Below are 72,089 nucleotides of genomic sequence, written 5' to 3'. Positions count from 1 at the left end.
TGGTGATAGGTGGGATGGGCTGAGAGTGGCTGAGGGTTGGTCTATGGTGATAGGTGGGATGGGCTGAGAGTGGCTGAGGGTTGGTCTATGGTGATAGGTTGGATGGTCTGAGAGTGGCTGAGGGTTGGTCTATGGTGATAGGTGGGATGGTCTGAGAGTGGCTGAGGGTTGGTCTATGGTGATAGGTTGGATGGTCTGAGAGTGGCTGAGGGTTGGTCTATGGTGATAGGTGGGATGGGCTGAGAGTGGCTGAGGGTTGAGATTAAAGAGCTGGTGTTTGGTAATGTATTATTGTTATGAGACAGCTTTATATAAAAGTACCATATATGTCAAATGTATGTATATGTAGCAAAAAAGCTGTAAAAAATACTACGATATTTGTCCTCTGAAGAGTGTTAATAAACAGGTTAATAAAAAAGGCAACACACAGTGGGGCTTATCCACACTTGGCTTTATTTTCGTACAGAGCAGCGCCCTTGGAATGTGGCCGGTCACCTGCAGAAATCTTAATGGGTGGTCCTTCTGTAGCTCAGTTGGTAGAGCATGGCGCTTGTAACGCCAGGGTAGTGGGTTCGATCCCCGGGACCACCCATACGTAGAATGTATGCACACATGACTGTAAGTCGCTTTGGATAAAAGCGTCTGCTAAATGGCATATATTATTATTATTATATTATTATTAATGGGACGCAAGTTACATTCCAGGTTGCCCAGTTTCTGCCTGAATGACTGCTCATTAGCTGTGAAGGACAGGGCCCTACTGCTGAAGGCAAGACAAAAACTCTATGACAAAACTGCTAGAGTGTTGTCACCTTTAGCAGCTCAGGGTGTGGTTTGAATTCGTGGTCTGGATTCATGGGATAGAAAGGTGAGTATGGGAGGAGGGTCCGCCTCGGTCATATACATTCAGGACAGAAGATGGGGTTGTGTATCAATGCTATAGGCAAAACGTTTTGAGAACACAGGAGACATTTGAGGACGCTCAGGACAGAGGCATACCTCCACTGGACACACAGAAAAAAGAAACAAGAACAAGTTGTCATGTGGCAGAAGGTACTGGGAGTGGGACAGAGGCTTCGGACACAGTGCCTCAGACCCTGCGCAGGTCTGAGAGGGCCAGCAGGCCTCCAGAAAGATTGAATATTCAGTGGTGATGTTTAATGGACCAAGGACTCAATCAGCTTTTGACTATTTTGAAACAGGGATGAATTGGTATTTGTGAATTGACATTGCTTGTTGATGAAATGTGTATGTTTGTAAAATATATATATATATATATATATATATACAGTTGAAGTCGTAAGTTTACGTACACTTAGGGTGGAGTCATTAAAGCTCGTTTTTCAACCACTCCACGCATTTATTGTTAACAAACTATAGTTTTGGCAAGTCAGTTAGGACATCTACTTTGTGCATGACACAAGTAATTTTTCCAACAATTGTTTACAGACAGATTATTTCACTTATAATTCACCGTATCACAATTCCAGTGGGTAAGAAGTTTACTTACACTAAGTCGACTGTGCCTTTATACAGCTTGGAAAATTCCAGAAAATTATGTCATGGCTTTAGAAGCTTCTGATAGGCTAATTGACATAATTTTAGTCAATTGGAGGTGTACCTGTGGATGTATTTCAAGGCCCACCTTCAAACTCAGTGCCTCTTTGCTTGACATCATGGGAAAATCAAAAGAAATCAGCCAAGACCTCAGAAAATGTTTTGTGGACCTCCAAAAGTCTGGTTCATCCTTGGGAGCAATTTCCAAACGCCTGAACGTGGTACACGTTCATCTGTACAAACAATAGTACACAAGTTTAAACACCATGGGACCACGCAGCCGTCATACTGCTCAGGAAGGAGACGCGTTCTGTCTCCTAGAGATGAACGATGCAAAAAAGTGCAAATCAATCCCAGAACAACAGCAAATGACCTTGTGAAGATGCAGGAGGAAACAAGTACAAAAGTATCTATATTCCCAGTAAAAACGAGTCCTATATCGACATAATCTGAAAGGCCGCTCAGCAAGGAAGAAGCCACTGCTCCAAAACTGCCATAAAAATGCCAGACTATGGTTTGCAACTGCACATTGGGACAAAGATCGTACTTTTTTGAGAATTGTCCTCTGGTCTGTTGAAACAAAAATAGAACTGTTGGGCCATAATGACCATCATTATGTTTGGAGGAAAAAGGTGGAGGCTTGCAAGCCGAAGAACACCATCCCAACCGTGAAGCACGGGGGTGGCAGCATCATGTTGTGGGGGTGCTTTGCTGCAGGAGGGACTGGTGCACTTCACAAAATAGATGGCTTCATGAGGAATTAAAATTATGTGGATATATTGAAGCAACATTTTAAGACATCAGTCAGGAAGTTAAAGCTTGGTCACAAATGGGTCTTCCAAATGGACAATGACCCCACGCATACTTCCAAAGTTGTGGAAAAATGGCTTAAGGACAAGAAAGTCAAGATATTGGAGTGGCCATCACAAAGCCCTGACCTCAATCCTGTAGAAAATTTGTGGGCAGAACTAAAAAAGCGTGTGCGAGCAAGGAGGCCTACAAACCTGACTCCGTTACACCAGCTCTGTAATGGGCCAAAATTCACCCCACTTATTGTGGGAAGCTTGTGGAAGGCTACCCGAAACGTTTGACCCAAGTTAAACAATTTATAGGCAATGCTACCGAATACTAATTGAGTGTATGTAAACTTCTGACCCACTGGGAATGTGATAGAATGATTTATTTCAGCTTTCATTTATTTTATCTACTATTATTCTGACATTTCACATTCTTAAAATAAAGTGATGATCCTAACTGACCTGAAACAGGATTTTTTACTAGGATTAAATGTCAGGAATTGAGCTTAATGTCACGCCTTGGTCATTGTATTTTGTGTTTTCGTTATATATTTGGCCAGGCCAGGGTGTGACATGGGTTTATATGTTGTGGTTCGTATTGTTTTTTTTTGTAGTTATTGGGATTAGGGCTGAGTAGGGGTGTTGCATAGGCTTGGCTGCCTGAGGTGGTTCTCAATCAGAGTCAGGTGATTCTCGTTGTCTCTGATTGGGAACCGTATTTAGGTAGCCTGGGTTTCGCTTTGTATTTTTCGTAGGTGATTGTTCCTGTCTCTGTGTAGTGTTCACCAGATAGGCTGTAATAGGTTTCACGTTCCGTTTGTTGTTTTTGTATTTATTAGTTATTTCATGTATCGTTCCGTTTTCTTCATTAAAGACATGAGTAACCACCACGCTGCATTTCGGTCCGACTCTCTTTCTACAAACGAAGAACGGCAGCGTGTTAACAGGCAGCGACAGCATGAACAGCGAAGGGAGGACGTTATGGACAGCAGAAGCATGGAGTATACTACGTGGGAAGAAATAGACAGGTGGGCGGTCGACCCAGAGAGAGTGCCGGAGCCCGCCTGGGATTCGCTGGAGCAGTGCGAAGAGGGCTATAGGAGAATGGAGTCGAAGAGAAAGACAGGGCGGCGCAGAGCGAAACCCGAAAGTCACCCCCAAATATTTATTGGGGGAGGGCTCAGAGGGAGAGTGGCTGAGTCAGGAGTCAGACCTGAGCCAACTCTCCCTGTTAATCGTGAGGAGCAGCTGCAGTGGGAGAGGCTGCACCACTTGGAGAATTGGACATGGGAGGAAGAACTGGATAGAAAAGGACCCTGGGCTCAGCCTGGTGAATATCGCCGCCCCAAGGAGGAACTAGAGGCGGAAAAGCGGATAGGCGCTGGTATGAGGAGGCAGCACGGCGACGCGGATGGAAGCCCGAAAAGCAGCCCCAAAAAATGATTGGGGGGGGGCTTACAGGGGGTATGGCTACGCCAGGTAGGAGACCTGCGCAAACTCCCTGTGCTTACCGGGGGGCTAGAGAGACCGGGCAGGCACCGTGTTATGCTATGGAGCGCACAGTGTTTCCAGTGCGGGTGCATAGCCCGGTGCGGTTCATACCAGCCGTTCGTATTGGCCGGGCTAGAGTGGGCATCGAGCCAGGTAAGGTTGGGCAGGCTCGGTGCTCAAGAGCTCCAGTGCGCCTGTATGGTCCAGTCTATCCAGAGCCACATCCACACACCAGTCCTCCGGTAGCAGCTCCCCGCACCAGGCTTCCTGTGCGTGTCCTCAATCCTGTAGCACCAGTTCCAGCACCACGCACCAGGCCTTCAGTGCAACTCGCCTGTTCAGCACAGCCAGAGCCTTCCTTCCCTCCTGCGCTGTCGGAGTCTCCCGCCTGTTCAGCACTATCAGAGCCTTCCTCCTCTACAGCGCTGCCGGAGCCTCCTGCCTGTTCGAGGCAGTCAGAGCTGTCAGTCTGCATGAAGCAGCCAGAGCTGCCAGTCTGCAAGGAGCTGTCAGTCTGCAAGGAGCTGTCAGTCTGCAAGGAGCTGTCAGTCTGCAAGGAGCAGTCAGAGCTGTCAGTCTGCATAAAGCAGCCAGAGCTGTCAGTCTGTATGAAGCAGTCAGAGCTGTCAGCCTGCATGGAGCAGTCAGAGCTGTCAGTCTGTATGAAGCAGCCAGAGCTGTCAGTCTGCATGAAGCAGCCAGAGCTGTCAGTCTGTATGAAGCAGTCAGAGCTGTCAGTCTGTATGAAGCAGTCAGAGCTGTCAGCCTGCATGGAGCAGTCAGAGCTGTCAGTCTGTATGAAGCAGCCAGAGCTGTCAGTCTGCATAAAGCAGCCAGAGCTGTCAGTCTGTATGAAGCAGTCAGAGCTGTCAGCCTGCATGGAACAGTCAGAGCTGTCAGTCTGTATGAAGCAGCCAGAGCTGTCAGTCTGCATGAAGCAGCCAGAGCTGCCAGTCTGCAAGGTGCTGCCAGCCTGCATGGAGCAGTCAGAGCTGTCAGCCTGCATGGAGCAGTCAGAGCTGTCAGTCTGTATGAAGTAGCCAGAGATATCAGTCTGCATAGAGCAGCTAGATCCGCCAGTCAGCCATGATCTTCTAGATCTGCCAGTCAACCAGATTCTTCTAGATCTGCCAGTCAACCAGATTCTTTCAGATCCGCCAGTCAGCCATGATCTTCTAGATCTGCCAGTCAACCAGATTCTTCTAGATCTGCCAGACAACCAGATTCTTCTAGATCTGCCAGTCAACCAGTCTCTTCCAGATCTGCCAGTCAACCAGAATCTTCCAGATCTGCTAGTCAACCAGAATCTTCCAGATCCGCCAGCCAGCCAGGATCTACCGGAGCCGGCTACCTACCTGAGCTTCCTCTCAGTACTGGGCTTCCCCTCAGTTCCGGGCTGCCCCTCAGTCCCGAGCTGCCCCTCAGTCCCGAGCTGCCCCTCAAGTCACGAGCTACTCCTCAGTTCAGTGGGGTTCTGGGTGAGGACTATTAGGCCATGGTCGGCGGCGAGGGTGGATTATCCCAGGACGCGAAGGGGAGGAACTAGGACATTAATGGAGTGGGGTCCACGTCCCGAGCCGGAACCGCCACCATGGACAGACGCCCACCCGGACCCTCCCTATGGTTTTGAGGTGCGTCCGGGAGTCCGCACCTTAGGAGGGGGGGGGGGGGTTCTGTCACGCCTTGGTCATTGTATTTTGTATTTTCGTTATATATTTGGTCAGGCCAGGGTGTGACATGGGTTTATATGTTGTGGTTCGTATTGTTTTTTTTTTTGTAGTTATTGGGATTACGGCTGAGTAGAGGTGTTGCATAGGCTTCAATCAGAGTCAGGTGATTCTCGTTGTCTCTGATTGGGAACCGTATTTAGGTAGCCTGGGTTTCGCTTTGTATTTCGTGGGTGATTGTTCCTGTCTCTGTGTAGTGTTCACCAGATAGGCTGTAATAGGTTTCACGTTCCGTTTGTTGTTTTTGTATTTATTAGTTATTTCATGTATCGTTCCGTTTTTCTTCATTAAAGACATGAGTAACCACCACGCTGCATTTCGGTCCGACTCTCTTTCTACAAACGAAGAACGCCGTTACACTTAAATGTAGTTGGCTAAGGTGTATGTAAACTTCCAACTTCAACTGTATATTACAAACATACATATAACCTCTAGTCCGCTATATCTTAAAAGTAACGGAACAGCTGAAAAAGGTGCGAAAATCATGAAGAGGCAATTGTGGATTGACATTGCTTGTTAATGAAATGTGTGTTTGTAAAAAATAATATATATATATATATATCACACATTTCACCAACAATCAATGTCAATTCACAAATCCCAATTCATCCCTGTTTCAAAATAGTCAATCGTGAAAATATCAAAACAAACCCCAAAAGCTGAATGAGTCTTGGGTCCGTTAAACATCACCAGTGAATATTCAATCTTTCTGGAGGCCTGCTGGCCCTCTCAGACCTGCACAGGGTCTGAGGCACTGTGTCCGAAGTTTCTTTCCCATTCCCAATATACACTACTGTTCAAAAGTTTGGGCTCACTTAGAAATGTCCTTGTTTTTGAAAGAAAATAAGAAACAAATTGTCCATTTAAAATATTATCAATTGATCAGAAATGCAATACAGACATTTTTAATGTTGTAGATGACTATTATAGCTGGAAACGGCAGATGTTTTATGGAATATCTACATAGGCATATAGAGGCCCATTTTCAGCAACTATCACTCCTGTGTTCCAATGGCACGTTGTGTTTGGTAACTTTAAAAAGATGTGTTGTGATTTTGTCTGGTGGTGTGGTCCAGTTGTGATTGGTTGGGTGGTGTGGTCAAGCTGTATTGGGATTGGTCGGGTGGGGTGGTCCAGCTGTGTTTTGATTGATGGGGTAGTGTGGTAGTGTTGACAGTTAGGACAGGAAGTATTCTCCCCTGTGTTGTTCTACCACCCCGCCGGGCACCCTGATCCCCCTGCTCTGCGGGATTATGGGGGATTCAGCAAAGATCACACGCAGCGCCAGGGGCCAGGGAAAAAATACAAACACCCTGGATGCCTCCTCTCACACATGCGCACACACCCCGACACACACACACCTCTCCATTCTATTTTTTCACACCTTATCTCTCTCTCTGTTCTCCAGTCTGCTCCCAAACCCTCCCTGGCCACGGTGTCTATGGAGCCAGAGAGACACCCATCCAGAGACACCCAGCACCAGCAAGGTCGACTCTCTGCCCTGGAACAACTGCAGTACTAGCTCAACACACAAGTCTGACCTCTCACCTCTGACCCCTAATCGTTGACCTCTTACCCCTTGATGTCAACAAGACAGCAGTGAGAAAGTGACATTGTCATATCTCAGGTTAGGACTCATATTGTAGTGCAGTGCTCTGTATGCCCATCAGAGGGATCGTTTCTCTCCACGAACTGCAGTAAGCCACTTTTCTCTCCAGGAACTGCAGTAAGCCACGTTTCTCTCCACGAACTGCAGTAAGCCACGTTTCTCTCCAGGAACTGCAGTAAGCCACGTTTCTCTCCACGAACTGCATTAAGCCACTTTTCTCTCCAGGAACTGCAGTAAGCCACTTTTCTCTCCACGAACTGCAGTAAGCAACTTATCTCTCCACGAACTGCAGTAAGCCACTTTTCTCTCCAGGAACTGCAGTAAGCCATGTTTCTCTCCAGGAACTGCAGTAAGCCACGTTTCTCTCCAGGAACTGCAGTAAGCCACGTTTCTCTCCAGGAACTGCAGTATGCCCACAAAAAGCAGAGAAAGAGGGGCCCTAAATTGGTGAGGCCTCTCTTCTCAGACAGCGACAGCGGAGACAGAGACCGGGTCACCAACCCCTGGGGCCAGCTGCACAAGGACAAAGACAGATGAGGTAACAACAGTAATATCTGTCTACACAGTCTGATACCACCTGACTTGAGGACCAATGATGCAAAAGCTAGGCCTCTCAACTCACTTGATAAATATACAGAGTTGATGTCTGGGCTATAAAGGATTATTAATTTTAGCAATAGAGGAAATGTAACAGTATAATTTTAAACCGTCCCCTCGCCCATACCCGGGCGCGAACCAGGGACCTTCTGCACACATCAACAACAGTCACCCACGAAGCATCGTTACCCATCGCTCCACAAAAGCCGCGGCCCTTGCAGAGCAAGGGGAACTACTACTTCAAGGTCTCAGAGCAAGTGATGTAACCGATTGAAACGCTATTTAGCGCACACCGCTAACTAAGCTAGCCGTTTCACATCCGTTACAGAAACATGGCTCTGAAATCATACTCCGCTTCAACATGCTGGGCAAAATGTTTTCACAACACTTTATCGTCACTTCTTTCTCTCCTCTCTTCCTAAGCATCCTAGCACTAAGGAGAACACCCATCCTCCTCCTCTCAGCCAATCATAGAGTTCCCTGCGGCTGGACCTCGGGTCATGACCCCCTTTCAGCCCATCGGGTCCTCTGCTGCTGTTGTCAGTGGCTATGGAGAGGTTACTGAGGGAGATGTGGCAGATACTGGACCGAGGCCTCAGCCCCTCCATACTCACACCCCGGGAAAGCTGCTCTGAGAGAGGTGAGATCTCTCACTTTCTTTCTTTCTTTCTTTCTTTCTTTCTTTCTTTCATGGATTGACATTAAAGTCTGAAAAGAATTTGCCCATTGGGCAAGTCAGGAGTATTTTTTTGTTTCCCCAAAGATTATTATCACTTGCCCAAAAATCTTAATTAGCTATTTACAGGCAGAAGTGCCTGCACATAGGGGTGGAATCAGAAAGATCACTACTGGAATTCTTAGTATATTGGTTGTTATCAGTAAAATACATTCCCAGAGCAGGCTCAACTTGCCCGACAACCATGAATGCCATTAATTGTCTGTCTTTCACTTATACAATGGGGAGGAACCAGAAAGATCAGAACCAGAAAGATATGATTTAGGCTCCTGGAATTCTTGACTTTAGGGGCAATCTCACTTGGCCCAGGCAATAGAGTAACCCTTTATATCAATCCTTGCCCTCTCTCTCTTTCTTTCTTTCTTTCTTTCTTTCTTTCTTTCTTTCTTTCTTTCTTTCTTTCCATCTCTCTCTCTCTCCTTTTCTCTCTCTGGGTGTACTCTGTGAGTCACACCATTATAAAACAACTTGTGTGTCTGCATTCTATTGGGCATTTAGCACATAGCAGATTATCTGGCACAGGAAGTCTAGTATTACTCTGTCACAACACACACACACACACCCATACACACCAATGTTAGTGACATCTGCCATGTACATCAGTATGTGTTAACTAGATCACAGACCGTAAGGCTCTTTGTATGAGATAATAATAGTGTTTATAATTTCACATAGCTGAGGTTTCAGTAAAGACAGCGTGGCAGTCTGGCCACAGAGGAGGAGGCATGTTGCCCAACTGGTGGCCTTGTATCTGTCCAAAATGGCACCCTTTTCCCTACATAGTGCACTACTTTTGAGCAGAGTCATATGGACCCTGGACAAAATGAGTGCAATACATGAGGAATAGGGTGCCATTTGTAACAGAACTGTAGAAAAGGCCCATGGAGTTGGTGGAATAATCCTTTAATTCATTGCCATTTACTCAGCTGGGCCAGGGGCGCTTTAATTAGGTCAGGTGGAAATGTCCGACAGATCTCAACTCCATAAAAGGAGGAAATTGCCATCGCCTGATCTCGCTGCTTTCTCTTCCTTAACTCCATCTGATCCAGAAGTTCTGTGCGTCCATGAATCCACGTAAGTCCACCGACTCTGTTACCTTTCATCTGAACTATCTGTTGCGATCCGGAGATGGGCCATGAGTTATTGTTTATAGTTATTACTACGGAGCGCACGCTTCACACATATTGTGTAATGTGAATTCTCAATGATCACGGCCCTACGGATCCTCATAGGGCAATTATGCAATGGATATGGTTCATATGTATTGAAATTAATTATATGTACACATGAAGACAATTGAAAGAGTGAAATGAGAAACGTCATTGTTTGCTAACTGATCGACTTTGATAATGGGGATTATAGATTGAATAACCATTCACTGTTTGTATTCTTTCATAATTTATGATAAATAGTTACAAGCCTAAAAGACTCACGGATGATTACTATTGACTTCTTAATGAACTGGACTGTTGAATTCCCTAAATTATGTTAATAATGACTGATATGATTTGATCTTTGATTATGCATTTGATTGGATACATGTTATTTGTTTCCTTTGTGATGCAGCACAGACTACTCAGTAAATATACCACTTTATGGTTAAAGGAATTCCTGCCTCAGTCTCATCCATTCCTCTGTCACCTGACACATGACTACCTGTTCACCTTCACTGTCAGTCATCCTACCCGTCCAGCTACCCACACAGATTCCACTAATCTTTCAATAACCTTGTGTCTGGTGCCAGATCACAGAGGTGGCAGGGTGAAGGCTCTGACCAGGGACTGTTCTGCACTGGGAAAAGTTTCTCAATCAGTGGACAGTGGAGCCACTCATGGTTTAGGTCTGGCTCTGTTGACACTGGTGTTGTTTGCAGAGCCCAGGGCACTGGCCAGGCCTGGCTGGCACACACAGCCACTGCCTGCTGGAAGAAGTGCCGACTGATAGCCTGGCTCTAATGCCTCAGCAACAGACACTGCAACAGTTCACAGACAGTAGTGAAGGTCATCCAACACAGTGTGTCTATCTTTCAGATTAGATTCAGATCAGAGACATTGCTTCACAGTTAGCTCAGCAGTAGACTGCCAAGAGTTTCCACATTATGCTGAGTAAACGTTGAAAAGAAGATACTCTGGGGCTGGGGAGGATTGGGCTAGGAGGGGATGGGGCTAGGAGGGGATGGGGCTAGACAGAATTGGGGTTGGGGGAGGCATGCAACACACAAGTATACCATCAGAGACTTCAACTAATCTTTAGAAGCGTTGTTATAGATTCATCAAATCAAACTTTATTTGTCACATGCGCCGAATACAACAAGTGTAGACCTTACCGTGTAATGCTTACTTATAAGCCCTTAACCAACAGTTCAGTTCAAGAAGAGTTAAGAAAATATTTACCAAATAAACCAAAATAAAAAACTAACAAGAAGTAACACAATATCATAACAATAACGAGCTATATACAGGGGGTACAGAGTCAGTGTGCGGGGGTACAGGTTAGAGGTCATTTGTACATGTAGTTAGGGGTGAAGTGACTATGCATAGATAAAAAAAACAGCGAGTAGCAGCAGTGTACAAAACAAATGGGGGGGGGGGTCAATGTAATAGTCCGGTGGCCATTTGATAAATTGTTCAGCAGTCTTATGGCTTGGGGGTAGAAGCTGTTAAGGAGACTTTTGGTCCTAGACTTGGTGCTCCGGTACTGCTTGCCGTGCGGTAGCAGAGAAAACAGTCAATGACTTTGGTGACTGGAGTCTCTGACAATTTTATGGGCTTTCATTTGACACTGCCTATTATATAGGTCCTGGATTGCAGGAAGCTTGGCCCCAGTGATGTGCTGGGCCATACGCAGTACCATACCAGGTGGTGACGCAACCGGTCAAGATGCTCTCGATGGTGCAGCTGTAGAACTTTTTGAGGATCTTGGAACCCATGCCAAATCTTTTAAGTCTCCTGAGAGGGAAAATGTTTTGTTGTGCCCTCTTCACAACTCTCTTGGTGTGTTTGGACCATGATAGATCACTGGTGATGTGGACACCAATGAACTTGAAACTCTCGACTCGCTCCACTACAGTCCCGTTAATGGGGGCCTGTTCGGCCCGCCTTTTCCTGTAGTCCACGATCAGCTCCTTTTTCTTGCTCACATTGAGGGAGAGGTTGTTGTCCTGCCACCACACTGCCAATTCTCTGACCTCCTCCCTATAGGCTGTCTCATCGCTGTCAGTAATCAGGCCTACCATTGTTGTGTTATCAGCAAACTTAATGATGGCGTTGGAGTCGTGTTTGGCCACGCATTCATGGGTGAACAGGGAGTACAGGAGGGGACTAAGTACACACCCCTGAGGGGCCCCAGTGTTGAGGATCAGCATGGCAGGTGTGTTGTTGCCTACCTTTACCACCTGGGGGCATCCCAACAGGAAGTCCAGGATCCAGAGGGAGGTGTTTTGTCCCAGGGTTCTTAGCTTATTGATGAGCTTCATGGGCACTATGGCATTGAACGATGAGCTGTAGTCAATGAACAGCATTCTCACATAGGTGTTCCTTTTGTCCAGGTGGGAAAGGGCAGTGTGGATTGAGATTGCGTCATCTATGGATCTGTTGGGGCGGTATGCGAATTGGAGTGGGTCTAGGGTATTCGGGAGGATGCTGTTGATGTGAGCCATGACCAGCCTTTCCAAGCACTTCATGGCTACCGACGTGAGTGCTACGGGCGGTAATAATTTAGGCAGGTTACCTTCTCTTCCTTGTGCACAGTCAGGGAGAGGTTGAAAATGTCAGTGCAGACACTTGCCAGTTGGTCCACACATGCTTTGAGTACACATCTTGGTAATCCATCTGGCCTGTGACTTTGTGAATGTTGATCTGTTTAAAGGTTTTGCTCACATCGGCTACCGAGAGCGTTATCACACAGTCATCTAGAAAAGCTGGTGCTCTCGTGCATGCTTCAGTGTTGCTTGCCTCAAAGCGAGCATAAAAGGCATTTAGCTCTTCTGGTAGTCTCACAGCGAGTTTCCCAGAGTTTCCCAGCCACATCCAACGAACATCAGAGCCGGTGTAGTAGGATTCAATCTTAATCCTGTATTGACGCTTTGCTTGTTTGCTGGATCGTCAAAGTGTCAATATAGATAAGCAACGTTCATAAAGTTGAGAATTTAATGAGATTGTTACTAACACTTACTTACTAATGAATATGTGCCATTTAGCAGACGCTTGTATCCAAAGCAACTTACAGTCATGCGTGCATACATTTTACGTATGGGTGAACCTGGAAAGTATGTAGTACTCTGTCAGGAGGAGAGATTTCTAACAAAGGTGTTGTACAGTAGTATAAAGATAACGGAGACGGTGGTGTGATAAGCCTCTGCCTCTCTGTGCTGTCGAGAGACATTCAGACAGGCACAATGTCAGCGCTGTCTCTACCCAGCCATGTAGGCTCTCTGCACTGTGGTCATTGTCAGTGGCAGTCACTTAGGCCTCATCCCCACAGATGCTTTCAGTCCTGCCCGGTACAATATAAAAGACTGATGGATCCATTCTGGTAGGCTAACAGAATTCAACACAATCGGTAACTGTTGGTACCTGTTACCAAATTATGCCTAGTGGTGCTTGATTGAATGAATACCAAAGTACTTAGTTGGTAGAAATGACATGTAAATACCTAGTGATTTCTGTACTGTAAGCTAGAGTGCTAAAGCAATATCAGAGGCTGGTGCAGAAGGTAATGTCTTGGCAAGGCCACCAGGGGAGTGTTTCTGACAGCAGAACCAGTCTGTCACCCAGGTTAGGTACATACAGTTACTACCTGCTCACTGCTTAGACCAGGCGTCCACCTGGCCTACAACTCAGGAAGTAGAGGATTCATTGACGTTTATATTGTATTTCCTGTCCCAGATGCTCACATTGAAAAGTACTATTTTGTGTGCCTTTTTCATGTTTTTCTCCCATTATGACAAATCTAGTGTTTTGTGGTCTTGTTGTACAGGTCCTGAACAGGCATTGATATCATAGCAAATCATGCAATAGTTATTTTTTTTCTCCCAATAAAACAATACCGTTTTGACATTTTCTGAAATGTTTCCTTTATTGAGAAGGTGTGACACAACCAGAATTGATACAAATTTGACCTAAAAAGGTACCTTATGAAATATGAATATGTTAACGCATTAGGTGCGTTTTTCTACATGTTGTCTTCAGGTTATCTTGGTTAGTATTTAGGTCAATAAATAAGTTTTAAAAAGACTAAAGTTTTCCTCGACATCATGCCATCCTTCACATGCCATTTTCACCATTGAACTCTAGTAACCCCACCAGTCAGGCAGCGTTTCTGATTACATCACCATCCTTGCTGCCCAGGCAACAAGCTCCTCCCCTCATTGTCATCACATCACCCTATCTCTTAGCAATACCCTCACACCCACACACCCACATTGTGATTGGTTCATTTTCACATCTATAAAATATCACAACTAGCTATTTGTGCATTCGTAAATTTTACTCTGGAGTGCAAGAGGGATTTCGTAAATTCACAGCGTTCCGCTCTCGGAGAGTTCAGAGGGCACACTGGCCGCTCTGGCTGAGTAGTAGGGTTGATCCGAGCTTTCTGACCTCACAACAGCAGTCAAGCACACAAGCTAACTGGCTAACGTTGGCTAGCTTGTTAGCTACTTCCAGACACAAATGAAAGAACACCTCACTCTGACCATTACTCGCCCTAGCAGAGCTGATTAGTCTGTTTTAATGTTATCCAGCGCGTTGGTGCCTGTAACTGTGCTGCTGGCAACAATTAAATTACGCTTTTTATTGCCGACGTTTACTGACACCGGCCATATTCAACCGGTGTTGAGCGTTTCAGTTATTCTGCGATCTGGCACACCTAGACGAGAGTGTTTGGAAATCAGAGTACATAGCCAGAGTGAATTTACAAACATACCCTTATGATCACAGCTGTCAGGATTTGGGTGTGTACTAACTACCACGTTTGTCAGCGCTAACTGTACATTCACCACAATAACCCGTTTCAGGTGTGATGATGTGGTTGATCCACAAGTTCAACCTAAAGAATGTCAGTGGCCTACTGACTGGTTAAAACTTCCAGTAACACTATAAGAAAACGTACATGAATAAGCATTAATAAACTATTTTATAACCTATAAAATAAATACGTATTCAGTTATTCATTACAATTTTTACTCATATTATAAGCATTACAATTCATGAACATTTGAATTTGAATGTATAAAGCATTATAAGCAATTATAAACATTTTATAATGGATTATTCATGAACGCCATTATAAATAGTTAACAAACCTCTTGTTAAACAATACAAAAGCTTCTGGATACTTCGCTGCAATAAAAATAAATTATATCTCTATACACGAGAAACAATGGGAATACAATGTTTCAATGATTAAAAAGTTATATATATATATAACTCCCTAAATTCGACCAGGTGATCAAACACATGCGTTGATATATACTTTTTACAATGCCAACCACAGATGACTATACAATTCTTACTAATGATATTAAACATAGTATTGGCCTAATCTGCGCTAGTAGATTTCCAAATACATTACATATACTGTAAAAAAAATCCATTCGTTTATTCATTCATGATTAATAGTTTAGGGGAACAATATTTACCTGGTCTAGGCTAAATCCACCATTCTTTAATGGTATATCCATCTCCAATAAATTGCATTGCAAAAAAATCATACACATTCTGAATAAAAAGGGGGAAAAATCTAATTGATCAAGATAGTCAAATATGTGTTTCCCAAAGTCCATGGACTATTGCAACCGCATGTGTCCTCCTTTCTGCAAGATTTCGAAATGAGTTATTGTTCAATCAGAGTGAAATCTGAACACGGCTCAGGTAAGTGACGGTTCTACGCTTTGCATTTGAGTGATACACTTGAACTTGGCTTTGGGTTTGACCAATATAAAAGTGCGGGGGAAACTGAGATAGGTTACTGGTGTACTCGGATGATCCATCCAGTGCTACCCGAATGAACTACAGTAACCTTGCCATCCTGTTTCTTCCGTTTTTTTTTCTCCTCCCGAATCCGCAGCCGCGTTCAGCGAATCACCCCATCACTGGCTGAGACTGGGAGTCCTGCCTCTTTTCTCATTGGACTGAACAGCCCAGAGAAGCTGTCAGCCCATGTGGCGTGGCCGGGGAGAGCATGTCAGACATTTAAATGAAATAGAGAAAGGGATTCGTAGAAGCGAGAGAAATTAGAAGGGCTTGGCAGGGAACGGAAGCAGGGACACACACAGGCAAGCGCACTCTCACCGACGGAAGATAAGGGATTTTCGAGGAACATTTTGCTAACCGTTTCCTCACTAACATTTCGCAATCCCTTTGGTGTTTTCCACTGATATTAAAACACCTAACTACAGGTAAGTTGTTCTGATATTGCGAGAATATCAATGCTTTACCGATGTTAGCTTGCTCTAGCTTCTTCATCAAGTTAGCGGATGAGATGCCCATGATGACCGGCATAATATAAACATCAACGAACTAGAACTGGATTTCCTCGATTTCACTTAGCTGGCTATTATCAGCTACACACTTCCTCGTTACGATGTTTATACATTTTAGAGTTATAATAGCTAGCGGACTAATTCCCAGAAATAGCGACATTTTAGCGAGGGTAACTATCAAGTTAAAGCTAATATGACTCCAAGTGATGCGACAACCTCTGCTAAGGGCTAGGCTAGCAGTTGTCACTCTTGCTCAATAATAAAATATGTAGTCATCACTTCCTGGATGCCAAGTTAGCACGTTGTAATCAATTACTATTCATTGATGCCCTTGTTCTTCTGCTTGCTAGAGTTGTTTGCGTGTCTGGCCCTTGTCTAAATTAGGTAGCAGCATAAGATATACTAACAGGCTGCGTAGTTTACACTACAGATCTTGTCTGAGTAGTTGTGGAGGCCCAGTGATTATCTAGTCATACTGTACATAAAAGGGTAATTAATCATTCAAGAAAATGTATTTCGTTTTTTTCTCCAGCTGTGGTGCTGCCTGGGATGGTATTGAGTTGGATGCCTATTGCCTACCTTGTGAGAGCCTTTTTGCTGATGCTAGCCTTTCTGATCCAATATTTTTTTTTTTTGCATGTTTGACATCTTAATCTCGTGAGAGCTGAGCATGATAGTTTTCTCAACCTCTTACTGTAATCACACGATGAGTCATATTGTAAAACTCAGTGTGGCTATCCTTGTCTCTGAACACAATCACTTTCACTGTCAAGTTCCACCCCTGTCACCTGAAGTCCCCAAGGGTCTAGTATGAATCTGAGTTTTGTGCCTAAGCCATTGACAAGAGATGGCCTAATCTAACTGCAGACTAATACAGAGCAATACACAGACCAATATCATAAATGAATACCAATGTTTGGTGAGCCTACCTATCCCAGTACCCTAGCTCTCTATACACTCCCTGAGTGAAGGAGCTGGACTGGTGAGAGGCAAGAGAAGGCCCATTCTAAAGCCTAGGTGTGGAATTTACCATGTTGCAAGTGTGTGTCAAGCAACCTTTCCACATGTGACCTTGCTGGACAAATCACCAACAGAGCTCCTTCCTACCAGCCAATATGTTGGGTGTTTCTCAAGATGTTCATGTTCCATTACCTGGCATTTGCAGACTGATGACATGCAGTGCTCTTTAGCCCTCCCGTAGAGAGAGGTATTCTAGGCCCGGGATGAAATGTCCTGGCTTTGAGAGATGTAGTCTATAACTAGTGGAATTAGTCATGTTGCTCTGTATTACTCTCCAGGTGTTCTAATATATAACCTAAGTGACGAGTTTAAGTCGTGTACCTCTATTTTTATTTCACCTATTTAACTAGGGAAGTCAGTTAAGAACACATTCTTATTTACAATGATGGCCTACCAAAAGGCAAAAGGCCTCCTGCGGGGACGGGGTCTGGGATTTAAAAAAATGTAAATAACATATATAAATATAGGACAAAACATCCCGACAAGGGACAACATTACATAAAGAGAGACCTAAGACAACAACATAGCAAGGCAGCAACACAACATCACGACAAGGGACAACATTACATAAAGAGAGACCTAAGACAACAACATAGCAAGGCAGCAACACAACATCACGACAACAACATGGTAGCAACACAACATGTTAGCAGCACAAAACATGGAACAAACATTGGGCACAGACAACAGCACAAAGGGCAAGAAGGTAGAGACCACAATACATCATGCAAAGCAGCCTATTTGAGGCAGGTGAAACTATTACACAAGGTATATGGCCTAGATTGGAACGCATTGTATTTTTGATAGATTGTCATCCATACAGATTCATTGTCACCCGTACAAGAACACGGATATTATTTTCCTGTACAGATGTTGGTCTGTAGCATGTCACTCACTCATCAATTGAGTTATTAAATGAAACAACATGGCTGTGGAGGACGGAGTGCGACTGTGGCAGACAGAACGCGAGAGAGAGGGAAAAGAAGGGAGACCGAGACTGGGGGGAGAAAGAGACAGAAGCACCAAGGGACAGGGAGAGTGGGAAAAGAAGGGAGACCGAGACTGGGGGGAGAAAGAGACAGAAGCACCAAGGGGGACAGGAGACCGAGACTGGGGGAGAAAAGACAGAAGCACCAAGGGAAGGGACTGGGGGAGGGGGAGAAAGAGACGAGACTGGGGGGAGAAAGAGGCAGAAGCCAAGGGACAGGGAGAGAGGGAAAAGAAGGGAGACCGAGACTGGGGGGAGAGAGCCAGAAGCACCAAGGGACAGGGAGAGAGGGAAAAGAAGGGAGACTGAGACTGGGGGGAGAAAGAGACAGAAGCACCAAGGGACAGGGAGAGAGGGAAAAGAAGGGAGACCGAGACTGGGGGAGAAAGAGCCAGAAGCACCAAGGGACAGGGAGAGAGGGGGGGAGAAAGAGACAGAAGCACCAAGGGACAGGGAGTGAGAGAGAAACACCCACAAGGGAAAGCTGTGTGTGGTGTTCTCTATGGCATGGTGCCACTGTAGTTGTCATTGTGTTGCCTCATCTAGGCCTATATCCAACACATGTAATCAATCAAGGCCCTGCCTCAGTGATGTGATCCAGGTCAGGTAGATGATAATCCACCTTAATCCCTGTAAGATATTTACAAACCTGCTCCTACCCATCCCTCTGGTGGGAATGGTGATCAGGAGGAGGTGTTTATACTCTATTGTGACTGCTGTTTAGAGTGTAGCCTATTATTAGTGAGAAGGTTGGTTCTCTGAACTAAATGAGAAAGACATGTTCAACAGGCCTCTCTTCTTCAAGCTCAAGGCCTCTTCTTCAAGCAACCGTTCACCTACAGCTTCTTGTTTAGCCTTCTCTCGTCCAATGGATCTTGATTTACCTATTTGTCTGTATCGACAGGTAATCGGCTAATACAGCAGTGGTCTTTACTGAGCTGTTCGCATGGAGCTAAGGGACACACACACACACACACACACACACACACACACACACACACACACACACACACACACACACACACACACACACACACACACACACACACACACACACACACACACACACACACACACACACACACACACACACACACAGAGCCTATACATCAGGGATCATCAACTAGATTCACTTGCAGGCCAACTTCTTTCTTGAGGGAATGGTTGGGGGGGCTGGAACATAATTACAAATCATTTCGGCTTCTTACGGTCAATTTGCAGTTTACAAAAAGATAATGTTTGACTAAAACAATTATTTCAAACCTTGCTTACATTTAGTATACGATTTGTGTTTCTGTGTTAGTGTAACTGATGTGAAACGGCTAGCTAGTCAGCGGTGGTGTGCGCTAAATGGCGTTTCAATCAGTGACGTCACTCGCTCTGAGATCTTGAAGTAGTGGTTCCCCTTGCTCTGCAAGGGCTGCGGCTTTTGTGGAGCGATGGGTAACGATGCTTCGTGGGTGACTGTTGATGTGTGCAGTGGGTCCCTGGTTCATGCCTGGGTATGGGCGAGGGGACGGTCTAAAGTTATACTATTACATTATGCGTGGGAATAATTCCAAAATTAAAATCACCTGGAGCTGGCTTCCTGCTGTTTTTAGTCCTTTATGTCCAATAATAAAATAAACTTTTTTGGGGAACCCTGCTGTACATGGTAACAAAGGATTGGGAAAAACCATTCCATCTTTCACTCATCCTCTTCTAATTATCCCCTATTTTTCTCTTGCATGCTCGCCTCTCTGTCTCGTTCTCTCTGAGGTGTGCGAGTAAGGGGACCCAGTGCCTTGGCAAGAGTTGAATAGGTTCCCATGCAATGCAGTTCTCAGACCTGTGTGTTGGAATGTGTGTCCATATTGGCTGCTAACTATTTTCTAAAGAGACAAGCTTAGGCCTAGTTATTTTCATTTTAATCCTCCTAAACAAGTTATTTTTCAAATTTAATTTCACCTTTTTATTTTTTTACAGATAAATCAGTTAAGAACAAATTCTTATTTACATTGACGACCTGTCCAACAAATCATTAAACAACCATATCGATAAACAACAATTACACGATACACAGAGTCTACACACAACTTTCTATGGCAGACTGACCAGATGATCCCTTATTGATTTCACTTAAATCCACTTAGATGAGAGGTTGTTAACCCTTTTTTACCTTTATTTTACCAGGCAAGTCAGTTTAAGAAGAAATTCTTGTTTTCAATGACTGCCTTGGAACAGTGGGTTAACTGCCTTGTTCAGGGGCAGAACAACAGATTTTTACCTTGTCTGCTCGGGGATTTGATCTTGCAACCTTTCGGTTACTAGTCCAACGCTCTAACCACTAGGCTACCTGCTGCCCCAAATGATCTGTTTTTAAGCCTTGAGACAATTGAGACATGGATTCTGTATGTGTGTCATTCAGAGGGTGACTGGGCAAGACAAAATATTAAAGTGCCTTTGAACGGGGTATGGTAGTAGGTACCAGGAGCACCGTTATTTGCCAAGAACTGCAAGGCTGCTTGGTTTTTCTCATGCTCAACAGTTTCCTGTGCCCTAGGCTTCTAGCAGAATGTAGGCCACACACATTTGAATGACAGCACCGCTTTGTACCGTCGGCCGTTTCCACGCCAGTTGGAGTGGAAAATACTTTTAGTCATGTAGTGTATGTGGACACCTGCCCGTCAAACATCTCATTTCAAAATCAGTTGTGTCCCCCCCCCCAAATCCACTAATTTGAAAGGGTGTCCACATACTTTTGTGTGTTACATATATATATATATATATATATATATGTGTATATATATATATGATCTCAAACTCAGGAAAAAAAAGAAACGTCCTCTCACTGTCAACTGCATTTATTTTCAGCAAACTTAACGTGTAAATATTTGTATGAACATAACAAGGTTCAACAACTGAGACAAACTGAACAGGTTCCACAGACATGTATGTCCTGCAGGAAATCACGCACAGAACAAGCAGTATGGCTGGTGGCATTGTCATGCTGGAGGGTCATGTCAGGATGAGCCTGCAGGAAGGGTACCACATGAGGGAGGAGGATGTCTTCCCTGTAACGCACTGCATTGAGATTGCCTGCAATGACAACAAGCTCAGTCCGATGATGCTGTGACACACCGCCCCAGACCATGACGGAACCCCCACCTCCAAATTGATCCTGCTCCAGAGCACAGGTCTCGGTGTAACGCTCATTCCTTCAACGATAAACGCGAATCCGACCATCACCCCTGGTGAGACAACCGCGACTCGTCAGTGAAGAGCACTTTTTGCCAGTCCTGTCTGGTCCAGCGACGGTGGGTTTGTGCCCATAGGTGGCTTTGTTGTCGGTGATGTCTGGTGAGGACCTGCCTCACAACAGGCCTACAAGCCCTCAGTCCTGCCTCTCTCAGCCTATTGTGGACAGGCTGAGCACTGATGGAGGGATTGTGCGTTCCTGGTGTTACCCAGGCAGTTGTTGTTGCCTTCCTGTACCTGTCCCGCAGGTGTGATGTTCGGATGTTCCGATCCTGTCCTTTAGTTGTTACACGTGGTCGGCCACTGCGAGGATGATCAGCTGTCCGTCCCGTCTCCCTGTAACACTGTCTTAGGCGTCTCACAGTACGGACATTGCAATTTATTGCCCTGGCCACATCTGCAGTCCTCATGCCTCCTTGCAGCATGCCTAAGGCATGTTCACGCAAATGAGCAGGGACCCTGGGCATCTTTCTTTTGGTGTTTTTCAGAGTCGTAGAGTAGAACGGGTAGAAAGGTCTCTTTAGTGTCCGAAGTTTTCATAACTTTGACCTTAATTGCCTGCTGTCTGTAAGTGTCTTTTAACGACTGTTCCACAGGTGCATGTTCCTTAATTGTTTATGGTTAATAGAACAATCATGGGAAACAGTGTTTTAACCCTTTAAAATGAAGATCTGTGAAGTTATTTGGATTTGACTAATTATCTTTGAAAGACAGGGTCCTGAGAAAGATGTTGAGACTGGAGAGAGGAACTCTGCCTAAAAAGGCAGCATCCCGGAGTTGCCTCTTCACTGTTGATGTTGAGACTGTTTTTTTTTGCGGGTACTATCTAGTACTAGCTGCCAGTTGAGGACTTGAGGCATCTGTTTCTCAAACTAGACACTCTAATGTACTTGTCCTCTTGCTCGGTTGTGCACCGGGGCCTCCCAAATCCTCTTTCTATTTTGGTTAGGGCCAGTTTGCTCTGTTCTATGAAGGGAGTAGTACACGTCATTGTACAAGATCTTCAGTTTCTTGGCAATTTCTCGCATGGAATAGCCTTAATTTCTCAAAACAAGAATAGACTTACGAGTTTCAGAAAAAAGTTCTTTGCTTCTGGCCATTTTGAGCCTGTTATTGAACCCCTCAAATGCTGATGCTCAACTAGTCTAAAGGCCAGTTTTATTGCTTCTTTAAGCAGAACAACAGTTTTCTGCTGTGCTAACATAATTGCAGACGGGTTTTCTAATGATCAGTTAGCCTTTTTAAAATTAAAAACTTAGATTAGCTAACACCGTGCCATTGGAACACAGGAGTGATGGTTGCTGTTAATGGGCCTTTGTTCACCTATGTAGATAAAAATCTGCCATTTCCAGCTACAATAGACATTTAGAACATTAACAATGTCTACACAGTATTTCTGATAAATGTAATGTTATTTTAATTGACAAAATATGTATATAAAAAACGGCAAGCAATGCAGTTGTAGAAGCATGGTGGCTAGGAAAAACTCTTTAGATAGCCTGGATCCTCTCTAGGATTTAGCCTATGAGGGGTGGCCAGTCCTCTTCTGGCTGTGCCGGGTGGAGATTATAACAGAACATGGCCAAGATGTTCAAATGTTAATAAATGACCAGCATGGTCAAATAATAATCACAGCGAACAGGTCAGGGTTCCATAGCTGCAGGCAGAACAGTTGAAACTGGAGCAGCAGCACGGCCAGGTGGACTGGAGACAAACGAGTCATCATGCCAGGTAGTCCTGAGGCATGGTCCTAGGGCTCAGGTTCTCCGAGAGAGAGAAAGACAGAATTGGAGAGAGTATACTTAAATTCACACAGGACACCTGATAAGACAGGAGAAACAGACTGACCCTAGCCCCCCGACACATAAACTACTGCAGCATAAGTACTGGAGGCTGAGACAGGAGGGGTCATTATCATTATTGTCATTATACTCCCTACTGTGCTTTCAAATATGCAGTATCTGTAGATTCTTAAATAAAGTCACATTTATTTAATATTACTAATATTAATGTCTCAAAAGTACCCTTTTTAGATTTAGCTTATTTTTAGACAATGTTTAATGATATACTCTCTAAACACGTCAAATTTCCAGAGTGGCTCTGTGGTACTTTTAATGATATGACCCATTTTTATATATAGAAATGTACAGTATAGTTCATTAACCAATCACAGTCCTCCTTTAGGATTGTACATTCAGCAAATCCCCAGCAGAGAAAGTTTGCTTTGAATCAATTTTCCATTCAATGTGTTGGCGCTCGTAAAATGTATCATAAGTTCAGAATTAGCAGAGTGCCCACTTGTAGAGTATGTCTTTAATAGGAACAAAATCAAAAACTCTAGTTTAGAGATATTAATATCCCATTATTTTAGAGTGGGGAAAGAAGTACGTGAGGATGGGGGGCACCCTCTGGAAGTAGGAGAATTTAGCATTTTTTTAACACCTGAAACAGCTTTTTTTTCTACAATCTAGAGCCATAAACATGCCTAATTCTATGTAAATACCTCTTGAACTGTTCAATTGTCATTTTAATGAGGGTATCATCATCACGCATTTCAATATACTGCAGCAACATGCCTAGGATATTACATCAAAATTACAAAAATCATAACACGCATCATAACACGCATCTCGACAGGTACATATCAATGGAGCAGCAGGGTAGCCTAGTGGTTAGAGCGTTGGACCAGTAACCGCAAGGTTGCAAGTTCAAATCCCCGAGCTGACAAGGTACAAATCTGCCCCTGAACAGGCAGTTAACCCACTGTTCCTAGGCCATCATTGAAAATAAGAATTTGTTCTTAACTGACTTTCCTAGTTAAATAAAAAAGTATCATAATTAATACATATATCGTGATGTTATCATAAGGTGCCAGATAACTCAAACCAAGTATATTTCTTTGTCTTAAGCACCTTTTGATCTGTCTGTGTCCTCCTGACTGGTGGTTATTTTTCTCAACAAACTAAATCTGCTTCTCTGCATCTCTGTGTAAAATCTTGAAAGGCTGTGAGTGTTATTCAGTATTATTCAGTATGTTTAGTCACTTCGTTCGGAAGTGTAGCAACCTTGCCAGCAGGCAGGCCAGCTAATCTAACTTGATTGACAGCCTGAAATAGTTTGGTAGTTAGGTTCCCATCTCCCAACCTCAACTATCTAGCTGGCCAGCCAAAGCCAACTTCATAAAATTGCAATAGTGGCTAGTATTACAGACACATTTATTTATCAAAAAGGAATCAATAGGTTACATAGATCAAATTAGTCCTGTCCATCACCAGCAGCTCAAATCAAACTCTGTGTGTCACTTTACACTCTCTCTCTCTCCACTGATGATACTGTCTGCACACACTAGAGTATCTAGTGTCCTGCCAAGCATACCTTTGGTCCATGGAGCACCTTGGAAGGAACCACTTACTGGGGGGGGGCTCTGCCTGGTCCAGTCATTGTGCCTCTTCTGCAAAATACCGCTGACAGATCATTTTATAAATGATTATGATCAAATGTGGGCTTACAAAATGAAGTTTAGTAAAAAAAGAAAAATGAAACGGGATAAATCTGAGGAGCTTGTGCCCCCTATGAGCGTGACACCTCTGTTAATATCTTTTAATGTTGAATACATTCATGTTAAATTGTATTTCAGAATCGAGGCTTACTCCATATTTTAGAGCACACTATAATGAGTATAATGATACCAAGATGTTGTCTGTGCCATGTACGGCTCATAGGGTCTTACAGGACACATGTATAGGTCTAAAATGACCACTTTCGTCATGGATTTTGTCAAAGGGTTTGTGATACAAATGTAGAAAGCATGTTAAACATCCTTCCTCCCAAATGAAGATTGTTCTGGCAATTCTCACATACAAACACACAATCTGCGATACCAAAAGTATTTTCGGTTCCCGCTGGCGTGGATTCTGCCGTGAAATGGGACGCTGTGGAAGGAAGGGGACTCTCTGTTCCATTCTCATTTAATTCTGGAGAGTTATCAGGGGAAGGTAGATGTGCGTCAGTGGACTGACACAGACACACTGGCTAGCGAACTCACTGGGCTCTTTGTATTCAGATGTTACACACACACATAGCAGCCAATCATCTGGTGTTATGATAAGATGCTGCATTCACAGCAGCCAATTTCTATTTATTTAACCTTTATTTAACTAGGCAAGTCAGTTAAGAACAAATGGTTATTTTACAATGACGGCCTACCAGATGGCCTTACCAGAAGGTCTCCTGCTGGGACGGGGGCTGGGATTTAAAATAACTAAATAAATCAAATAGAAATATTGGACCAAACACACAACAAGAGACAACACAACATAGAGAACTAAGAAGACAACGACACAGCATGGTAGCAACACATCACAACAAGAGACAACACTACATAGAGAACTAAGAAGACAACGACACAGCATGGCAGCAACACATCACAAGAGACAACACAACATAGAGAACTAAGAAGACAATGACACAGCATGGCAGCAACGCATGACGACACAGCATGGCAGCAACGCATGACGACACAGCATGGCAGCAACGCATGACGACACAGCATGGCAGCAACGCATGACGACACAGCATGGCAGCAACGCATGACGACACAGCATGGCAGCAACGCATGACGACACAGCATGGCAGCAACGCATGACGACACAGCATGGCAGCAACGCATGACGACACAGCATGGCAGCAACGCATGACGACACAGCATGGCAGCAACGCATGACGACACAGCATGGCAGCAACGCATGACGACACAGCATGGCAGCAACGCATGACGACACAGCATGGCAGCAACGCATGACGACACAGCATGACGACACAGCATGGCAGCAACGCATGACGACACAGCATGACGACACAGCATGGCAGCAACGCATGACAACAGCATGACGACACAGCATGGCGACACAGCATGGCAGCAACGCATGACGACACAGCATGGCAGCAACGCATGACGACACAGCATGGCAGCAACGCATGTCGACACAGCATGGCAGCAACGCATGTCGACACAGCATGGCAGCAACGCATGACGACACAGCATGGCAGCAACGCATGACGACACAGCATGGCAGCAACGCATGACGACACAGCATGGCAGCAACGCATGACGACACAGCATGACGACACAGCATGGCAGCAACGCATGACGACACAGCATGGCAGCAACGCATGACGACACAGCATGGCAGCAACGCATGACGCCACAGCATGGCAGCAACGCATGACGCCACAGCATGGCAGCAACGCATGACGCCACAGCATGGCAGCAACGCATGACGACACAGCATGGCAGCAACACTCGACAACAACATGGTAGCAGCACAAAACCTGATACAAACATTATTGGGCACAGACAACAGCACAAAGGGCAAGAAGGTAGAGACAACAATACATCACACAAAGCAGCCACAACTGTCAGTAAGAGTGTCCCTGATTGGTGTTTGAATGAAGAGATTGAGATAAAACTGCCCAGTTTGTGTGTTTGTTGCAGCTCGTTCCAGTCACTAGCTGCAGTGAACTGAAAAGAGGAGCGACCCAGGGATGTGTGTGCTTTGGGGACCTTTAACCTCTTGCTCCTACCTGGCACGCAGGCGTCCCATCTAGAGCTCTGGAAATGCAAATGCGCTACGCTAAATGCTAATAGTATTAGTTAAAACTAAAACGTTCATTAAAATACACATGCAGGGTATTGAATTAAAGCTACACTCGTTGTGAATCCAGGCAACAAGTCAGATTTTTAAAATGCTTTTCGGCGAAAGCATGAGAAGCTATTATCTGATAGCATGTAACACCCCAAAAGACCCGCAGGGGACGTAAACAAAATAATTAGCAGAGTCGTCGCTACACAAACCGCACAAATAAAATATAAAACATTCATTACCTTTGACCATCTTCTTTGTTGGCACTCCTAGATGTCCCATAACCACTATTGGGTCTTTTTTCAATTAAATCGGTCCATATATAGCCTAGATATTGATCTATGAAGACTGTGTGATAAACGGAAAAAAATAGCGTTTCATAACGTAACGTCATTTAAAAAAATTCAAAACGTCGATGATAAACTTTCACAAAACACTTCGAAATACTTTTGTAATGCAACTTTAGGTATTAGTACACGTTAATAAGCGATAAAATTCATCAGGAGGCGATGTAAATTCTATAGCTGTCCCGTCTCGAAAAGATGTCTGAAGAGAGCTCGACCAAAACATCCGGTCGGAGACCGGAGGGAATCGGTTCCCTTGATTCAGTTTGACCAAGAATCAAAGCTGAATCAAATGACAAGACTCTAGACATCTTGTGGAAGCTGTAGGCACTGAAACCTAGGTCTCATGTAATTCGGTTCACTTTGAACAATTCCTGGAAGTGGCGCATTGATATTTATTTCCATTTTCAGTGATCAGATTTTCTTGCACTTTTCGATGAAACGCACGTTCTGTTATAGTCACAGCCGTGATTTAACCAGTTTTATAAACGTCTGAGTGTTTTCTATCCACACATACTAATCATATGCATATACTATATTCCTGGCCTGAGTAGCAGGGCGCTGAAATGTTGCGCGATTTTTAACAGAATGTTCGAAAAAGTAGAGGGTCGACTGAAGAGGTTAACAGAATGTGACTGGTAGAACGGGTGTTGTATGTGGAGGATGAGGGCTGCAGTATGTATCTCAGATGGGGGGGGCCTAACAGGGTTTTATAAATAAGCATTAACCAGTGGGTCTTGCGATGGGGAATACAGAGATGACCAGTTTATAGAGGAGTATAGAGTGCAGTGATGTGTCCTATAAGGAGCACTGTTATAAGAATGCTGCATTCACAGCAGCCAATCATCTGGTGTTATTAATAAAGAGAAACCGAACGTGCTGTCCTTGCCTCCGTGTCTCTGTATGGTATATCATCGCCACTCTTGATTGGTTAACCAGGTTAACTCTCACTGTCCGACGGGCTAACTAGGTTAACTGCGTAAAGCAGTGTTTTTCAATTCTGGTGCTGGGGACCCACAGGGTGTGCACTGTGCAGGCTTTTGTTCTAGCCCAGTAACTCACCTGTAGCCTACATGAAGACCTTGATAAGTTGAATGAGCTGGGTGGGCTGGAACAAAAGCCTGCACTTTCTATACCGTAGCTCTCTAGGATTAAAGAGCACTGCTGTAAAACTCTTTCTAAAAGAGTTCAGGGGTACTGTAGGGGCTGAGTTCTACTAGCTGTATGAGGGACTCCGGTTGAGTTCAGGGGTACTGTAGGGGCTGAGTTCTACTAGCTGTATGGGGGACTCCGGTTGAGTTCAGGGGTACTGTAGGGGCTGAGTTCTACTAGCTGTATGGGGGCTCCGGTTGAGTTCAGGGGTACTGTAGGGGCTGAGTTCTACTAGCTGTATGGGGGACTCCGGTTGAGTTCAGGGGTACTGTAGGGGCTGAGTTCTACTAGCTGTATGGGGGACTCCGGTTGAGTTCAGGGGTACTGTAGGGGCTGAGTTCTACTAGCTGTATGGGGGGCTCCGGTTGAGTTCAGGGGTACTGTAGGGGCTGAGTTCTACTAGCTGTATGGGGGGCTCCGGTTGAGTTCAGGGGTACTGTAGGGGCTGAGTTCTACTAGCTGTATGGGGGACTCCGGTTGAGTTCAGGGGTACTGTAGGGGCTGAGTTCTACTAGCTGTATGGGGGACTCCGGTTGAGTTCAGGGGTACTGTAGGGGCTGAGTTCTACTAGCTGTATGGGGGGCTCTGGTTGGTGCCCCTGCCTTGTGTGAGAGGGCCAACAGTAGTCTACTGTGTGTTGGACTAGGGAACAGCTAGCTACAGCTAGGAGCAGAGCGCTTCTCAGTCAACTGGGATTCACTGGTTGGCCCCTCCCCTGCTGTCTCATTGGTTGGCTGGCCTGCATGGAATTGCCTGTCCCAGAAACCAGGAACAAAACTTGAGCTGGATGATGAGTTGACTACCGTTCACTTGCTCTCGACTGCTCACACAGAGTAGCCTACCATCTCTACTTCTCTTCTTAAACAGATGCAGATATTGACCCCTCCCTCTGTCTGTGTTTCCCAGCCCGGTGCTGTGGTGAACGAGCTGGTTTATAATGCTGGGCTGAACATGACCTTGTGTTATAGAGGCTTTCATGGCTGGTTCCCACAAGGTAATGCAGACCCTCCTTGCTGCCTGGTCAAGCAGTTACAGAGAATCTATTGTCAGTCTAATAAGATGCCTTGCAGGGGGTGAGGGAGTTTATAGCCGCCAGCTACTGTCTGTCCGTGTGGCTGCAAGCACTGAAATGTTTGTGTGGGAATGGGAACGCCCCAATAGGGTTGTTTTTTTTTTTTGTTGTCTAGACTTTTATGTCTCCTCTCTTAATTTCTTTAAATTCTCTCGGTCTCCTCTTCCCTACTCCTCGTTGACCATTTTCTCATGCTGTAGTTTTCTGATTATCTGTGGTGCTGCTGCCATCTTGCACCAGTTCTTGTGTACTATAATAATAATAATAATAATAATATATGCCATTTAGCAGACGCTTTTATCCAAAGCGACTTACAGTCATGTGTGCATACATTCTACGTATGGGTGGTCCCGGGGATCGAACCCACTACCCTGGCGTTACAAGCGCCATGCTCTACCAACTGAGCTACAGAAGGACCACGATTGTGTGTCAATGAAACGACAGTAATGTGGAGAAATCCAGGTTAAATGAAATGACCCTCTAACTAGGATGGTGATGATACTAGTATACCTGATCTTTCATGGCAAACAAAGGAAAGCAGACAACTCTTTGGTCCTTTTGTCAAATAGACTGTCGTGTGTTGTAGCTTAAATACATGTTCTTCATTCATCCGCTTCATGTTTCTGTGATTTACATGTTGTTATTTAACTAGGCAAGTCAGTAAAGAACAAATTCTTGTTTACGATGATGTCCAAACCCGGACGATGCTGGGCCAATTGTATGCCGCTCCTTGGGACTCGAATCGGACCAGGGTCTGTAGTGACGCCTCTACGACTGAGATGCCTTAGACTGTAGCGCCACTCGGGAGCCCCACAATACAGACTGAAAAGCACTTTCCCATCGGGCAAGTCAGGGGCATTTCTTTGTTTTTGGTTGCCTTAGTGTTAATTAGCTATTCACCTGCAGAAGTAGCATGTATTTGCCTGTGTTTCACATAGACAAGGAATCAGAAAGATCACTATTGGAATTCTTTTATATTTTGGTTGTCATCAGTAAAATACATTCTCAGAGCAGGCTCAACTTGTGTGTCTCCGCTTTAAACGGGAGGAACCCGAAAGATCAGTTTTAGGCTACTGGAGGTAGGCTCAACTTGTTCGACAGCTCCATTCACTTGCCCCAGGAAATAAGGCAACTCTTAATGTCAATCCCTGCTTCTGAGTATCGTGATACTGGTACCTTGTCAACCCTACTTCTAACGCTCTCTCTCTCCCACAGTAACCCTTCCTTCCCAGGATGGAGGAGATTGTTGTAGCAGGGATATCGGGCCGGCTTCCTGAGTCGGACAACCTGGAGGAATTCTGGGAGAACCTCTTCAATGGGGTTGACATGGTAACAGAAGATGACCGACGGTGGAAGCCAGGTGAGCCCCTGTGACCTTTCCATGACACGGACTATTTTGACCCACAAACATCAGACTTGTTGCTGTTGTTTATTTCAAAATCATTTGAACTCTGAAAGGACTCTGAAAACCTCAGACTGACACACAGGCTACCTTGCATCCCAGCGTTCTGCTCTGTAAACTGATGAGTAGGTTGTTGTATCCTGATGTGCGTGTACTGCCTAGTCATGGATGTTGCATCAACCACATGACAGGAAATACTTCCCTTCCCGAGAAGAACATTCTGGTCACAGACCTGGTTAGCTGTACTTTGCATCACCATCAATGTCGGCAGTTCAATGAGTAGAATGCTGAATGCTTCCTCCACAGGCTTTACTGGCCCATTCAGTCAGTGCCCAGCACCCACTACCCACATGAAGTAGCCCACATGAACACAAATGAACCCTGGCTAGTGCTGGTGGCCATTCGCTGTAAGATGAGCCTTTGATGTGTGAGACTGTGAGAGAGTTGCTCTGTAGTCGCTGAAGGAGTTTTGTGTCTGTCTGCTCTGCTGCCGTTGCGGTTCACCACCTGGCTGGGGTGCTGGGCTGTTGGCACTGCTTCTCCTTCGTGGCTTGGCTTGCTTAGATTCTCTCTCCTCTATCTCTCTCTCTCTCTCTCGATTTCTCCTCTGCCTAATTCACTCCCTCTTTATTTCCTCTCTTGTTCTGCCTTTCTCTCCATCTTTTTCTTCTTAGCCCCGTCTCACCTCAGTAGCCGTCTCTCTCTCTCTCTCGCTCCCTCGCTTGCTTGATCTCTGTCTCTCTCCTCTCTTTCCTCTCTGTGAATAGCACCTCTCATCAGTCAGTGCCTGGCAACCAGCTAAAGCTCGCATTCATGTGCAAAAAGGCCCTGGGCTGATGGCACCTCAGCCCTAAGACCACACACCACAGGAGAGGAGGGAAAGAAGGGAGGAGAGGACCTTGTATGCTACATAGAAACACAGAGGAATGAACAGTCCTGCTTTAGATGTGTGTGTGAAACTATGACATTCATTCATTCACTATTACATTCATGTCCCATGAATCTGTTCAGATGATCCAGTCAGTGACTACAGGTAGAACATGCTGACTGGGACACCCGGTGACACGGTTATTTATCCCTTAATGCTCCATGTGCCATTCCCATTCATTCCTAGGTCTGTACGGTCTTCCCAAGAGGAACGGCAAGCTGAAGGATATCAGCCGGTTCGATGCTGCGTTCTTCGGGGTCCATCCCAAACAGGCCCACACCATGGACCCTCAGCTTCGCCTCATGCTGGAGATTGCCTACGAAGCCATTGTAGACGGAGGTGAGGAGTGGAGAGGGATGAGTAGATGTGTATAGATACATTTTATTTGGAAAGCTTTGTAAAAGAGACACAGTAAAATGTATTGGTTTATTTGGATCCCTGTTAGTCAACAGCTGCTCTTCCTGTCATCCATAGATGACATTATCCACATGTCAAAAAGGGAATGTTTCAACGCTCATAGACTTGTGTGTGAGATTAGTTTGTTTAATGTGTGTGTACAGGTCTGAACCCGACAGAGCTGCGTGGCAGCAGGACAGGTGTTTACATTGGGGTGAGCGGCTCGGAGGCGGGCGAGGCCTTCAGCAGAGACCCCGAGGAGTTGCTAGGATACAGCATGACGGGCTGCCAGCGTGCCATGTTTGCCAACCGTCTATCCTACTTCTTTGACTTCAATGGTATGACCTCATCTAGCACGGCTGTGGCTTCTCTTAAGCTCTTATGGTATCAGCTGTCATCAAAAAGATAATATATCCTTAACTGAACATTCTCCTGTGTTTGTCTCATCTCTCTCTGTCCCCCTCTCTCACCATCTCTCTCACCATCTCTGTCACTCTCTCATCATCTCTCTGTCTCTCTCGCTCTCTCTCTCGCTCTCTCACCATCTCTCTGTCTGTCTCTCTCTCTCACCATCTCTCTGTCCCTCTCTCTCTGTCCCTCTCTCTCTGTCCTCTCTCTCTGTCCTTCTCTCTCTGTCCCTCTCTCTCTCTGTCCCTCTCTCTCTCTGTCCCTCTCTCTCTCTGTCCCTCTCTCTCTCTGTCCCTCTCTCTCTCTGTCCCCCTCTCTCTCTCTGTCCCCCTCTCTCTCTCTCTCTCTGTCCCTCTCTCTCTCTCTCTCTGTCCCCCTCTCTCTCTCTCTCTGTCCCTCTCTTTCTGTCCCCCTCTCTCTCTCTGTCCCTCTCCCTCACCGTCCCTCTCTCTCTCTCACCATCTCTCTGTCCCTCCAGGGCCTAGCACAGCAATCGACACTGCCTGCTCCTCCAGCCTATTGGCTTTGGAGAACGCCTTCAATGCCATTCGCCACGGACACTGTGACTCCGCCCTGGTGGGAGGGGTCAACCTGCTGCTCAAGCCAAACACCTCGGTGCAGTTCATGAAGCTTGGCATGCTCAGTCCGGACGGAACCTGCAAGTCCTTCGACTCCTCAGGTAAGAGGGTGAGAGACCTGGGTTGTGTTCAGAATGAGGCAGTGTGCAGCATTAAATGTTGGAGATAAAATGCTTCTCATGCTGAAAGCACACCCGCATACAGCAGAACTATTATCTGGTTTGGCCCTGAAAGCACACTAACATTACTTTCTGGTGCGGTCCTCTATGTGTTCCCCCAGGAAACGGGTACTGTCGTTCAGAGGCTGCAGTGGCGGTGTTTTTGACCAGACGCTCCATGGCTAAGAGGGTATACGCCACGGTACTCAACGCTGGTAATAACACTGACGGATACAAGGAGCAGGGTGAGAGAACGCCTCATTATAACACACCACTGAGAGTACCTGGACCTAGTCACTATCCCCAAGGTACTGAGAGGAAGAACTCTCAAACCTAGCATGGTTTCTGTCTTATATACACCTCTAGCACCTCTCCTTAACTTCTTCCACATCTAAAAGGGTTTTAATATTGTAAGTAACATTGTCATATTTCTGCCTAACTCTCTGGTAGGTTGCATATAGTTTTCACAGCAATTTTCACCCCAATGTGTGGCCTGCCTTACGTATGTGCCCTGTACTGTAAATACCAAGCAGTAACCCAGTAGAGGGTCAGTGAGGCCTCACTGACCCACCCACTGTTTTCCTGATGCCCCAGTGTAACTCCCCTGTTATCTGTGGTGTACTCAGGAAGTGCCAGGTTCAACTCTTGAAGTACAGATGGACAGATGTGGGGAGTGTAATAGAGATTCCCAGTCATTCCATACCACACTTGCCCCCATGCCCCCCTCCCTCTGCTCTGCCAAGTCTGTCTGCCTGTCACACACAACAGTAAACACACTCCCAGACTGGTGATCCAGTCACAACGTACTGGCCTGCCGTATTTTGAAGATCAGGCCGGCCCCATGACGTGCCACAGTTCTTAGCTCCTCCGGGGTGATGTTTCCCCCAGGTACAGATCTAGGATCAGCTTCCCCTTACTCAAACCTTTACCATTAGTGCGGAAAATTCCAAACTGACCCGCGATCAGGGGCAACCTTACCCTACACCGCTCTTAGCCATGTGGGTGACATTTATTATACAACATTACATAACAGTTCCCTATGAATGGCTACAGAAAATACTAATTCATTGATTGACGTGTTTGTCCCAGGTGTGACGTTCCCTTCAGGTGAGATGCAGCAGAGGCTGGTACGTTCTCTCTACCAGGAGGTCAACATCACCCCTGACCAGGTGGAGTACATCGAGGCCCACGGCACCGGGACCAAGGTGAACACACACACTTGATTCATTGTTGTTTGATCATGTTCCAGAATGTTCTGTGGACAGTGTTCTGTCCCATTCCTCCCCCCTGATACATCTGGTTCCCCTGGTGACCTCAGCACATTCTCCTTCCAGGTCGGCGACCCACAGGAAGTGAATGGGATTGTCAGTGTGTTCTGTCAATCAAAGCGTGACCCGCTGCTCATTGGGTCCACCAAGTCCAACATGGGCCACCCAGAGCCCGCCTCTGGCCTGTCTGCACTGGCCAAGGTGAGAACTGGTCTGGGTTAACCTCTAGAACACCCGTTGTCATGTACAAAATCACAATATGTGCAGGCTTTTGGCCAAGCCCAGCACTAAGACTTGTCTCTCTCTCTCCCTCCAGGTCGTGTTGTCTCTGGAGCGAGGTGTGTGGGCTCCCAACATCCACTACAACAGCCCCAACACCGACATCCCTGCCCTTAGTGACGGCCGCCTCCGCGTCGTCAACGAGCCCATACCAGTCCGCGGCGGCATCGTTGGGATCAACTCCTTCGGATTTGGAGGCTCCAACGTTCATGTGATCCTCCGCCCCCCTGGTTTTGACACCCCAAAAAACAAAGCGCCCCCCAAGATCCCCTCTGAGTCCTCTCCAGTACCTAGGCTCCTCCAGGCCTGCGGGCGCACAGAGGAGGCTGTCTCCACCCTCCTCAGCAAGGGGAAGGAACACTCGGGCAATGACAACTTCCTGTGTCTGCTGAACGAGGTGTCTGGGATGCCCACAGCGGGGATGCCCTACAGGGGCTACGTTCTGATTGGCTCCAAGGATGATGTCACAGAGGTGCAGAAGACTGAGGCCACGCCCAGACCACTGTGGTACGTCTGCTCAGGTAAGAGAGAGGACTGGGTAGGAGAGGAAATGAGAACTTACCTCTAACCACTGCTACAGGGTCAGATGTAGCATTTATTCAATCCCTAGCCTAATGGTTGGTGTTAGTGTTAGGGTTGGGGGCCGGGGGCAGGATAATGTTTTCCTGGATCTGGTTTTCCTGGATCTGTGGTTAAGGGCAACTTCTATCTCGTGTGATGACAGCAAAGGGGTTTAAGAGAGAGGTGTGTGTGTTGTGTATATCTCAGGTATGGGCACCCAGTGGGGTGGGATGGGGCGCAGTCTGATGCAGCTGCCAGACTTTCGGGAGTCCATCTTGCGTTCGGACATAGCATTGAAGGACACAGGGATGTGTGTGTCCAGTCTGCTCATGGAGGCTGATGAGAGCACCTTCGAGGACACCGTCCAAGCCTTCGTAGGCCTCGCTGCCATACAGGTACGCTGGTGCAGTCGTCTTAACTAAGAGCAGACCACCATTTTTACAGAAGGAGGGGCACCATTTTAACTAAGAGGAAGGGGGAAATGGCATTGAAACCAAAAAGGCTATGGACTGTATTGTCCTCCAAAGGCCACACAATGCCTCTGACATATCAAGGTGTTGTACTAGGTTCCTAAAGATAACCCCTGTCTGCCCCCCCCCCAGATCGCCCAGATTGACCTGCTCCAGAAGCTGGGACTGCAGCCAGACGGCATTGTGGGCCACAGTGTGGGAGAGCTGGCCTGTGGCTATGCAGACGGATCCCTCAGTCACAGTGAGGCTATCCTGGCAGCATACTGGAGAGGGAGGTCCATTAACGAGGCTAACCTGCCCCCTGGTGGCATGGCTGCAGTCGGTAAGTGTGTGTGTGTGTGTGTGTGTGTGTGTGTGTGTGTGTGTGTGTGTGTGTGTGTGTGTGTGTGTGTGTGTGTGTGTGTGTGTGTGTGTGTGTGTGTGTGTGTGTGTGTGTGTGTGTGTGTGTGTGTGTGTGTGTGTGTGTGTGCATGTGTGTTTTGAATTGGGATTAGTTGGTTTGCCTCTAACTCGCTCTCTCTTCTTCAGGTCTGACCTGGGCAGAGTGTAAGGCACAATGTCCCCAGGGTGTGGTTCCAGCCTGTCACAACGCTGAAGACACCGTCACCATCTCTGGCCCTGCGGTAACACATTTTGGTCCAAATCCCTGCAGTTGTATCTATCATTAGCGTTATACATTGTCAAAGATCCTTTTATACTGTTGAGACCAATTGTGTCTGTAACCTACATTTTTTTGTCTATGAAAACCATCTTCCTGAAACTGGCACTGTGTACCTGTTTTCTGTCTGCAGGAGGCAGTGAGGAGGTTTGTATCAGAGCTGAAGGAGAGTGGTGTGTTTGCCAAGGAGGTTCGTAGTGCTGGTGTAGCCTTCCATTCTTACTACATGGCCTCCATCGCTCCCGCCCTGCTGGCTGCTCTCAAGAGGGTAAGACGACGTGTGTCAAACGGTTTGGGGTTTTAACTGTCATTTCAGGAGGAGAATCTAAACTACCTTCATGAACTGAAAATCGTTTCATTTCAAGTCATCTGCCAAATGTACTTAATTTTATCTCTCCCTCCTCCCCCTTTGTAGGTGATCAAGGAGCCAAAGCAGAGATCTGCCAGGTGGATCAGTACATCTATCCCCCAGAAGGACTGGGACAGCCCACTGGCTCTGTACTCCTCAGCAGAGTACCATTGTAATAACCTGGTCAGCCCTGTCCTCTTCCAGGAGGGCCTGAGCCTGGTGCCTGATAACGCTGTGGTTGTGGAGATAGCACCCCACGCTCTGCTGCAGGTTAGACTACACGCTATATAGACAGCACCCCACGCTCTGCTGCAGGTTAGACTACACGCTATATAGACAGCACTCCACGCTCTGCTGCAGGTTAGACTGCACGCTGTATAGACAGCACCCCACGCTCTGCTGCAGGTTAGACTACACGCTATATAGACAGCACCCCACGCTCTGCTGCAGGTTAGACTGCACGCTATATAGACAGCACCACACGCTCTGCTGCAGGTTAGACTACACACTATATAGACAGCACCACATGCTCTGCTGCAGGTTAGACTGCACGCTGTATAGACAGCACCACACGCTCTGCTGCAGGTTAGACTACACGCTATATAGACAGCACCCCACGCTCTGCTGCAGGTTAGACTACACGCTATATAGACAGCACCCCACGCTCTGCTGCAGGTTAGACTGCACGCTGTATAGACAGCACCCCACGCTCTGCTGCAGGTTAGACTGCACGCTGTATAGACAGCACCCCACGCTCTGCTGCAGGTTAGACTACACACTATATAGACAGCACCCCACGCTCTGCTGTAGGTTAGACTACACGCTATGTAGACAGCACCCCACGCTCTGCTGCAGGTTAGACTGCACGCTATATAGACAGCACCCCACGCTCTGCTGCAGGTTAGACTACACGCTATGTAGACAGCACCCCACGCTCTGCTGCAGGTTAGACTGCACGCTATATAGACAGCACCCCACGCTCTGCTGCAGGTTAGACTGCACGCTATGTAGACAGCACCCCACGCTCTGCTGCAGGTTAGACTGCACGCTATATAGACAGCACCCCACGCTCTGCTGCAGGTTAGACTGCACGCTATATAGACAGCACCCCACTCTTTGCTGCAGGTTAGACTGCACGCTATATAGACAGCACCACACGCTCTGCTGTAGGTTAGACTGCACGCTATATAGACAGCACCACACGCTCTGCTGTAGGTTAGACTGCACGCTATATAGACAGCACCACACGCTCTGCTGTAGGTTAGACTGCACGCTATATAGACAGCACCACACGCTCTGCTGTAGGTTAGACTGCACGCTATATAGACAGCACCACACGCTCTGCTGTAGGTTAGACTGCACGCTATATAGACAGCACCCCACGCTCTGCTGTAGGTTAGACTACACGCTATATAGACAGCACCACACGCTCTGCTGTAGGTTAGACTGCACGCTATATAGACAGCACCACACGCTCTGCTGTAGGTTAGACTGCACGCTATATAGACAGCACCACACGCTCTGCTGTAGGTTAGACTGCACGCTATATAGACAGCACCACACGCTCTGCTGTAGGTTAGACTGCACGCTATATAGACAGCACCACACGCTCTGCTGTAGGTTAGACTGCACGCTATATAGACACACACAGGAGGTGGCTCCACTCATTCACTACTGCTGTGAATACACAGTGTCACAATGTGACTGTTTTGTCCTCTCAGAAACACACACACCTGACATGTATACACATACTTACAGTTGAAGTGGGAAGTTTACATACACTTAGGTTGGAGTCATTAAAACTCATTATTCAACCACTTCACAAGTTTCTTGTTAACAAACTATAGTTTTGGCAAGTCGGTTAGGAGATCTACTTTGTGCATTGCACAAGTACTTTTCCCAACAATTGTTTACAGAAGGATTATTTCACTTATAATTCACTGAATCACAATTCCAGTGGGTCAGAAGTTTACATACGCTAAGTTGACTGTGCCTTTAAACAGCTTGGAAAATTCCAGAAAATGTCATGGCTTTAGAAGCTTCTGATAGGCTAATTGACATCATTTGAGTCAATTGGAGGTGTACCTGTGGATGTATTTCAAGGCCTACCTTCAAACTCTATGCTTGACATCAAACTCTTTGCCTCTTTGCTTGACATCATGGGAAAATCAAAAGAAATCAGCCAAGACCTCAGAAAGAAAATTGTAGACCTCCACAAGTCATCCTTGGTAGCAATTTTCAAACACCTGAAGGTACCACGTTCATCATTACAAACAATAGTATGCAAGTATAAACACCATGGGACCACGCATCCGTCATACTGCTCAGGAAGGAGACGCGTTCAGTCTCCTAGGACGTACTTTGCTGTTGTTCTGAGGTTGATTTGCACTTTTCACACCAAAGGACGTTGTGAAGATACTGGAGGAAACCGGTACAAAAGTATCTACATCCACAGTGAAACGAGTCCTATATCGACATAACCTGAAAGGCCACTCAGCAAGGAAGAAACCACTGCTCCAAAACTGCCATAAAAAAGCCAGACTACGGTTTGCAACTGCACATGGGGGACAAAGATCGTACTTTTTGGAGAAATGTCTTCTGGTCTGATGAAACAAAAATAGAACTGTTTGGCCATAATGACCATCGTTATGTTTGGAGGGAAAAGGGGGAGGATGCTTCCAAGCTGAAGAACACCATCCCAACCGTGAAGCACAGGGTTGGCAGCATCATATTGTGGGAGTGCTTTGCTGCAGGAGGGACTGGTTGCTTCAATATACACTGCTCAAAAAAATAAAGAGAACACTAAAATACATCCGAGATCTGAATGAATGAAATATTCTTATTAAATCTTTTTTCTTTATAGTTGAATGTTCTGGCAACAAAATCACACAAATTATCAATGGAAATCAAATGTATCAACCCATGGAGGTCTGGATTTGGAGTCACACTCTAAATTAAAGTGGAAAACCACACTACGGGCTGATCCAACTTTGATGTACTTGTGTAGGTTGTAGACTCCGTCTCATGCTACTACTATAGTGAAAGCACCGCCAGCATTCAAAAGTGACCAAAACATCAGCCAGGAAGCATAGGAACTGAAAAGTGGTCTGTGGTCACCACCTGCAGAACCACTCCTTTATTGGGGGTGTCTTGCTAATTGCCTATAATTTCCACCTGTTGTCTATTCCATTTGCACAACAGCATGTGAAATGTATTGTCAATCAATGTTGCTTCCTAAGTGGACAGTTTGATTTCACAGAAGTGTGATTGACTTGGAGTTACATTGTGTTGTTTAAGTGTTCCCTTTATTTTTTTGAGCAGTGTATCTACCATCTATTTTGAAGTGCACATCTCAAGACATCAGTCAGGAAGTTAAAGCTTGGTCACAAATGGGTCTTCCAAATGGACAATGACCCCAAGCATACTTCCGAAGTTATGGCTTAAGGACAACAAGGTCCAGGTATTGGAGTAGCCATCACAAAGCCCTGACTTCAAACCTATAGAAAATTTGTGGGCAGAACTGAAAAAGCGTGTGCGAGCAAGGAGGCCTACAGACTTGACTCAGTTACACCAGCTCTGTCAGGAGGAATGTATTGTGGGAAGCTTGTGGAAGGCTACCTGAAACGTTTGACCCAAGTTCAACAATTTAAAGGCAATGCTACCAAATACTAATTGAGTATGCAAACTTCTGACCCACTGGGCATGTGATGAAATAAATAAAAGCTGAAATCAATCATTATCTCTACTATTTTTCTGATATTTCACATTCTTAAAATAAGGTGGTGATCCTAACTGACCTAAGACATTTTTACTCGGATTAAATGTCAGGAATTGTGAAAAACTGAGTTTAAATGTATTTGGCTAAGGTGGTATGTACACTTCCAACTTCAACTGTAGCTGTTGTGGTCATTACTCTGTGTGAAACTGCTCCCCCTGCAGGCGATCCTGAAGCGCAGCCTGAAGCCCACGTGTTCCATCCTGCCCTTGATGAGGAGAGGCCATGCCAACAACCTGGAGTTCTTCCTCTCTCACATCGGCAAGGTCTACATGAACGGGTCTGTCTGCTGACTTGCCATGCCTCTGTCATCATTATGCAACTGATGCTGTTCTATTCTGAACCTAATTCAGCTTTATCTGGTGTCGTTTTAATAAAGACACCAGCTATGTTCCAATACTGCAAGATGGCATTCTGACCTTGCTTTGACATAATGTTCATCTCATAAACTCTGATGGTCCATAGTACAAGCCAAAACATGCATGTAAAATGTTTAGTTTTGAGTCCTAGAAAAGCTATACTTGCGTCAGATGCCTCAATACCAAGCATCTCTCCTTTGTGTCCAGGATCAACGTGGCCAGTAAGCAGCTGTACCCGCCCGTGGAGTACCCGGTGCCCACGGGCACCCCTCTGATCTCCCCCCTGGTGCAGTGGGACCACGCCCAGACCTGGGATGTACCCAAGGCTGAGGACTTCCCTGCTGGTTCTGGAGGGTCCACCTCAGCTACCATCTATAACATTGGTGAGAGACATGCATACACCGACACAGAACACACACATACAAAATTGTACGTCCACACACACTCTATCGGACAATAACTGAGTTGATCTCCTCTCCCCCTAGACATGAACCCAGAGTCTCCAGACTACTATATGATTGGCCACTGCATCGATGGGCGTGTCTTGTACCCGGCCACGGGTTACCTGGTGCTAGCCTGGAGGACACTGGTGAGGAGCCTGGGAGTTGTCATGGAAACCACCCCTGTCAACTTCGAGGATGTCACCATCCACAGGGCCACCATCTTACCCAAGACTGGTGAGAGAGGGATGGAGAAGGGATGGATGAAGGCAGGGGAGGTATTCGATCATGGGTTGTCTGTTTGGGTTGTCAGTATTTTGCTGTGGTTCATTGCTGACCTTCAATGTGCACTCACCCGTTCCCTCTCTCCCTCTCCCCCACACCCCCCCCCTCTCTCTCTCTCCCACACCCCTCTCTCTCTCTCCCACACCCCCTCTCTCTCTCTCCCCCCACACCCCCTCTCTCTCTCTCCCCACACACCCCCTCTCTCTCTCTCTCTCCCCCACACACCCCCTCTCTCTCTCTCTCCCCCACACCCCTCTCTCTCTCTCTCTCCCCCCACACCCCCTCTCTCTCTCTCTCCCCCCACACCCCCCTCTCTCTCTCTCTCCCCACACCCCCTCTCTCTCTCTCTCCCCCACACCCCCCTCTCTCTCTCTCTCTCCCCACACCCCCCTCTCTCTCTCTCTCTCCCCCCACACCCCCCTCTCTCTCTCTCTCCCCCACACCCCCCCTCTCTCTCTCTCTCTCTCCCCCCACACCCCCTCTCTCTCTCTCTCTCTCTCCCCCACCCCCCCCTCTCTCTCTCTCTCTCTCCCCACACCCCCCCCCTCTCTCTCTCTCTCTCCCCCACCCCCCCTCTCTCTCTCTCTCTCTCCCCCCCCCCCCCCCTCTCTCTCTCTCCCCACCCCCCCCCTCTCTCTCTCTCCCCCACACCTCTCTCTCTCTCCCCACACACCTCTCTCTCTCTCCCCACACACCTCTCTCTCTCCCCACACACCCTCTCTCTCTCCCCCCACCCCTCTCTCTCTCTCCCCCACACACCTCTCTCTCTCTCCCCCACACACCTCTCTCTCTCTCCCCCACACACCCCCCTCTCTCTCTCTCTCTCCCCCACACACCCCCCTCTCTCTCTCTCTCCCCCACACCCCCCTCTCTCTCTCTCTCTCTCTCCCACACACCCCCCTCTCTCTCTCTCTCTCTCCCCACACCCCCTCTCTCTCTCTCTCTCTCTCCCCACACACCCCCTCTCTCTCTCTCTCTCTCTCTCCCCCACACCCCCTCTCTCTCTCTCTCCCCCCACCCCCCCTCTCTCTCTCTCTCTCTCTCCCCCACACACCCCCTCTCTCTCTCTCTCTCTCTCCCCACACACCCCCCTCTCTCTCTCTCTCTCTCTCTCCCCCACACCCCCCTCTCTCTCTCTCTCTCTCTCTCCCCCACACCCCCCTCTCTCTCTCTCTCTCTCTCTCCCCCCACACCCCCTCTCTCTCTCTCTCTCTCTCTCCCCCACACACCCCCTTTCTCTCTCTCTCTCTCTCCCCCACACCCCCTCTCTCTCTCCCTTCTCGTCGCTCTTACTCCGTCTTCTCTCTGTCAGGTTCAGTCCAGTTGGAGGTGCGTGTCATGCCCGCCACCAGTCGGTTTGAGGTGTCTGAGAACGGCAACCTGGCTGTCAGTGGTATGTATACTCTACTCTCCTATAAGCATCCAAGATAAATGTTTGATTTGTCAGGATGGTTTCTACATGCTCTGTTACATGGTAATAAGTACTGTATACACAGTCACTATGAACTCTACATGCATGCCTTCTCCTTGGTCCTCCACACGGTCTCTCACCTTATCCCACGCTCCTCGCTGTCTGTGCAGGCAAGGTGAGCATTCTGGAGGACTCTGCTCTGGACTCATTTTGCTCTCAGATCGGTAAGCCTGTCGCCGGGGACGATGGTGACTCCGAACTGCGCCTGACGGCCCATGACATCTACAAGGAGCTCCGTCTCCGCGGTTACGACTATGGCAAGACCTTCCAGGGCATCCTGGAGTCCAACAATGCAGGTGTGTGTCTGTCAGAGAGAAAGACTCTGTGAACCTCTTTATGAAGGCTTATTTCCTATTGGGTGGTTACTAAGATGGGTCGTTTGTTGTAGTAAGTACTAGAAGTTGTTTTCCTCAGTCATTGGTTAATTCCCTCTGATCTTGCTCTATCCCTGTCTGTGATTGGATGTAGGTGACAGTGGGAAGCTGCAGTGGACCGGTAACTGGGTGACCTTCCTGGACACCATGCTGCAGATGATCGTGGTTGGCCTATCAGGACGCAGCCTTCGCCTACCCACGCGGATCCGCTCTGTGTGTGTGGACCCCAACATCCACCAGGAGAGGGTCACTGACTACGCAGAGGGGAAGAAAGGTGTGTAACAGCACACACTCCACTCAATATTAAGTATGTTTATTATTTCCTCTGACTGTTCCCTCTCTCATCCCAATATTAAGTATGTTTATTATTTCCTCTGACTGTTCCCTCTCTCATCTCAATATTAAGTATGTTTATTATTTCCTCTGACTGTTCCCTCTCTCATCTCAATATTAAGTATGTTTATTATTTCCTCTGACTGTTCCCTCTCTCATCTCAATATTAAGTATGTTTATTATTTCCTCTGACTGTTCCCTCTCTCATCTCAATATTAAGTATGTTTATTATTTCCTCTGACTGTTCCCTCTCTCATCTCAATATTAAGTATGTTTATTATTTCCTCTGACTGTTCCCTCTCTCATCCCAATATTAAGTATGTTTATTATTTCCTCTGACTGTTCCCTCTCTCATCCCAATATTAAGTATGTTTATTATTTCCTCTGACTGTTCTCTCCATCATCCCAATATTAAGTATGTTTATTATTTCCTCTGACTGTTCCCTCTCTCATCCCAATATTAAGTATGTTTATTATTTCCTCTGACTGTTCCCTCTCTCATCCCAATATTAAGTATGTTTATTATTTCCTCTGACTGTTCTCTCCATCATCCCAATATTAAGTATGTTTATTATTTCCTCTGACTGTTCCCTCCATCATCCCAATATTAAGTATGTTTATTATTTCCTCTGACTGTTCCCTCTCCATCATCCCAATATTAAGTATGTTTATTATTTCCTCTGACTGTTCTCTCCATCATCTCAATATTAAGTATGTTTATTATTTCCTCTGACTGTTCCCTCTCTCATCCCAATATTAAGTATGTTTATTATTTCCTCTGACTGTTCCCTCTCCATCATCCCAATATTAAGTATGTTTATTATTTCCTCTGACTGTTCCCTCTCTCATCCCAATATTAAGTATGTTTATTATTTCCTCTGACTGTTCCCTCTCCATCATCCCAATATTAAGTATGTTTATTATTTCCTCTGACTGTTCCCTCTCTCATCCCAATATTAAGTATATTTATTATTTCCTCTGACTGTTCCCTCTCTCATCCCAATATTAAGTATGTTTATTATTTCCTCTGACTGTTCCCTCTCCATCATCCCAATATTAAGTATGTTTATTATTTCCTCTGACTGTTCCCTCTCTCATCCCAATATTAAGTATGTTTATTATTTCCTCTGACTGTTCCCTCTCTCATCCCAATATTAAGTATGTTTATTATTTCCTCTGACTGTTCCCTCTCTCATCCCAATATTAAGTATGTTTATTATTTCCTCTGACTGTTCTCTCCATCATCCCAATATTAAGTATGTTTATTATTTCCTCTGACTGTTCCCTCTCTCATCCCAATATTAAGTATGTTTATTATTTCCTCTGACTGTTCCCTCTCTCATCCCAATATTAAGTATGTTTATTATTTCCTCTGACTGTTCTCTCCATCATCCCAATATTAAGTATGTTTATTATTTCCTCTGACTGTTCCCTCCATCATCCCAATATTAAGTATGTTTATTATTTCCTCTGACTGTTCCCTCTCCATCATCCCAATATTAAGTATGTTTATTATTTCCTCTGACTGTTCTCTCCATCATCTCAATATTAAGTATGTTTATTATTTCCTCTGACTGTTCCCTCTCTCATCCCAATATTAAGTATGTTTATTATTTCCTCTGACTGTTCCCTCTCCATCATCCCAATATTAAGTATGTTTATTATTTCCTCTGACTGTTCCCTCTCTCATCCCAATATTAAGTATGTTTATTATTTCCTCTGACTGTTCCCTCTCCATCATCCCAATATTAAGTATGTTTATTATTTCCTCTGACTGTTCCCTCTCTCATCCCAATATTAAGTATATTTATTATTTCCTCTGACTGTTCCCTCTCTCATCCCAATATTAAGTATGTTTATTATTTCCTCTGACTGTTCCCTCTCCATCATCCCAATATTAAGTATGTTTATTATTTCCTCTGACTGTTCCCTCTCTCATCCCAATATTAAGTATGTTTATTATTTCCTCTGACTGTTCCCTCTCTCATCCCAATATTAAGTATGTTTATTATTTCCTCTGACTGTTCCCTCTCTCATCCCAATATTAAGTATGTTTATTATTTCCTCTGACTGTTCCCTCTCTCATCCCAATATTAAGTATGTTTATTATTTCCTCTGACTGTTCCCTCTCTCATCCCAATATTAAGTATGTTTATTATTTCCTCTGACTGTTCCCTCTCCATCATCCCAATATTAAGTATGTTTATTATTTCCTCTGACTGTTCCCTCTCTCATCCCAATATTAAGTATGTTTATTATTTCCTCTGACTGTTCTCTCTCTCATCCCAATATTAAGTATGTTTATTATTTCCTCTGACTGTTCCCTCTCTCATCCCAATATTAAGTATGTTTATTATTTCCTCTGACTGTTCTCTCTCCATCATCCCAATATTAAGTATGTTTATTATTTCCTCTGACTGTTCCCTCTCTCATCCCAATATTAAGTATGTTTATTATTTCCTCTGACTGTTCCCTCTCCATCATCCCAATATTAAGTATGTTTATTATTTCCTCTGACTGTTCCCTCTCCATCATCCCAATATTAAGTATGTTTATTATTTCCTCTGACTGTTCCCTCTCCATCATCCCAATATTAAGTATGTTTATTATTTCCTCTGACTGTTCCCTCTCTCATCCCAATATTAAGTATGTTTATTATTTCCTCTGACTGTTCCCTCTCCATCATCCCAATATTAAGTATGTTTATTATTTCCTCTGACTGTTCTCTCTCTCATCCCAATATTAAGTATGTTTATTATTTCCTCTGACTGTTCCCTCTCTCATCCCAATATTAAGTATGTTTATTATTTCCTCTGACTGTTCCCTCTCTCATCCCAATATTAAGTATGTTTATTATTTCCTCTGACTGTTCCCTCTCTCATCCCAATATTAAGTATGTTTATTATTTCCTCTGACTGTTCTCTCCATCATCCCAATATTAAGTATGTTTATTATTTCCTCTGACTGTTCCCTCTCCATCATCCCAATATTAAGTATGTTTATTATTTCCTCTGACTGTTCCCTCTCCATCATCCCAATATTAAGTATGTTTATTATTTCCTCTGACTGTTCCCTCTCCATCATCCCAATATTAAGTATGTTTATTATTTCCTCTGACTGTTCCCTCTCTCATCCCAATATTAAGTATGTTTATTATTTCCTCTGACTGTTCCCTCTCTCATCCCAGCGGTGGACGTCCACGTCAGCCGTTGCCTTGACAACATTGTGGCGGGCGGAGTCCAGATCTGCGGCCTGCACGCCACGGTAGCGCCGCGTCGTCAGCAGCAACAGAGCCCGCCCACCCTGGAGGAATTTGTGTTCGTTCCCTACCTGGAGACAGAATGCCTGTCAGCCAATGACAAACTAGGAGACCAACTAAAGAACTGTAAAGGTTAGATGTCTACTTCCTGTTGCCTTTATCATCCCAACAGTGAGAAAATAATTTGACTTTCAGCTTCACTGTTTTAAAATATGTATTGCAACCCTTACCTATACAGCCCCTACCTATATAGCCCTTAGCTATACAGCCCTTAGCTATACAGGTCCTGTCTATACAGGTCCTGTCTATACAGCCCCTGTCTATACAGCCCCTGTCTATATAGCCCGTAGCTATATAGCCCGTAGCTATACAGCCCGTAGCTATACAGCCCTTAGCTATACAGGTCCTGTCTATACAGCCCCTACCTATACAGGTCCTGTCTATACAGCCCTTAGCTATACAGCCCTTACCTATACAGGTCCTGTCTATACAGCCCTTACCTATACAGGTCCTGTCTATACAGCCCTTACCTATACAGGTCCTGTCTATACAGCCCCTACCTATACAGGTCCTGTCTATACAGCCCTTAGCTATACAGCCCTTACCTTTACAGGTCCTGTCTATACAGCCCCTACCTATACAGGTCCTGTCTATACAGCCCCTACCTATACAGGTCCTGTCTATACAGCCCTTACCTATACAGGTCCTGTCTATACAGGTCCTGTCTATACAGGTCCTGTCTATACAGGTTCTTAGCTATACAGGTCCTGTCTATACAGGTCCTTAGCTATACAGGTCCTGTCTATACGGCCCCTACCTATACAGGTCCTGTCTATACGGCCCCTACCTATACAGGTCCTGTCTATACGGCCCCTACCTATACAGGTCCTGTCTATACGGCCCCTACCTATACAGGTCCTGTCTATACGGCCCTTACCTATACAGGTCCTGTCTATACGGCCCTTACCTATACAGGTCCTGTCTATACGGCCCCTACCTATACAGGTCCTGTCTATACGGCCCCTACCTATACAGGTCCTGTCTATACAGGTCCTGTCTATACAGGTCCTTAGCTATACAGGTCCTGTCTATACAGGTCCTTAGCTATACAGGTTCTGTCTATACAGCCCCTACCAATACAAATAATACTAAAAATAATCACAAAGGGTTAAATACTGTCAATCTAAGTGGATTCCTTTTTAAAATACATGTTCTGTGTTTCATGCATCTCTCCAGGTCTGATCCACAAGCTGCAGCAGAAGCTGGCTCCTCAGGGCGTCAAGCTCTCCATCCCTGGTCTAGAGGGGGTGTCTGGCCCTGCTGTACCCAGCCCAGAGCCCTCTGAGCCTGGCTTGCTGCGGCTGCTGTCTCTGCTGTGCGGTCTGGAGCTGAACGGTAACTTGCGGGCAGAGCTGGAGCAGACTGTTGAGAAGGAGAGGGCTTGTCTCCTCCAGGACACCCTGCTACATGGCCTGCTGGACGGCCCAGCCCTCAGACACTGCCTGGACACAGCCCTGGAGAACTCTACCCCCGGGAAGATCAAAGTCCTGGAGGTGAGCTAGACTCGTGATACTCCAAAGCCTTTGTCTGGGGACGCGATAAAGAGATTTAACAAAAAGAAAGTGACAAAGAAAACATATTTGAATGAATCTTTAGTTCTTCTCCTAGACCATCAGGCTCTCCTCTCTAACCCGGCTCTGTCTCTCCCCGTCAGGCTCTCCTCTCTAACCCGGCTCTGTCTCTCCCCGTCAGGCTCTCCTCTCTAACCCGGCTCTGTCTCTCCCCGTCAGGCTCTCCTCTCTAACCCGGCTCTGTCTCTCCCCGTCAGGCTCTCCTCTCTAACCCGGCTCTGTCTCTCCCCGTCAGGCTCTCCTCTCTAACCCGGCTCTGTCTCTCCCCGTCAGGCTCTCCTCTCTAACCCGGCTCTGTCTCTCCCCGTCAGGCTCTCCTCTCTAACCCGGCTCTGTCTCTCCCCGTCAGGCTCTCCTCTCTAACCCGGCTCTGTCTCTCCCCGTCAGGCTCTCTCCAGCGACGGTCGTCTCTTCTCCCGCGCCGTGCCCCTCCTCAACATCCAGCCAATGCTCCGCCTTGACTATGTTGCCACGGCAATGACCCTCGACCTACTGACCCCCATCAGACCACCCTGGACTCCCTGGGAGTCACAGCGGCACAGTGGGACCCCCACCAGGGCCCCGTGCCCGGGGGAGAAGTCGGAGGGGCTGACCTGGTGGTGTGTAATCACGCCTGGGGGCCCCTGGGTGTCAGGGCAGAGGTGGTGGTAGAGAACCTGGCCTCTGGGGCCAAAGAAGGGGGGTTTGTGATGCTCCACACCCTATTGAAGGGAGAAACTCTGGCGGAGACGGTGGCCTTTCTCACCTCCAAGGACAGCAAGACCAAACGTCAGAGACTGTTCTCGCAGGTCAGTCACACTGCAATGGACAACCGAAGTTCAGAATTATTCTTAGCCCTTAGCTACTCTTCAATTATTATAGCAGGGCTCTATCAGCTTCAGGCAGTATTTAGTGAGGATCCATAAACTGACCTGTGACTGTTCTCTCAGTGATGACCTGTTGTGATGTCTAATCCTGCAGCTGTTTTTCTCCTCCTATTCTCTAGGCTGAGTGGGAGAAGTTCTTCTCTGATGCGTCTCTCAAATTGGTGGCTGTTAGGAAATCCTTCTATGGCTCTGCCCTATTCCTGTGTCGCCGTGGGTTACCCAGCAAACAGCCCATCTTCCTGCCTGTGGACAGCATGGACTACCAGTGGGTGGACACACTCAAGGTGAGGGAGTGTGTGTCTGTGTTAACTCCTTTTTAAGTGCTTATAAGCCTTTATAACCGTCTCTCCTCCCCAGGCGACGCTGGCTGAGCCCTCGGACTCTCCGGTCTGGCTGACTGCTACCCAGACCCACTCTGGGGTGGTGGGCATGGTCAACTGTCTACGCCAGGAGCCTGGTGGCAACCGCATACGGTGAGATAAAGCCTGGTTTGAAACAAGCCCTCACCCCTTCCCCTAGACCGTTGATCTGAAAGGATCGAATTGGTATTAGCAGCACCGTTGTGTGTGTGTGTGTGTGTGTGTGTGTGTGTGTGTGTGTGTGTGTGTGTGTGTGTATTGGAAAGGTCGTAGCTTGGCTGTGAATCACAGACTAAAGCTGTACCTCTCCTCTCTCTCCCCCCACAGGTGTGCATTTGTGTCCAACCTGCGTGAGTCCACTGTGGCGCCCACCCTGCAGCCTACCCATAGTTCCATGAGGTCTGTGCTGGAGGGAGACCTGTGTATGAACGTGTTCAGGGATGGACACTGGGGAATGTTCAGACACCAGCTCATCTCTCAGGGTACGACAACAACGCCTCCATCTCTCTTCTCTCTTGCTCTAGCAAGATCTCAAAAGTTGCACCCGTTGAGATATCTTCAGAGAATTCACACATTCAGTCATTACATAGGAGCTTGATGACATAATTATTCCCTAATGATAAATAGTAGAAGAGTTTATGTCAGACTAGCCCTAGGCTCAAGAATAGCAATCTTAACATCTCTCCTCTCAGATCTGAGTGAGGAGTTGACAGAGCAGGCGTACGTAAACGTGTTGACCCGCGGTGACCTCTCCTCCCTGCGTTGGATCGCCTCGCCCCTCCGTCATTTTGTGGCGAGCAGCCCCCACGTGCAGCTGTGTCGGGTCTACTACAGCTCCCTCAACTTCAGAGACATCATGCTGGCCACCGGGAAACTGCCACCGGACGCCATCCCAGGTACACACATCACTTTGGAGACAAACGCACAGGGACACTCCCGCACAGCCAGATTTACTCACACACAGACACCCACAACAACCTGACTACCCTCTCCCTCTGTAGGTGACCTGGCCCTGCAGCAGTGCATGTTGGGTATGGAGTTCTCAGGTCGTGACCCCAGCGGTAGGCGTGTGATGGGACTGTTGCCTGCTAAAGGCCTGGCCACTTGCGTCGACGCTGACACACGCTTCCTCTGGGATGTCCCAGACAGCTGGTGAGGCACTGGGATGATCCCAAAGGACACCCTATTCCCTATGCAATGCACTTGAGTGGCAGGTAGCCTAGTGGTTAGAGCGTTGGCCTAGTAAACAAAAGTTGGCAAGATCGAATCCATGAGCTGACAAGGTAAAAATCTGTTGTTCTGCCCCTGAAAAGCCAGTTAACCCACTCTTCCTAGGCAGTCATTGAAAATAAGATTTTTTTCTTAACTTAACTGACTTGCCTAGTTAAATAAAGGTTAAAAAAGGAGCATTTTAAATCCTAATAAATAAGAGTGAACCTAATCCTAGGTCAGCACTCTTATAATTTGGGAATACAGAGCCATAGAAAATCTGTGGTGTTCTGGGAACGGACTACCTATTTACTTGTGATATCTAGCCTTATGACTAAGTTATCGTTAGTAACTTAAGGTTTCTCTCTAGGACCCTGGAGCAGGCTGCATCTGTGCCAGTGGTCTATTCTACAGCCTACTACTCGCTGGTGGTGCGTGGCAGGCTCCGCCCAGGCGAGAGTGTTCTCATCCACTCAGGGTCAGGGGGCGTTGGCCAGGCTGCCATCGCCATCGCACTCAGTCAGCACTGTAGGGTTTTCACTACTGTTGGTGAGTACCGGAGACCACACACACTCAGCCTGTTAGTGTCTGGATTGTCAGTGCATTCAGCCATAGATGTGTGTCTGTAACCTGTGCTTGTGTTCTGTCTCAGGTTCAGCAGAGAAGCGTGCCTACCTACAGGAGCGTTTCCCCCAGCTCACCACGGAGTCCTTCGCCAACTCTAGAGACGCCACCTTCGAACAGCACGTCCTGCTACACACACAGGGAAAAGGTCAGACACACGTTAGATATCAGCTCCTTTCCAAACTTGCCTCACACAAAACACATCAACGATACACACCCAACATGTCACTGAACTATCAAAATGTGCAGTCATACCTTGCACACTATGTTAAGCCATCAAATCCAGCCTCCCTTCCTCACAATCACTCATGCCCCATTTAGCAGACACTTTTATCCAAAGTGACTTGGGTATGCGTGCATACATTTTACATATTGGTGGCCCTAGTGGGAATTGAACCCACGACCCTTGGCATTGCATGCTCCATGTTCTACCGACTGAGCCACAAAGGACCAATTAAATGTGGGCTTATTTATCCTGAATGTCTCTGTGTTTAGAGAACATGGTGTTGTGTATCCTGGATGTCTCTGTGTTTAGTAGTGAACATGGTATTGTGTATCCTGGATGTCTCTGTGTTTAGTAGTGAACATGGTGTTGTGTATCCTGGATGTCTCTGTGTTTAGTAGTGAACATGGTATTGTGTATCCCGGATGTCTCTGTGTTTAGTAGTGAAAATGGTATTGTGTATCCTGGATGTCTCTGTGTTTAGTAGTGAACATGGTGTTGTGTATCCTGGATGTCTCTGTGTTTAGTAGTGAACATGGTATTGTGTATCCTGGATGTCTCTGTGTTTAGTAGTGAACATGGTATTGTGTATCCTGGATGTCTCTGTGTTTAGTAGTGAACATGGTATTGTGTATCCTGGATGTCTCTGTGTTTAGTAGTGAACATGGTATTGTGTATCCTGGATGTCTCTGTGTTTAGTAGTGAACATGGTGTTGTGTATCCTGGATGTCTCTGTGTTTAGTAGTGAACATGGTATTGTGTATCCGGATGTCTCTGTGTTTAGTAGTGAACATGGTATTGTGTATCCTGGATGTCTCTGTGTTTAGTAGTGAACATGGTATTGTGTATCCTGGATGTCTCTGTGTTTAGTAGTGAACATGGTATTGTGTATCCTGGATGTCTCTGTGTTTAGTAGTGAACATGGTATTGTGTATCCTGGATGTCTCTGTGTTTAGTAGTGAACATGGTATTGTGTATCCTGGATGTCTCTGTGTTTAGTAGTGAACATGGTGTTGTGTATCCTGGATGTCTCTGTGTTTAGTAGTGAACATGGTGTTGTGTATCCTGGATGTCTCTGTGTTTAGTAGTGAACATGGTATTGTGTATCCTGGATGTCTCTGTGTTTAGTAGTGAACATGGTATTGTGTATCCTGGATGTCTCTGTGTTTAGTAGTGAACATGGTGTTGTGTATCCTGGATGTCTCTGTGTTTAGTAGTGAACATGGTATTGTGTATCCTGGATGTCTCTGTGTTTAGTAGTGAACATGGTATTGTGTATCCTGGATGTCTCTGTGTTTAGGAGTGAACATGGTGTTAAACTCCCTGGCTGAGGAGAAACTGCAGGCCAGTCTTCGCTGTCTGGCCCGACATGGACGCTTCCTGGAGATCGGCAAATACGACCTGTCCAACAACTCCCCTCTGGGTCAGTACACTGCAACTGCTCTCTACATGGCAGCTGTTTTGTCCCCGACTCACTGTGCCACTGCAGCTGATCTATCTGACATGCGTTCCTGTTTCCCTCAGGAATGGCTCTCTTCCTGAAGAACGTGGCGTTCCATGGAATCCTACTGGACGCCCTGTTTGAGGAAGGGAACCGGGAGTGGGAGGAGGTGTCCCAGCTGCTGAAGGAGGGCATTGTGGGAGGTGTAGTCAAGCCCCTGAGGACTACAGTGTTTGAGAGAGACCAGGTGGAGGAGGCCTTCAGATACATGGCCCAGGGAAAACACATCGGCAAAGTACAGCTGCAGGTCAGTGACTGAACTCGTTCCTTAGCTGCCTTTTCTTCCTCACAAAAAAGCTTTTTCCATTTCCTCACTTTGCTTTTTAAACCTTTCTATCGCTTGTTTTTAAAAATCTTTTTCCTCTCCACACTACTTTGCTTACAACACTACTTTACAGACATATTACACGTTTATGATGCTGTTGTAACACAGTTATTTCTACTAATCACACTTATCACTGTTTTTAATTCTAGTCTGATATATATATTTGTGTTGTATCTGATTTCTTTCTCTAGGTGCGTTCTGAGGAGATGGGTAATGGTACCCAGGCGGTGGGCTCACCCCTCCCCGCCATCTGCCGTACCTTCTGCCCCGCCTCCCACTCTTACATCATCACTGGGGGACTGGGTGGCTTCGGGCTGGAGCTCGCCCATTGGCTGACGGAGAGGGGCGCCCGCAAACTGGTGCTCACCTCCAGATCGGGCATCCGCAACGGTGAGAGAGACAATAACGTTTACGGCTAACTAGGTTGTGTGTTGTTCTGTAAAGCCAAGCCATTGTGCTAGGCAAGCCCGTTAAGAACAAATTCTTATTTTACAATGACTGCCTACCAGAGAACAGTGGGGTAACTGCCTTGTTCAGGGGCAGAACAACAGATTTTTACCTTGTCAGCTCAGGGATTCGATCCAGTAACCTTTTGGTTACTGGCCCAACGCTCTAACTACTAGGCTACCTAGTCGGCACCCTCCACTTGTCTAGGTGGAGGGTGCCGTTAGCTACACGCTGCTGATTTGTTAGTGACAGTTCAGTCACCCCTGTCATTGTCGGTTCATGTTGCTAGGTTACCAGGCCAAGCGTGTGCGTGAGTGGCAGGGGATGGGCGTGCAGGTGCTGGTGTCCACCAGTGACGTCAGCACCCAGGAGGGGGCAGAGCAACTCATTAACGAGGCCTGCAGGTTGGGGCCTGTGGGAGGAGTCTTTCACCTCGCCATGGTAACGACCCCCTCCTACCTGTACACTGTTCTCACCGGTCTTAACCTGTCTCCTTCACCTGTCCCTGTTTCACCTGTCTCATCTCTCTCTCTAACCTGTCTGTGTGTACCAGGTGTTGAAGGATGGTATGTTAGAGAATCTGACTCCTCAGCTGTTCCTGGATGTCAACAAACCCAAATACAACGGCACCCTCCACCTAGACAAGTGAGATGACATTCTCCAGCCTAATATAGTGCTATCCTCAACCTTGGCTCTGCCTCGCTTCCCTCAGAAGAGAGTCAAATTAGTTTGGTTTGAATTTAAGGTGAAATCCAAAACAATGGTTGAAAAACAAAAATAATATATATTTTAGAGCAAGAAATATTTGAGACTCAAGAACCCACGTTATCAAATTGTGGAGACAAAAATGAATATCTCATATTCTTATTTTTTCTCCTCAGTGTGACCAGAAAGATGTGTCCAGACCTCAGTTACTTCGTAGCCTTCTCCTCTGTGAGCTGCGGCCGCGGCAACGCCGGCCAGAGTAACTACGGTTATGCTAACTCCGCCATGGAGCGCGTGTGTGAGCAGCGGCTCCACGACGGCCTGCCTGGATTGGCTGTCCAGTGGGGCGCTATTGGTGACGTGGGCGTTGTGCTGGAGACCATGGGCGGTAATGACGTGGTAGTGGGTGGAACTCTCCCGCAGCGCATCACTTCCTGTTTGGAGGTGCTGGACCGCTTCCTGTGCGAGCGTCGTCCGGTGATGTCGAGCTTCGTGCTGGCAGAGAGGAGCGTGGTGAAGAGCGAAGGAACCGGACAGAGAGACCTGGTGGAGGCTGTTGCTCATATACTGGGTAAGAGAGGTTCCATTCTGGTTCCATTCTGGTATTCCAGAAGTCATGCTGGCGCCCCATTGGTGGCCTGTATTTTGCATCCCTAATTTGGTATGTATTCGTGATGTGTGTTTGATGTGTAACTTCTCACCCTCCCTCCCTCTCTCAGGTGTACGTGATGTCAGCAGCCTGAACGCTGACGCCTCATTGGCTGATCTGGGTCTGGACTCTCTTATGGGCGTGGAAGTGCGTCAGACACTGGAGCGTGACTACGACATTGTCATGGCAATGAGGGAGATCCGACAGCTCACCATCAACAAGCTCAGAGAGCTGTCTAGCCAACCGGCAGGAACAGCAGGTGTGTGTGTGTGTTGTGTGTTTGTGTGTGTTTCTTGAGCTCATGTCTCTCGCTCTCTTTCTCACTCTAGAGTCCCGTCAGTCTCCAGTGAAGAAGGGAGGAGTGCGTTCTCTGTTGGAGTCAGACCTTAGTTTGATGCTGGTCAACCCAGACAGCCCCACGGTCTCACGTCTCAACGAGGTGCAGAGTGTTGAGCGCCCACTGTTCCTGGTCCACCCTATAGAGGGCTCCATCGCTGCCTTCCGAACGCTCACCGCCAAGCTCAGTGTTCCCTGCTACGGCCTGCAGTGCACTAAAGGTACACATGAAGACATATACAGACGCGCGCACAAGTGCCTTGCAAAAGTATTCATTCCCTTGGTGTGTTTCCTGTTGTCTTGCATTACAACCTGTAACTTAAATGGATTTTTATTTGGATTTCATGTAATGGACATACACAAAATAGTCCAAATTGGTGAAGTGAAATGAAAAAATAACTTGTTTCAAAAAATTAAAAAGGGTGCGTGTGCGTATTTATTCACCCCTTTGCTGTGAAGCTCCTAAATAAGATCTGGTGCAGCCAATTACCTTCAGAAGTCACATAATTAGTTGGATTGCACACAGGTGGACTTTATTTAAGTGTCATATGATCTCAGTATATACAGTGGGGTAAAAAAGTATTTAGTCAGCCACCAATTGTGCAAGTTCTCCCACTTAAAAATATGAGAGGCCTGTAATTTTCATCATAGGTTCACTTCAACTATGACAGACAAAATGAGAAAAAAAAATCCAGAAAATCACATTGTAGGATTTTTAATGAATTTATTTGCAAATTATGGTGGAAAATAAGTAAAAAATCTTAACTCTATTTCTTGAACTGTTTTGTTGGTTAAGGGCTTGTAATGAAGCATTTCACGGTAATGTCTAGACCTGTTGTTTTCGACGCATGGGACAAATGAACTTTGATTTAACCTCGATCTAAATGACTCAACCCATCCATCTCTCTAGCTGCTCCGTTGGACAGTATCCAGTCTCTGGCTGCATACTATGTGGAGTGTATATGTCAGGTACGTAATATACTAACCACAACTGTGTTTGTAATGTACATTTAGGTCAATGATAGATAATTAGTGATTTATAAATAACTGTCTCTGTTTTTTTGTGTAAAGGTGCAATCAGAGGGTCCGTACCGGATCGCCGGATACTCCTTTGGAGCCTGCGTGGCGTTTGAGATGTGTTCTCAGCTGCAGGCACAGGGTAGGACCGTAGACTACCTCTTCCTCTTCGACGGATCACACTCCTACGTCGCCGCTTACACACAGGTGAGCACTTAAGGACACATGGATACACAGACGGACACAGATAGACACGTGGATACACAGACGGACACAGATAGACACGTGGATACACAGACGGACACAGATAGACACGTGGATACACAGACGGACACAGATAGACACGTGGATACACAGACGGACACAGATAGACACGTGGATACACAGACGGACACAGATAGACACGTGGATACACAGACGGACACAGATGGACACGTGGATACACAGACGGACACAGATGGACACGTGGATACACAGACGGACACAGATAGACACGTGGATACACAGACGGACACAGATAGACACGTGGATACACAGACGGACATGGATACACGCACATGCAGACGCACACATCGGTGACACATGTGTCTACATACTGACCCACAGATGACATGTTAACAGGATGTACATGTAAACAGAGGCCCTCAGGCACATGCATACTCAGTTACCTCAAAGTGAACTCTACTGCAACACTCCTAACCTCATGATTAACCACAGTGTAGAATTAGAATACCAACACGAACCACAGTGTAGTGTAGAGTTAGAATACCAACACAAACCACAGTGTAGTGTACAGTTAGAATACCAACACGAACCACAGTGTAGTGTAGAGTTAGAATACCAACACGAACCACAGTGTAGTGCAGAGTTAGAATACCAACACGAACCGTAGTGTAGAGTTAGAATACCAACACGAACCACAGTGTAGTGTAGAATTAGAATACCAACACGAACCACAGTGTAGTGCAGAGTTAGAATACCAACACGAACCACAGTGTAGTTAGAATACCAACGCGAACCACAGTGCAGAGATAGAACACCAACACGAACCACAGTGCAGACTTAGAATACCAACACGAACCACAGTGCAGAGTTAGAATACCAACACGAACCACAGTGTAGTGCAGAGTTAGAATACCAACACGAACCACAGTGTAGTGTAGAGTTAGAATACCAACACGAACCACAGTGTAGTGTAGAGTTAGAATACCAACACGAACCACAGTGCAGTGTAGAGTTAGAATACCAACACGAACCACAGTGCAGTGTAGAGTTAGAATACCAACACGAACCACAGTGCAGAGTTAGAATACCAACGTGAACCACAGTGCAGAGTTAGAATACCAACACGAACCACAGTGCAGAGTTAGAATACCAACACGAACCACAGTGCAGAGTTAGAATACCAACACGAACCACAGTGCAGAGTTAGAATACCAACACGAACCACAGTGCAGAGTTAGAATACCAACACGAACCACAGTGCAGAGTTAGAATACCAACACGAACCACAGTGCAGAGTTAGAATACCAACACGAACCACAGTGCAGAGTTAGAATACCAACACGAACCACAGTGCAGAGTTAGAATACCAACACGAACCACAGTGCAGAGTTAGAATACCAACACGAACCACAGTGCAGAGTTAGAATACCAACACGAACCACAGTGCAGAGTTAGAATACCAACACGAACCACAGTGCAGAGTTAGAATACCAACACGAACCACAGTGCAGAGTTAGAATACCAACACGAACCACAGTGCAGTGTAGAGTTAGAATACCAACACGAACCACAGTGTAGAGTTAGAATACCAACACGAACCACAGTGCAGAGTTAGAATACCAACACGAACCACAGTGCAGAGTTAGAATACCAACACGAACCACAGTGCAGAGTTAGAATACCAACACGAACCACAGTGTAGTGTAGAGTTAGAATACCAACACGAACCACAGTGTAGTGTAGAGTTAGAATACCAACACGAACCACAGTGTAGTGTAGAGTTAGAATACCAACACGAACCACAGTGTAGTGTAGAGTTAGAATACCAACACGAACCACAGTGCAGAGTTAGAATACCAACACGAACCACAGTGCAGAGTTAGAATACCAACACGAACCACAGTGCAGAGTTAGAATACCAACACGAACCACAGTGCAGAGTTAGAATACCAACACGAACCACAGTGCAGAGTTAGAATACCAACACGAACCACAGTGCAGAGTTAGAATACCAACACGAACCACAGTGCAGAGTTAGAATACCAACACGAACCACAGTGCAGAGTTAGAATACCAACGTGAACCACAGTGCAGTGTAGAGTTAGAATACCAACACGAACCACAGTGCAGTGTAGAGTTAGAATACCAACACGAACCACAGTGTAGTGCAGAGTTAGAATACCAACACGAACCACAGTGCAGAGATAGAATACCAACACGAACCACAGTGCAGAGATAGAATACCAACACGAACCACAGTGCAGAGTTAGAATACCAACACGAACCACAGTGTAGTGCAGAGTTAGAATACCAACACGAACCACAGTGTAGTGTAGAGTTAGAATACCAACACGAACCACAGTGCAGTGTAGAGTTAGAATACCAACACGAACCACAGTGCAGTGCAGAGTTAGAATACCAACACAAACCACAGTGTAGTGCAGAGTTAGAATACCAACACTAACCACAGTGCAGAGATAGAATACCAACACGAACCACAGTGTAGTGTAGAGTTAGAATACCAACACGAACCACAGTGTAGTGCAGAGTTAGAATACCAACATGAACCACAGTGTAGTGCAGAGTTAGAATACCAACACGAACCACAGTGTAGTGCAGAGTTAGAATACCAACACGAACCGTAGTGTAGAGTTAGAATACCAACACGAACCACAGTGTAGTGCAGAGTTAGAATACCAACACGAACCACAGTGTAGAGTTAGAATAACAACACGAACCACAGTGCAGAGATAGAATACCAACACGAACCACAGTGCAGAGTTAGAATACCAACACGAACCACAGTGTAGAGTTAGAATAACAACACGAACCACAGTGTAGAGTTAGAATAACAACACGAACCACAGTGCAGAGATAGAATACCAACACGAACCACAGTGTAGAGTTAGAATAACAACACGAACCACAGTGTAGTGTAGAGTTAGAATACCAACACGAACCACAGTGTAGAGTTAGAATAACAACACGAACCACAGTGTAGAGATAGAATAACAACACGAACCACAGTGTAGAGTTAGAATAACAACACGAACCACAGTGTAGAGTTAGAATAACAACACGAACCACAGTGTAGTGTAGAGTTAGAATACCAACGCGAACCACAGTGTAGAGTAGAGTTAGAATAACAACACGAACCACAGTGTAGTGTAGAGTTAGAATAACAACACGAACCACAGTGTAGTGTAGAGTTAGAATACGAACCACAGTGTAGTGTAGAGTTAGAATAACAACACGAACCACAGTGTAGTGTAGAGTTAGAATAACAACACGAACCACAGTGTAGAGTTAGAATAACAACACGAACCACAGTGTAGTGTAGAGTTAGAATAACAACACGAACCACAGTGTAGTGTAGAGATAGAATACCAACGTGAATCACAGTGCAGAGTTAGAATACCAACACGAACCACAGTGTAGTGCAGAGTTAGAATACCAACACGAACCACAGTGTAGTGTAGAGTTAGAATACCAACACGAACCACAGTGTAGTGCAGAGTTAGAATACCAACACGAACCACAGTGTAGAGATAGAATACCAACACGAACCACAGTGTAGTGTAGAGTTAGAATACCAACACGAACCACAGTGTAGTGCAGAGTTAGAATACCAACACGAACCACAGTGCAGAGTTAGAATACCAACGTGAACCACAGTGCAGTGTAGAGTTAGAATACCAACGTGAACCACAGTGCAGTGTAGAGTTAGAATACCAACGCGAACCACAGTGCAGTGTAGAGTTAGAATACCAACACGAACCACAGTGCAGAGTTAGAATACCAACACGAACCACAGTGCAGAGTTAGAATACCAACGTGAACCACAGTGCAGAGTTAGAATACCAACACGAACCACAGTGCAGAGTTAGAATACCAACACGAACCACAGTGCAGAGATAGAATACCAACACGAACCACAGTGCAGAGTTAGAATACCAACACGAACCACAGTGTAGTGTAGAGATAGAATACCAACACGAACCACAGTGCAGAGTTAGAATACCAACACGAACCACAGTGTAGTGTAGAGATAGAATACCAACACGAACCACAGTGTAGTGCAGAGTTAGAATACCAACACGAACCACAGTGTAGAGATAGAATACCAACGTGAACCACAGTGCAGAGTTAGAATACCAACGTGAACCACAGTGCAGAGTTAGAATACCAACACGAACCACAGTGCAGAGTTAGAATACCAACACGAACCACAGTGTAGTGCAGAGTTAGAATACCAACACGAACCACAGTGCAGAGTTAGAATACCAACACGAACCACAGTGTAGAGTTAGAATAACAACACGAACCACAGTGCAGAGATAGAATACCAACACGAACCACAGTGTAGAGTTAGAATAACAACACGAACCACAGTGTAGTGTAGAGTTAGAATACCAACGCGAACCACAGTGTAGAGTAGAGTTAGAATAACAACACGAACCACAGTGTAGAGTTAGAATAACAACACGAACCACAGTGTAGTGTAGAGTTAGAATAACAACACGAACCACAGTGTAGTGTAGAGTTAGAATAACAACACGAACCACAGTGTAGTGTAGAGTTAGAATAACAACACGAACCACAGTGTAGAATACCAACACGAACCACAGTGTAGAGTTAGAATAACAACACGAACCACAGTGTAGAGTTAGAGTTAGAATAACAACACGAACCACAGTGTAGTGTAGAGTTAGAATAACAACACGAACCACAGTGTAGTGTAGAGTTAGAATAACAACACGAACCACAGTGTAGTGTAGAACCACAGTTAGAATAACAACACGAACCACAGTGTAGAGATAGAATACCAACACGAACCACAGTGTAGAGTTAGAATAACAACACGAACCACAGTGTAGTGTAGAGTTAGAATACCAACACGAACCACAGTGTAGAGTTAGAATAACAACACGAACCACAGTGTAGTGTAGAGTTAGAATAACAACACGAACCACAGTGTAGTGTAGAGTTAGAATAACAACACGAACCACAGTGTAGTGTAGAGTTAGAATAACAACACGAACCACAGTGTAGTGTAGAGTTAGAATAACAACACGAACCACAGTGTAGAGATAGAATACCAACACGAACCACAGTGTAGAGTTAGAATAACAACACGAACCACAGTGTAGTGTAGAGTTAGAATACCAACACGAACCACAGTGTAGAGTTAGAATAACAACACGAACCACAGTGTAGTGTAGAGTTAGAATACCAACACGAACCACAGTGTAGAGTTAGAATAACAACACGAACCACAGTGTAGTGTAGAGTTAGAATACCAACGCGAACCACAGTGTAGAGTAGAGTTAGAATAACAACACGAACCACAGTGTAGTGTAGAGTTAGAATAACAACACGAACCACAGTGTAGTGTAGAGATAGAATACCAACGTGAACCACAGTGCAGAGTTAGAATACCAACGTGAACCACAGTGCAGAGTTAGAATACCAACACGAACCACAGTGTAGTGTAGAGTTAGAATACCAACACGAACCACAGTGTAGTGCAGAGTTAGAATACCAACACGAACCACAGTGCAGAGATAGAATACCAACGTGAACCACAGTGCAGAGTTAGAATACCAACACGAACCACAGTGCAGAGTTAGAATACCAACACGAACCACAGTGCAGAGTTAGAATACCAACGTGAACCACAGTGCAGTGTAGAGTTAGAATACCAACACGAACCACAGTGCAGAGTTAGAATACCAACACGAACCACAGTGCAGAGTTAGAATACCAACACGAACCACAGTGCAGAGTTAGAATACCAACACGAACCACAGTGCAGAGTTAGAATACCAACACGAACCACAGTGCAGTGCAGAGTTAGAATACCAACGTGAACCACAGTGCAGTGTAGAGTTAGAATACCAACACGAACCACAGTGCAGAGTTAGAATACCAACACGAACCACAGTGCAGAGTTAGAATACCAACGTGAACCACAGTGCAGAGTTAGAATACCAACACGAACCACAGTGCAGAGTTAGAATACCAACACGAACCACAGTGTAGTGTAGAGTTAGAATACCAACACGAACCACAGTGTAGTGTAGAGATAGAATACCAACACGAACCACAGTGCAGAGTTAGAATACCAACACGAACCACAGTGTAGTGTAGAGATAGAATACCAACACGAACCACAGTGCAGAGTTAGAATACCAACACGAACCACAGTGTAGTGTAGAGATAGAATACCAACACGAACCACAGTGTAGTGCAGAGTTAGAATACCAACACGAACCACAGTGTAGAGATAGAATAGAATGAACCACAGTGCAGAGTTAGAACCACAGTGCAGAGTTAGAATACCAACACGAACCACAGTGCAGAGTTAGAATACCAACACGAACACAGTGCAGTGAACCACAGTGTAGTGTAGAGATAGAATACCAACACGAACCACAGTGCAGAGTTAGAATACCAACACGAACCACAGTGTAGTGTAGAGATAGAATACCAACACGAACCACAGTGTAGTGCAGAGTTAGAATACCAACACGAACCACAGTGTAGAGATAGAATACCAACGTGAACCACAGTGCAGAGTTAGAATACCAACACGAACCACAGTGCAGAGTTAGAATACCAACACGAACCACAGTGCAGAGTTAGAATACCAACACGAACCACAGTGCAGAGTTAGAATACCAACACGAACCACAGTGCAGAGTTAGAATACCAACACGAACCACAGTGTAGAGTTAGAATACCAACACGAACCACAGTGTAGTGTAGAGTTAGAATAACAACACGAACCACAGTGTAGTGCAGAGTTAGAATACCAACACGAACCACAGTGTAGTGTAGAGTTAGAATAACAACACGAACCACAGTGTAGAGTTATGTGGAGTTTGAATACCAACATTAGGTTATTTTCCTTTCAGAGCTACAAATCCAAGCTGACCCCTGGTAACGAGTCAGAGGCAGAGACTGAAGCTATGTGTGCCTTCATCCAGCAGTTCACTGGCATCGAGTACAGCAAGGTACCCATCTCTCTCTCTGTGTACCTCTCTCTGTGTACCTCTCTCTGTGTACCTCTCTCTGTGTACCGCTCTCTGTGTACCGCTCTCTGTGTACCGCTCTCTGTGTACCGCTCTCTGTGTACCTCTCTCTGTGTACCGCTCTCTGTGTACCTCTCTCTGTGTACCGCTCTCTCGCTCTGTACCCCCCCCCTCTCTCTCTCTGTGTACCTCTCTCTGTGTACCGCTCTCTGTGTACCTCTCTCTGTGTACCTGTGCTCTCTGTGTACCGCTCTGTACCCCCCCTCTCTCGCTCTGTACCCCCCCCCTCTCTCTACCGCTCTGTACTCTCTCTGTGTACCGCTCTCCCTCTCTCCTTGTACCCCCCCCCCCCCTCTCTCCTTGTACCCCCCCCCTCCTTGTACCCCCCTCTCTCCTTGTACACCCCCTACTCTCAATTCAATTTAAGGGCTTTATTGGCATGTGAAACATATGTTTACTTTGCCAAAGCAAGTTAAATGGATAATAAACAAAAGGGAAATAAATAATATAAAATTAACAGTAACTTTACATTCAAATGTTCCAAAAGCATAAAGACATTTCAAATGTCTATGTGCAAATAGTTAAAAGGGAAAATACATCAACACACTGTGGTATTTCACCCAATAGATTCATCAAAATTGGATTTGTTTTCAAATTCGTAGTGGGTCTGTGTAATCTGAGGGAAATATGTGTCTTTAATATTGTCATACATTCTAGTTTGTTCTGTTTCTTTGTTAATTCTTTATAATGTATCAGGGTAGCCTAGTGGTTAGAGTGTTGGACTAGTAACCGAAAGGTTACCGAGCTGACAAGGTACCAATCTGTCCTTCTGCCCATGAACAGGCAGTTAACCCACTGTACCTAGGCCGTCATTGAAAATAAGAATTAGTGTTTAACTGACTTGCCTAGTTAAATAAAGATAAAAAATATATATTTTTGTTTTCTCATGTTTTTGTTGGGTCTAATTGTGTTGCTGTGCTGGAGCTGTGGGGTGTGTTTGTGAACAGAGCCCCAGGACCAGCTTGCTTAGGGTACTCTTCTCTAGGTTCATCTCTCTGTAGTGGATCGCTTTGTTATGGAAGGTTTGAGATTCACTTCCTTTTAGGTGGTTGTAGAATTTAACGTCTCTTCTGGATTTTGATTAGCTGGTTATCGGCCTGAATTGTTTAGTGTTTTACATTGTTTTTGCAAACTTCTGCATTCAGAGTCTCAATTTGGTGTTTGTCACATGTTATCATTTTTTATTCTTGGTTGGTGACCAGACCCCAGACCTCACAACCATAAAGGGCAATGGGTTCTATAACTGATTCAAGTCTTTTTAGCCAGGTCCTAATTGGTATGTCAAATTTTATGTTATTTTGATGGCATAGAAGGACCTTCTTGCTTTGTCTCTCAGATCGTACACAGCTTTGTGGAAGTTACCTGTGGTGTTGATGTTTAGGCCGAGGTATGTATAGTTTGTGTGCTCTAGGGTAACGGTGTCTGGATGCAATTTGTATTTGTGGTCCTGGCAACTGGACCTTTTTTGGAACACCATTATTTTGGTTTTACTGAGATTTGCTGTCAGGGCCCAGGTCTGACAGAATCTGTGCAGAAGATGTAGGTGCTGCTGTAGGCCGTCCTTGGTTGGTGACAGAAGCACCAGGTCATCAGTAGTAATTTGACTTCAGATTCGAGTGGGGTGAGGCTGGGTGCTGCAGACTGTTCTAGTGCCGTTGCCAATTCGTTGATATATATGTTTAAGAGGACGGGGCTTAAGCTGCATCCCTGTCTCACCCCACGGCCCTGTGGAAAGAAATGTGTTTTGACACTGTTGTTTACATGGAGGAAAAACATACAACATTATCAGATCCAACACCACTTTCCATCAATTTATATACCAGACCCTCATTGAGCCAAATTGAGTCGACAAAGCCTTTGTTTCGGGTTGTTTGTTTGTCACAGGGTGTGCAGGGTAAATACTTGGTCTGTCGTCTGGTAATTTTGTAAAAATCCAATTTGATATTTGCTCAGTACATTGTTTTCACTGAGTAAATGTATGTCTGCTATTAATGATAACTCTCTCCCCTTCTACCACCCTCCCCCTCTCTGTCTAGTTGTTGGAGACCCTCCTCCCTCTGTCTGATCTGAAAGCCCGTGTCAACATGGCGGTGGACCTCATCACCTCCAGCCATAAGAATGTCAGTGAAGACTCCCTGCGATTCGCCGCCGCCACATTCTACTACAAACTCAAGGCTGCCGACGGTTACGTCCCGACAACCAAATACCATGGCAACGTCACCCTGCTTCGCGCCAAGGCCAGCAGCGACTACGGAGACAACTTGGGGGCTGACTACAAACTGAACGAGGTGATTTTTGCGCGCACACACACACACACACACACACACACACACACACACACACACACACACACACACACACACACACACACACACACACACAACTATAATAACTGGTTTTGTTTCTCCCCAGGTGTGTGATGGTAAGGTGTCGGTTCACGTCATCGAGGGAGACCACCGCAGCTTCCTGGAAGGAGAGGGGGTTGAGTCTATCAGCAGCATCATCCACAGCTCATTGGCCGAGCCACGCATTAGTGCCCGAGAGGGTTAGACCAGTCCCGCCCATTCCCAGCCTCTCCCCCAATAGCATCAACTTCTCCTATCATCAAATCTAAACCCCATTGATTAATATATATAATGGACGCAATCCCCCACCAATTAAAGCTCGTCTCGCTGCACAGGGTATGTTCCCATGGGAACAAATCGTGCTGTATGTTACGCTACCAATAAGCTCCTCTCTTTTATCATGTCATTATCTTTATCATGTTTGGAACGGTAGAATAAATGTCCATACTGATAATCCTGCTACAACTGGAAACACGCTGGCTCAACCCAATAGCTAGCCTAGCATGTGAGCCTGGCTGTGTTGCCAACTGACCAATGACTAGATAACCTACCTAGCTGCTGTGTTATGATACTGCTAAACGGTGTGTCGTTACCTTGATGATAAAGCTGTGTGGGTGGACCCTTTTTATCTACTCATGGTGTGTTTGTGCGTGTATTTGCATGTTTTATCTTATGCCAAACCCTAGCAGTGTCCTAATGATGCAGACATAGGTCTGTTCCACCTGGACGTAGCCTCCTGTCTCTTTCACATGTCTAACACCTGTTCAAGCACTGTACCTGTTACCAAGTGTGACGTTGACATTGTTACATGGTTGTCTTGTGTTTGGGTAGGTTTTACTCTGTTTGTTTTGCATCAGGGTTTGTTTACCAGATTTGGTCAGAAGTTAAGTTATGATCCCTATTTTAGTAGATTTTGATGTGTTTTGTTGCCTTGCAGAGATGGTGACTGTAGTATTGTTACACTGGTCTACTTAAGGTAGGTTCACACAGTGACACACATAAGACTCCTCGTCTTGAGAACTAAAGGTGTTACGGTCACTACAAGGAAATGGATCAAGTGTTTGACTGATGCCATATTTGATCAAGTTAATGACTTTATTACCTATTCAGCTGTTTCCTAGACTCCATGTCTTCCCAGTTAAGAACTGAACCTTTTGAAAACAACAGTATTCTTCTGGGTTGAGATCTGTGTTTTCTTTCCTGTGTGAGGACACCTTTTTAAGAGGACTGATTAGATATCTACAGTTCACGTTTCTATGATGCCGGGTTCTTTGGCAGAAAAAAAGTCATTTCGATTGCTGCTGTTTAAAAATGTATGATGTTCTATGTGACTACAATGGATTACTGAATTAACATTGTTGTCTTTTCCTTAAATGGGAAGACATTTTCCAACATTCCTGAAATATTGTTACATAAGACTCATTTTAAATATTTGAATATTACTGCTGTCAACCTGCAATGCTTCAAAACTCTTTGGTACTTATTTGAAAAGAAATTGAGCAATAGTCCAGTATTTGGGTAGTGCCATACAAGTGATGTCCTGCTAAACCTATGGTCGTGTTCACTAGGTCACAACGTAGCAAAATGCTTTGCAACTGAAGATGAGCGGTCATTTTTGGTGCCCACTGAACATGACCAGATTTGACTGTCTCACTGAAAGAGTAGTAGTTTGTCCGAGCTTCCATTTTGTTTGTAATGTGGAGTCATTGATCTGAAGAACGGGCCTTGTTGAGGAGTAGGTAGAATTGACCCCTAACCACTAGTCCAGAAACAGGTATTTTACTGTCCTCCCGTTAGGACTGTTGGGAGGGTAATCTGATCCTATTGTACATCTGTGGTTACGAGGCAACTTTAGACCTCGATCTTGTTTTTGACTCCCATGATCTTTGCTGTCCCCTAAAGGTCCTCTAAGATCTTGGGTCCAATCCCAGAATGCAACAGACTGACCTGACTTCTGAGACTTCTAATCAGGTCTATGAAGAGTCAGGTGACTGTAATTTGAACCCTGTGATTGGCTGCAGTAAAAAGGAGGAGGAAATTGACGGTGTGCTCCTCTAGTTGTATTTATTGTATTAGTCCAAATAAAGAACTCTCACTAACATCCTGCCTCACTGTCTGTTCTATGTAAAATTAACAAGGACATTCTAGTTCTCAGCAGGTAGTGTATTCAACAGATTTGAGAGGTTGGCATGGAATATAATGAGAGAACTTGTTATGCACCAAATACTTATTATGGGTTACTTTATTGCCCTGGGCAAGTTCAGGCTGATCTGTTGTTGCCCCATTAGGCAGGTGACATTTTTCACTGAAAACAACCAACCACTGCCTGTAGCCTGATCTTTCTTGTTCTTCCCAATTGTCAGTCTTTCACTTAAACAAGTTATGATGTTTGTGTGTAAACAGCTTTTTTCACAAGTGTCTATAATCTTTGGGCATTCATGACATACTCCTGGCCTTTCACACCTTAATGTCAATCCCTGCATATAACTGACCATACATCCACACACATTCCTTATGCAATCAGATGTCCTGTGTCTCTAAATGGGTGTTATTCCTTTGCTGGTCATGTGTTCGTGTCATATAGAAGTTACCACTAAAAAGTCACACAGCATTCGGTTATGAGGGCCATCTGCTACTACGTTCACTACAGGTCTGCCTCTGCCTTTAAAGTTAGTGTGTTCCTTTGAGGTTGAGTACAGATGATGTGAGAGTGATACGATGTATGCACACATGACTGTTAGTCACGTTGGTTAAAAGCATCTGCTAAATGGAATATTATGTATTATAAGGATCAAGACCACTGGATTTCTTTTCAGTCCAACAGGGGGCTATCTCGTGCTCAGACACAAGGGAAGCTTCCCAAATGAAACTATTCTCTACATAGTGCACTACATTGACCAGAGCAGTGCACTATGTAGGGAATAGGGTGTCATTTGGGACGAAGGTAGGGCTGGGACACTCATAGAGGAGCAACAGATTGTTTTTCAGAAAAGGACCACCCTGCGAGGCAGACTGATTAAACCACAGCCTTGGATGTTCAAAGGCTGTTATGATACAGAGAGGGAGAGAGATACATCTAAATGCATATACACTCACTGTCCTCTCTCTGTTGATGTTCATCATCTGAATAAAGGCAATGAACTGCTGTCTATCTGTCCTATCCTGTGACAAGTGGAATTTAAAAGGAGGCGTGTGTTAATCACCTCAAATTTATTTCCCTGGAAATCAGAGGTTGAGAAGAAAAGGTTTGCAGAGGAGCATAGTAATTATTTCTATCCACGGCCACAAAGTTGAAGTGAGGACAAGTTTACAACAGGCCTGCATGTTAGGATTGCTCTTCCTCAATGATGATAAATGATAGATATTGGTTTAATGATGCTATCTGTGTTGGGTGGATGAATGCCTGCTGGTCTAGGACTAGGTAATGATGTTATACTGAATGGTTATTAGAGACTACAGCAGCAGAAGTCATCTCACAGAGGATCAGTCAAAGATTCATTACTTTTTCATCTTAATTTCTGTAAAACACTATCTAGTCTCTAACTCTCACTCTCTCTCTGCCTCTTTCCCTCTCTTGCTTTCTCAAACTTCTTTCCTTCTCTGTCTCTCTCTATCTCTCTCTCTCACTCTCTTTCCTGTGTCAATTCATCTCACTTATTAAATTAGAGATCTTCAGCACAGGTCAATGAGCTAATGGGTATCTGGGGTTGAACCAGAGCAGACTGTTGGATGGCAGGCTTGTTCTATTCTCTCATGAACACCCCCTCATGCATCAACATTCCTTTGTTTTGAAAGGGCATATGTACTGATTGAATCAACGTTGTTTCTACGTCAGTTCAATTAAATTACGATGAACAACGTTGAATAGACGTTGACGTCTGTGCCCTGTGGGTAGGTTGGTCTGATTCTCTTAATGGAGATTCATTAACAAAGGTGATCTTCAACTAAGACCCTGGTCTTTCCCCAGGGTTGTGCTCAATTTACAATTTTTGAATTTATGCTCAACAAAAATATAAAAGCAACATGTTTCATGAGCTGAACTACTCGCACAAAAAAACGTATTTCTCTCAAATTTTGTGTACACATTTGTTTACATCCCTGGTGTCATTTCTCCTTTGTTAAGGAGAGGTGTGGCATGTCAGAAAGCTGATTAAACAGTATGATCATTATATAGGTGCACCTTGTGCTGGGGACAATAACAGGCCACTCTAAAATGAGCAGTTTTGTCACACAACACAATATCACAGATGTCTCACGTTTTGATGGAGTGTGCAATTGGCATGATGACTGCAGAAATGTCCACCAGAACTGTTGCCAGAGAATTGAATGTTAATGATCTGACCCTTTTTTCACCTAAAATGACCTAACCAAATCTAACTGCCTGTAGCTCAGGACCTGAAGCAAGGATATTTTTAAAAACATTTTTTCTTTATTTAACTAGGCAAGTCAGTTAAGGACAAATTCTTATTTTCAATGATGGCCTAGGAACAGTGGGTTAACTGCCTTGTTCAGGGCCAGAACAATAGATTTTTACCTTGTCAGCTCAGGGATTTGATCTCACAACCTTTTGGTTACTAGTCCAGTGCTCTAACCACTAGGGTACCTACCGCCCCAGGTAGCCTATTCTTGCTAACATTTGAAGGAAACACTTTAAAGTTTGTGGAAATGTGAAATTAATGTAGGAAAATATAACACATTAGAACTGGTAAAGGATAATACAAAGACAAAAACATGAGTTTTCTATTTTTTTCTCTCCATTTTTGAAATGCAAGAGAAAGACCATTATATGACCTAGGACTCTAGGCGCAATTTAGATTTTAGCCACTAGATGGAGGCAAAGTTTTAGACTGATCCAATTAACCATTGCATTACTGTTCAAAATGGTGTATCAAGTCTGCCCAAATGTGCCGAATTGGTCAATTGATACATTTTCAAGTACATAACTATAGAGAACATACAAAAATTATATGGTTTTAAATTAATATAGTTTACACACTTCCAGGAATGTCATAAATGATGGATAATTAGCTTCCTTACAGAAAAGACACTAACCTTCAGGATCAAGGGAAGGATGAAGGAGCAAAGAGATCCTCATTGAAAACCTGCTTCAGAGCACTCAGGTCCTCAGACTGGGGCAAAGTTTCACCTTCAAACAGGACAATGACCCCAAGCACACAGCCAAGAACAAGTCTGGAAAAAGTTTCTGAATTTCCTTGAGTAGCCCAGCCAGAGCCCGGACTTGAACCCGATTGAACATATCTGAAGATACCTGAAAATAGCTGTGCAGCAACGCTCCCAATCCAGCCTGACAGAGTTTAAGAGGATGTATA

General features: G+C 45.6%; 1 protein-coding gene across 1 annotated transcript; it reads left to right on the top strand.

Moving 5' to 3' along the window:
- Window positions 1-15,654: 15,654 nt before the first annotated feature.
- Window positions 15,655-68,860, top strand: LOC124038588 (fatty acid synthase-like). Its single transcript, XM_046354633.1, is given in 44 exon segments — window positions 15,655-15,913; window positions 30,668-30,812; window positions 31,969-32,121; window positions 32,343-32,516; window positions 33,065-33,265; window positions 33,445-33,567; window positions 34,412-34,527; window positions 34,657-34,791; window positions 34,907-35,390; window positions 35,638-35,825; window positions 36,033-36,222; window positions 36,429-36,523; window positions 36,692-36,826; window positions 36,974-37,177; window positions 40,847-40,962; window positions 41,249-41,424; window positions 41,527-41,718; window positions 43,079-43,159; window positions 43,348-43,533; window positions 43,706-43,885; window positions 47,132-47,335; window positions 48,440-48,756; window positions 49,222-49,306; window positions 49,309-49,622; window positions 49,820-49,984; window positions 50,058-50,173; window positions 50,387-50,541; window positions 50,752-50,955; window positions 51,061-51,211; window positions 51,639-51,817; window positions 51,921-52,040; window positions 53,416-53,538; window positions 53,640-53,863; window positions 54,133-54,331; window positions 54,678-54,829; window positions 54,942-55,033; window positions 55,270-55,664; window positions 55,813-56,001; window positions 56,072-56,299; window positions 56,989-57,047; window positions 57,150-57,302; window positions 64,238-64,336; window positions 66,451-66,702; window positions 66,827-68,860. Coding segments are annotated over 43 exon segments (7,569 nt in total). The 5' UTR covers window positions 15,655-15,913; window positions 30,668-30,685; the 3' UTR covers window positions 66,965-68,860.
- The last annotated feature ends 3,229 nt before the right edge of the window (window positions 68,861-72,089 follow it).

This window comes from Oncorhynchus gorbuscha, linkage group LG06 (assembly GCF_021184085.1).
Source record: "Oncorhynchus gorbuscha isolate QuinsamMale2020 ecotype Even-year linkage group LG06, OgorEven_v1.0, whole genome shotgun sequence".
Classification (NCBI taxonomy): Eukaryota; Metazoa; Chordata; class Actinopteri; order Salmoniformes; family Salmonidae; genus Oncorhynchus; species Oncorhynchus gorbuscha.
The sequence above is the reverse complement of the archived record's forward strand: the minus strand, read 5'-3'. Positions and strand labels throughout refer to the sequence as shown.